The sequence below is a fragment of the Triticum urartu genome, chromosome 1, assembly GCF_003073215.2.
Source record: "Triticum urartu cultivar G1812 chromosome 1, Tu2.1, whole genome shotgun sequence".
Taxonomy (NCBI): Eukaryota; Viridiplantae; Streptophyta; class Magnoliopsida; order Poales; family Poaceae; genus Triticum; species Triticum urartu.
Window position 1 is genome coordinate 247829924 of NC_053022.1, and position 72089 is coordinate 247902012.

Consider the following 72089-nt stretch of genomic DNA (forward strand, 5'->3'; position numbering starts at 1 on the left):
AGCATTGCATAATTCACATATATAATGTCTTGCAACAAGATGGCATTGCATAATTCACATCTATCTATCTATACCTATACTAATTAGAGACTCCCTAATAATTCCCACGTTAATTAGAAAATAGGAGCCGTACATCTAATGATGGGACCCGAGTTATTACGGTCTAGATTGACCCATACAATTTGCGGCTGAAAAAATTAAGTTCACTTATTAAACAGACTGATTCACAAAGCCAACATCATTCGACAGCTGTGTCAGAAGAAAAGGCCCATAGCGCTATGAGTCAAGAAAAGGCACATAGCGCTCTCCACCATCTCTTCCATTACCAAAAAAAGACCCCCGTTCACAAAAAAAGAGACCTGAACCAATCGTAATCTCTTTCTCAATCTCATCTCATCTCTCTCACTCTCTCTCTCTCTCTCTCAAACTCCCAGGTCTCTTTGCATCTCCCCATGATGACCAGATCCATGTCTCTCAAATTGGAGCAAGAAATTTGGGCATGGATCCCTCTCTCAATCACGTCTCTCTCTTTCTATCAAACTCTTAGGTCTCTTCTCTCCTCACCTCAAATTGCAGCAAGGACTCTTTTATCCTCACCTCAAATTGCATCAAGGACTCTTCTATCCTCATCTCAAATTGCAGCAAGGACGTTAGGGCGTGGATCTCCTGCTCTCGATGAGGTCATCGCACTAAAATTATTTTCCTCATGTGGATTAGGTTCCCCTTCTCACATTGATTTTTTTTGCTAGATTGGATTCAAAAAAAAATCTAAGGATTCAATTTCAAATCTAATCTTCTCACATATGCTCTTTGGATATGTCACGAAGATCGGCTTGGGGCAGAACTAAGCCCATAAGGCTAGCTTATAAATTAAGCCTGCAACCTAACATAGACCATCTCAAATCAAGGAGGCTCTATTCGTTGTCAGCATCGTCATTAGTCAGATTCTTCTATTAGGTGCGACGGTTGCCTCTGTTCAGTTGCTTTTCACCCAATTTTTAGATGATTATTTTTTCTGTTGGTTCAATCACATTGTTAGGCTTTGCACTTACTATGTAATACAAACTAATCTTTCTTTCCGATTATAAAGTCTTTGATTTGGCTAAGACTATAACAAGTTCTAATCTTCAAAATTGTGTTCTCTTATAGGTCAAATTCTTTTGTTTTCAATTGAAACAATGGCATACGATATGCTCGATGCGATTAACAATGGGAAGGATTCCTGGAAAGCGAAGGTCAGAGTAATTAGGCTATGGGACGCCATTAACCTCAATAACAATGAACTAATTAGCCTTGACATGATACTGCTTGATGAACAGGTCAGTTTATTGGTAAAAGGATTTTTTTTCAACATAAATAGGTCACTATGATTTAAATATGGTGCGATCTATGATGTCTCTTGCCGATTTACCACTATCTTTTTGGGGCTATGCTTTAGAGACTGCCGCATTCACTTTAAATAGGGCACCGTCGAAATCCGTTGAGACGACACCGTTTGAATTATGGTTTGGGAAGAAACCTAAGCTGTCGTTTCTAAAAGTTTGGGGATGCGATGCTTATGTCAGGAAACTTCAACCTGAAAAGCTCGAACCCAAATCGGAAAAATGCGTCTTCATAGGATACCCTAAAGAAACCATTGGGTATATCTTCTACCTCAGATCCGAAGGCAAGATCTTTGTTGCCAAGAATGGATCCTTTCTAGAGAAAGAGTTTCTCTCGAAAGAAGTAAGTGGGAGGAAAGTAGAACTTGATGAAGTATTACCTCTTGAACCGGAAAATGGCGCAACTCAAGAAAATGTTCCTGAGGCGCCTGCACCGACTAGAGAGGAAGTTATTGATGATGATCAAGATACTTCTGATCAAACTCCTACTAAAATTCGAAGGTCCACAAGGACACGTTCCGCACCAGAGTGGTACGGCAACCCTGTCTTGTAAATCATGTTGTTAGACAACGGTGAACCTTCGAACTATGAAGAAGCGATGGTGGGCCCGGATTCCGACAAATGGCTAGAAGCCATGAAATCCGAGATAGGATCCATGTATGAAAACGAAGTATGGACTTTGACTGACTTGCCCGTTGAACGGCGAGCCATAGAAAATAAATGGATCTTCAAGAAGAAGACAGACGTGGATGGTAATGTGACCATCTATAAAGCTCGGCTTGTCGCTAAGGGTTATCGACAAGTTCAAGGAATTGACTACGATGAGACTTTCTCACCGGTAGCGAAGCTAAAGTCCGTCCGAATCATGTTAGCAATTGCCGCATTCTACGATTATGAGATATGGCAAATGGACGTCAAAACGGCATTCCTTAATGGTTTCCTTAAGGAAGAGTTGTATATGATGTAGCCGGAAGGTTTTGTCGATCCTAAGAATGCTGACAAGGTGTGCAAGCTCCAACGCTCGATTTATGGGCTGGTGCAAGCATCTCGGAGTTGGAACATTCGCTTTGATGAGATGATCAAAGCGTTTGGGTTTACGCAGACTTATGGAGAAGCCTGCGTTTACAAGAAAGTGAGTGGGAGCTCTGTAGCATTTTCTCATACTATATGTAGATGACATACTTTTGATGGGAAGTGATATAGAACTCTTGGACAGCATCAAGGCCTACTTGAATAAAAGTTTTTCAATGAAGGACCTTGGAGAAGCTGCTTATATATTAGGCATCAAGATCTATAGAGATAGATCAAGACGCCTCATAGGTCTTTCACAAAGCACATACCTTGATAAGATTTTGAAGAAGTTCAAAATGGATCAGTCCAAGAAAGGGTTCTTGCCTGTTTTGCAAGGTGTGAGATTGAGCTCGGCTCAATGCCCGACCACGGCAAAAGATAAAGAAGAGATGAGTGTCATCCCCTATGCTTCAGCCATAGGATCTATTATGTATGTCATGCTGTGTACCAAACCTGATGTAAACCTTGCCGTAAGGTTGGTAGGAAGGTACCAAAGTAATCCCGGCAAGGAACACTGGACAGCGGTCAAGAATATCCTTAAGTACCTGAAAAGGACAAAGGACATGTTTCTCGTTTATGGAGGTGACGAAGAGCTCGTCGTAAAGGGTTACGTCGACGCTAGCTTCGACACATATCTGGATGACTCTAAGTCACAAACCGGATACGTGTATATGTTGAATGGTGGAGCAGTGAGCTGGTGCAGCTGCAAGCAGAGTGTCGTGGCGAGATCTACATGTGAAGCGGAGTACATGGCAGCCTCGGAGGCAGCACATGAAGCAATATGGGTGAAGAAGTTCATCACCGACCTAGGAGTCATACCCAATGCGTCAGGGCCAATCAAACTCTTTTGTAACAACACTGGAGCTATTGCACTTGCCAAGGAGCCCAGGTTTCACAAGAAGACAAGGCACATCAAGCGTCGCTTCAACTCCATTCGTGAAAATGTTCAAGATGGAGACATAGAGATTTGTAAAGTACATACAGACCTGAATGTAGCAGATCAGTTGACTAAACCTCTCCCTAGGGCAAAACATGATCAACACCAGAATTCCATGGGTGTTCGATTCATCACAATGTAACTAGATTATTGACTCTAGTGCAAGTGGGAGACTGTTGGAAATATGCCCTAGAGGCAATAATAAAAGCATTATTATTATATTTCTTTGTTCATGATAATTGTCTTTATTCATGCTATAACTGTATTATTCGGAAATCGTAATACACGTGTGAATACATAGACCATAATATGTCCCTAGTAAGCCTCTAGTTGACTAGCTCGTTGATCAACAGATAGTCATGGTTTCCTGGCTATGGACATTGGATGTCGTTGATAACGGGATCACATCATTAGGAGAATGATGTGATGGACAAGACCCAATCCTAAGCATAGCACAAAGATCGTGTAGTTCGTTTGCTAGAGCTTTTCCAATGTCAAGTATCTTTTCCTTTGACCATGAGATCGTGTAACTCCCGGATACCGTAGGAGTGCTTTGGGTGTACCAAACGTCACAACGTAACTGGGTGACTATAAAGGTGCACTACAGGTATCTCCGAAAGTGTCTGTTGGGTTGACACGGATCAAGACTGGGATTTGTCACTCCGTATGACGGAGAGGTATCACTGGGCCCACTCGGTAATGCATCATCATAATGAGCTCAAAGTGACCAAGTGTCTGGTCACGGGATCATGCATTATGGTACGAGTAAAGTGACTTGCCGGTAACGAGATTGAACAAGGTATTGGGATAACGACGATCGAATCTCGGGCAAGTAACATACCGGTTGACAAAGGGAATTGCATACGGGGTTGCTTAAATCCTCGTTCATCCGATGAGATCATCGTGGAGTATGTGGGAGCCAACATGGGTATCCAGATCCCGCTGTTGGTTATTGACCGGAGAGTCGTCTCGGTCATGTCTACATATCTCCCGAACCCGTAGGGTCTACACACTTAAGGTTCGGTGACGCTAGGGTTGTAGGGATATGTATATGCAGTGACCCGAATGTTGTTCGGAGTCACGGATGAGATCCCGGACGTCACGAGGAGTTTCGGAATGGTCCGGAGGTAAAGATTTATATATAGGAAGTCCTGTTTCGGGCATCGGGACAAGTTTCGGGGTTATCGGTATTGTACCGGGACCACCGGAAGGGTCCCGGGGGTCCACCGGGTGGGGCCACCTGTCCCGGGGGGGCACATGGGCTGTAGGGGGTGCGCCTTGGCCTACATGGGCCAAGGGCACCAGATCCTACTAGGCCCATGCGCCTAGGGTTACAAGGGGAAAGAGTCCTAGGAGGGGAAGGCACCTCCTAGGTGCCTTGGGGGGAGGGAAACCCCCCTTGGCCGCCGCCCCACCCTAGGAGATTGGATCTCCTAGGGCCGGCGCCCCCCCCCTTGGCCCTCCTATATATAGTGAGGGAAGGAGGGCTTTTCATCCCACGCCTTTGGTTGCCTCCTTCTCCCTCTCCAACACCTCCTCCTCCTCCATAGCGCTTGGCGAAGCCCTGACGGAGTACTGCAGCTCCATCATCACCACGCCGTCGTGCTGCTGCTGGTGCCATCTCCCTCAACCTCTCCTCTCCCCTTGCTGGATCAAGAAGGAGGAGACGTGGCTGTTCCGTACGTGTGTTGAACGCGGAGGCATCCGTCCGTTCGGTGCTAAGATCTTCGGTGATTTGGATCACGTCGTGTTCGACTACCTCATCCCCGTTCTTTGAACGCTTCCGCTCGCGATCTACAAGGTACGTAGATGCATCTAATCACTCGTTGCTAGATGAACTCATAGATAGATCTTGGTGAAACCGTAGGAAAATTTTTTGTTTTCTGCAACGTTCCCCAACAGTGGCATCATGAGCTAGGTCTATGCGTAGTTCTCTTGTACGAGTAGAACACAATTTGTTGTGGGCGTTGATGTTGTCAACTTTCTTGCCGCTACTAGTCTTATCTTGATTCAACGGTATTGTGGGATGAAGCGGCCCGGACCAACCTTACACGTATGCTTACGTGAGACCGGTTCCACCGACTAACATGCACAAGTTGCATAAGGTGGCTGGCGAGTGTCTGTCTCTCCTACTTTAGTTGGAGCAGATTCGATGAACAGGGTCCTTATGAAGGGTAAATAGAAGTTGACAAATCACGTTGTGGCTTTCACGTAGGTAAGAAAACGTTCTTGTTAGAACCCTACTTCAGCCACGTAAAACCTGCAACAACAATTAGAGGACGTCTAACTTGTTTTTGCAGCAAGTGCTTTGTGATATGATATGGCCAAAGTTGTGATGAATGATGAATGATCTATATGTGATGTATGAGATGTTCATGCTATTGTACAAGGAATCACAACTTACATGTCGATGAGTATGACGGTGACAGGATGATCATGGAGCCCCAAGATGGAGATCAAAGGAGCTATGTGATATTGGCCATATCATGTCACTATTATTATTTGATTGCATTTGATGTTTATCATGTTTTGCATCTTGTTTGCTTAGAACGACGGTAGTAAATAAGATGATCCCTCATAATAATTTCAAGAAAGTGTTCCCCCTAACTGTGCACCATTGCTAAAGTTCGTCGTTTTGAAGCACCACGTGATGATCGGGTGTGATAGATCCTTACGTTCACATACAACGGGTGTAAGACAAATTTACACACGCAATACACTTAGGTTGACTTGACGAGCCTAGCATGTGCATAGACATGGCCTCGGAACACAGAAGACCGAAAGGTCGAGCATGAGTCGTATAGAAGATACGATCAACATGAAGATGTTCACCGACGTTGACTAGTCCGTCTCACATGATGATCGGACACGGCCTAGTCAACTCGGATCATGTTATACTTAGATGACTAGAAGAGGGATGTCTATCTAAGTGGGAGTTCATTATAATTTGATTAGATGAACTTAATTATCATGAACTTAGTCTAAAATATTTACAATATGTCTTGTAGATCAAATGGCCAACGTAGTCCTCAACTTCAACGCGTTCCTAGAGAAAACCAAGCTGAAAGACGACGGCAGCAACTACACGGACTGGGTCCGGAACCTGAGGATCATCCTCATAGCTGCCAAGAAAGATTATGTCCTACAAGCACCGCTAGGTGATCCACCCGTCCCACAGAACCAAGACGTTATGAACGCTTGGCAGACACGTGCGGATGACTACTCCCTCGTTCAGTGCGGCATGCTTTACAGCCTAGAGCCGGGGCTCCAAAAGCGTTTTGAGAGACATGGAGCATATGAGATGTTCGAAGAGCTGAAAATGGTTTTCCAAGCTCATGCCCGGGTCGAGAGATATGAAGTCTCCGACAAATTCTTCAGCTGTAAGATGGAGGAAAATAGTTCTGTCAGTGAGCACATACTCACTATGTCTGGGTTACATAACCGCTTGACTCAGCTGGGAGTTAATCTCCCGGATGATGCGGTCATTGACAGAATCCTCCAGTCGCTTCCACCAAGCTACAAGAGCTTTGTGATGAACTTCAATATGCAGGGGATGGAAAAGACCATTCCTGAAGTATTTGCAATGCTGAAATCAGCAGAGGTAGAAGTCAAGAAGGAACATCAAGTGTTGATGGTCAATAAAACCACTAAGTTCAAGAAGGGCAAGGGTAAAAAGAACTTCGAGAAGGACGGCAAGGAAGTTGCCGCGCCCGGCAAGCAAGCTGCTGGGAAGAAGAAGTCAAAGAATGGACCCAAGCCTGAGACGGAGTGCTTTTATTGCAAAGGGAAGGGTCACTGGAAGCGGAACTGCCCCAAATACTTAGCGGACAAGAAGGCCGGCAAAGCCAAAGGTATATTTGATATACATGTAATTGATGTGTACCTTACCAGTACTCGTAGTAACTCCTGGGTATTTGATACCGGTGCCGTTGCTCATATTTGTAACTCACAGCAGGAGCTGCAGAATAAACGGAGACTGGCGAAGGACGAGGTGACGATGCGCGTCGGGAATGGTTCCAAGGTCGATGTGATCGCCGTCGGCACGCTACCTCTACATTTACCTACGGGATTAGTTATAAACCTCAATAATTGTTATTTAGTGCCAAGTTTGAGCATGAACATTGTATCAGGATCTCGTTTAATGCGAGATGGCTACTCATTTAAATCCGAGAATAATGGTTGTTCTATTTATATGAGAGATATGTTTTATGGTCATGCTTCGATGGTCAATGGTTTATTCTTAATGAATCTCGAGCGTAATGTTACACATATTCATAGTGTGGATACCAAAAGATGTAAGGTTGATAATGATAGTCCCACATACTTGTGGCACTGCCGCCTTGGTCACATAGGTGTCAAACGCATGAAGAAGCTCCATGCAGATGGGCTTTTGGAGTCTCTTGATTATGAATCATTTGACACGTGCGAGCCATGCCTCATGGGTAAGATGACCAAGACTCCATTCTCAGGAACAATGGAGCGAGCAACCAACTTGTTGGAAATCATACATACTGATGTGTGCGGTCCAATGAGTGTTGAGGCTCGCGGTGGCTATCGTTATGTTCTCACCCTCACTGATGACTTGAGTAGATATGGGTATGTCTACTTAATGAAACACAAGTCTGAAACTTTTGAAAAGTTCAAAGAATTTCAGAGTGAGGTTGAGAATCAACGTGACAGAAAAATCAAGTTTCTACGATCAGATCGTGGAGGAGAATACTTGAGTCACGAATTTAGCACACACTTAAGAAAATGTGGAATAGTTTCACAACTCACGCCGCCTGGAACACCTCAGCGTAATGGTGTGTCCGAACGTCGTAATCGCACTCTGTTAGATATGGTGCGATCTATGATGTCTCTTGCCGATTTACCACTATCTTTTTGGGGCTATGCTTTAGAGACTGCTGCATTCACTTTAAATAGGGCACCGTCGAAATCCGTTGAGACGACACCATTTGAACTATGGTTTGGGAAGAAACCTAAGCTGTCGTTTCTAAAAGTTTGGGGATGCGATGCTTATGTCAGGAAACTTCAACCTGAAAAGCTCGAACCCAAATCGGAAAAATGCGTCTTCATAGGATACCCTAAAGAAACCATTGGGTATATCTTCTACCTCAGATCCGAAGGCAAGATCTTTGTTGCCAAGAATGGATCCTTTCTAGAGAAAGAGTTTCTCTCGAAAGAAGTAAGTGGGAGGAAAGTAGAACTTGATGAAGTATTACCTCTTGAACCGGAAAATGGCGCAACTCAAGAAAATGTTCCTGAGGCGCCTGCACCGACTAGAGAGGAAGTTATTGATGATGATCAAGATACTTCTGATCAAGCTCCTACTAAAATTCGAAGGTCCACAAGGACACGTTCCGCACCAGAGTGGTACGGCAACCCTGTCTTGTAAATCATGTTGTTAGACAACGGTGAACCTTCGAACTATGAAGAAGCGATGGCGGGCCCGGATTCCGACAAATGGCTAGAAGCCATGAAATCCGAGATAGGATCCATGTATGAAAACGAAGTATGGACTTTGACTGACTTGCCCGTTGAACGGCGAGCCATAGAAAATAAATGGATCTTCAAGAAGAAGACAGACGTGGATGGTAATGTGACCATCTATAAAGCTCGGCTTGTCGCTAAGGGTTATCGACAAGTTCAAGGAATTGACTACGATGAGACTTTCTCACCGGTAGCGAAGCTAAAGTCCGTCCGAATCATGTTAGCAATTGCCGCATTCTACGATTATGAGATATGGCAAATGGACGTCAAAACGGCATTCCTTAATGGTTTCCTTAAGGAAGAGTTGTATATGATGCAGCCAGAAGGTTTTGTCGATCCTAAGAATGCTGACAAGGTGTGCAAGCTCCAACGCTCAATTTATGGGCTGGTGCAAGCATCTCGGAGTTGGAACATTCGCTTTGATGAGATGATCAAAGCGTTTGGGTTTACGCAGACTTATGGAGAAGCCTGCGTTTACAAGAAAGTGAGTGGGAGCTCTGTAGCATTTCTCATACTATATGTAGATGACATACTTTTGATGGGAAGTGATATAGAACTCTTGGACAGCATCAAGGCCTACTTGAATAAAAGTTTTTCAATGAAGGACCTTGGAGAAGCTGCTTATATATTAGGCATCAAGATCTATAGAGATAGATCAAGACGCCTCATAGGTCTTTCACAAAGCACATACCTTGATAAGATTTTGAAGAAGTTCAAAATGGATCAGTCCAAGAAAGGGTTCTTGCCTGTTTTGCAAGGTGTGAGATTGAGCTCGGCTCAATGCCCGACCACGGCAAAAGATAAAGAAGAGATGAGTGTCATCCCCTATGCTTCAGCCATAGGATCTATTATGTATGTCATGCTGTGTACCAGACCTGATGTAAACCTTGCCGTAAGTTTGGTAGGAAGGTACCAAAGTAATCCCGGCAAGGAACACTGGACAGCGGTCAAGAATATCCTTAAGTACCTGAAAAGGACAAAGGACATGTTTCTCGTTTATGGAGGTGACGAAGAGCTCGTCGTAAAGGGTTACATCGACGCTAGCTTCGACACAGATCTGGATGACTCTAAGCCACAAACCGGATACGTGTATATTTGAATGGTGGGCCAGTAAGCCTGGTGCAGTTGCAAGCCAAGGTCGTGGCGGGATCTACATGTGGCGGAGTACAGCAGCCTCGAGGGCAGCACATGAAGCAATATGGGTGAAGAAGTTCATCACCGACCTAGGAGTCATACCCAATGCGTCAGGGCCAATCAAACTCTTTTGTAACAACACTGGAGCTATTGCACTTGCCAAGGAGCCCAGGTTTCACAAGAAGACAAGGCACATCAAGCGTCGCTTCAACTCCATTCGTGAAAATGTTCAAGATGGAGACATAGAGATTTGTAAAGTACATACAGACCTGAATGTAGCAGATCCGTTGACTAAACCTCTCCCTAGGGCAAAACATGATCAACACCAGAATTCCATGGGTGTTCGATTCATCACAATGTAACTAGATTATTGACTCTAGTGCAAGTGGGAGACTGTTGGAAATATGCCCTAGAGGCAATAATAAAAGCATTATTATTATATTTCTTTGTTCATGATAATTGTCTTTATTCATGCTATAACTGTATTATTCGGAAATCGTAATACACGTGTGAATACATAGACCATAATATGTCCCTAGTAAGCCTCTAGTTGACTAGCTCGTTGATCAACAGATAGTCATGGTTTCCTGGCTATGGACATTGGATGTCGTTGATAACGGGATCACATCATTAGGAGAATGATGTGATGGACAAGACCCAATCCTAAGCATAGCACAAAGATCGTGTAGTTCGTTTGCTAGAGCTTTTCCAATGTCAAGTATCTTTTCCTTTGACCATGAGATCGTGTAACTCCCGGATACCGTAGGAGTGCTTTGGGTGTACCAAACGTCACAACGTAACTGGGTGACTATAAAGGTGCACTACAGGTATCTCCGAAAGTGTCTGTTGGGTTGACACGGATCAAGACTGGGATTTGTCACTCCGTATGACGGAGAGGTATCACTGGGCCCACTCGGTAATGCATCATCATAATGAGCTCAAAGTGACCAAGTGTCTGGTCACGGGATCATGCATTACGGTACGAGTAAAGTGACTTGCCGGTAACGAGATTGAACAGGTATTGGGATATCGACGATCGAATCTCGGGCAAGTAACATACCGATTGACAAAGGGAATTGTATACGGGGTTGCTTAATCCTCGACATCGTGGTTCATCCGATGAGATCATCGTGGAGTATGTGGGAGCCAACATGGGTATCCAGATCCCGCTGTTGGTTATTGACCGGAGAGTCGTCTCGGTCATGTCTACATATCTCCCGAACCCGTAGGGTCTACACACTTAAGGTTAGGTGACGCTAGGGTTGTAGGGATATGTATATGCAGTAACCCAAATGTTGTTAGGAGTCCTGGATGAGATCCCGGACGTCAGGAGGAGTTCTGGAATGGTCCGGAGGTAAAGATTTATATATGGGAAGTCCTGTTTCGGGCATCGGGACAAGTTTCGGGGTCATCGGTATTGTACCGGGACCACCGGAAGGGTCCCGGGGGTCCACCGGGTGGGGCCACCTGTCCCGGGGGGCCCACATGGGCTGTAGGGGGTGCGCCTTGGCCTACATGGGCCAAGGGCACCAGCCCCAAAGAGGCCCATGCGCCTAGGGTTACAAGGGGAAAGAGTCCTAGGAGGGGAAGGCACCTCCTAGGTGCCTTGGGGGGGAGGGAAGCCCCCTTGGCCGCCGCCCCACCCTAGGAGATTGGATCTCCTAGGGCCGGCGCCCCCCCCCCCCTTGGCCCTCCTATATATAGTGGGGGAAGGAGGGCTTTCATCCCACGCCTTTGGTTGCCTCCTTCTCCCTCTCCAACACCTCCTCCTCCTCCATAGCGCTTGGCGAAGTCCTGACGGAGTACTGCAGCTCCATCATCACCACGCCGTCGTGCTACTGCTGGTGTCATCTCCCTCAACCTCTCCTCTCCCCTTGCTGGATCAAGAAGGAGGAGACGTGGCTGTTCCGTACGTGTGTTGAACGCGGAGGCATCGTCCGTTCGGTGCTAAGATCTTCGGTGATTTGGATCACGCCGTGTTTGACTACCTCATCCCCGTTCTTTGAACGCTTCCGCTCGCGATCTACAAGGTACGTAGATGCATCTAATCACTCGTTGCTAGATGAACTCATAGATAGATCTTGGTGAAACCGTAGGAAAATTTTTGTTTTCTGCAACGTTCCCCAACAATTCTATGGGACGTGTTGTCATAATAACATCAAAAATTGTCAGAAAACTGAAAGGTTTGTATTTATATCAATCAAGGGTAAGTAGTGTTATGCCTGTATTTTTTGTATTCGAAATTTAATATCAAGTTCTTGCAGAGTACTCGCTGTCATCTACAGGTGCAACCAAAGTATATATCGATTTGGATATCCCTGAAACAGCTGAGCTCCATACGAGGTGCAACCGTTTTTCCGCAATAATATGAAGAAATCCTATTTAGTCATGTACATGGATACTTACCTCATGCGAAAATAGGTATCGCTTGGAAGATGATATCATAGAGGAAACAGGGCCGGAAGCCCACTTGCAAGGAACAATTCAAGAACAAATGCTCTATAACAGAAAGACACTAAGAGAAATAACTGAAATTGCATATGAATCTGAAAAACAGGTATTTACGATTAACTTTTAAATTATTTTTTCATATGTTTTATGTGCTAATTTAACCTACAATGGACAGGAAAAGTTCTATACTACAGAAGCAACCATTAAGTCAATTGATACATCAGATGAGTGGTACTACATAGGATGCGGCAAATGTAATAAAAAAATACAAAAAGAAGGGAATCACTTCTACTGTCTAAAATGTGAGAAAGAACCTGAGAAGACATGTCCAAGGTAAATTTGATAATATCTCATGTTTTAGGTAGTAATTTATCCTCCACTTACCAGATGTGTCATTTTGTTACTAGGTACAAACTTAAGCTAGAGATATGTGATCATACTGCAACAACAACTTGCACCATGTTTGAGACAGAAGCAAAAAAAACTGATTAAGCAATCTGCAAGATTCTTGATAGATAGGGATGACTGTGATATCCATGAGCAGGCAGAAAAATTTCAGAAAATATGTGGGCAGAGATTGATTTTTCAGTTCAGACTGAATGACTATAATTTCAAGTACGGTTACCAAGATTACACTGTTCATAGAATATTTTTATGGACCCTGAAGAAGATTCATCGGTACAACACGTTAATGTTGAACAGGTATCGTCTATTTGTACTACGATGCTCCATAACATTTTGTATATGTGCATGCCATATTTTACAATGAATGTTTATGAAAACTAACTCAATTTGTCATGTTTTTGTAGAACACTATGAAGGGCACTAAAAAGTCTAGGACTAGGAACACATGTCGCGTTGTACATTCTGATGAAGAATCAGAAGAGGATAGCCAGGAGAAAGATGAATGCAAATTCAAGGAATCTAGCCCCAAAAGAAAGCGTACAATAAGCATTACTAAAGACAAAGATTCCGAAAAAGATGGAACTGAGAATTATTCAAAGACCAGCATAAGGCTTACTGGTGTTGTTGATAAGGGATCTAAGAAGAAAGGAATTCAGAATGATAACCATGTAAGTTTCTTGGTGCATTTTCATGTTCTTTCATAGTTGTTGTACACCTCTCTAACTGGTATAAATGTTCGCAGGAGCAAGTGAACAAATTATCACTTTCAAAAACTATAAAGCAAGAATCGGAGGATGATGAGCTCACTATTGACCAGACTAAAAGGGGTAGGAGACGGAGCACAGGTCGTGCTGCACATCTTGACGATGAATCAAAAGCTGAAGGTAATCAGGAAATAAACAAATCCAAATCTATGGAATCAAGCCCCAAGAGGAAGCGTGTTGTACGCAAATGCGCCGGTGTTTATCAGGAGCACAATGATTCAAGGCCTAGGACAAGGCTTAGTTGTGTCGATAAAAAATCACTTAGTTGTCCGCACTGCATTCCGTCTTGCCATCTAGCCCTATCATGCGTGGCCGACCATGACTCAAGTTTAGTTTGGAGTTAAATATTGGTTTTTCCATGAAGACATGTAGATAAGCATGGGTTCTGGATGGTTAAACACACGGATAGAAATTTGAATGAAATACATAGACTATACGTGTACGGAACGAAGACGTGCATATAAGACATACAGCGCTTAGACTAACTGCTCAGATCTAAACGTACGCGTGAAAAATTCTACACAACAAAATCTTCTTATCTCTCTTTTCTGCCACATCGCCGCCGATCACATCCTTCATCCCGGCAAGACATCACCTCTGATCTCATCCCACATCACGTACAGGCGATAATTAATCCTTACACGGCAAGCAGTAAGGAGCGGATAGGTTGTGTGCCAGTACTTGCAGGTATTCATTACCAACTTCCACTACTATATGCATCAACTCCGTAATCTCATCACATATGCTTTGTTAATTGCAACTACAGAGAAATTGATGAACAATCATCAAAATTAGTTTGCCAATTACAAACCATATAGTATGTCCTCTGCTTAAAAGGTAATAACACATGTACATGATCTACAATTCTTTGTTGGCATACTATTAGTAGGAGAACAGGAATATTTCCAGGAAACTGATTGATCCAGACAACATCCTTCAAAACAATGTGGTACCTGACATGTGTACATTAAACTTATGTCAGCAACTCAGAATTTCCGGACAAGTAAAATAAGGTGCTTACAAGATGTCCTCACTATCATGTACTGCTTACATACTTTGTGATAACCCCGATGAGGAATAAAATTCTAAGAAAGTTAAATATGAATGGATTTCGACTATCAATATGATACTAGCACATCCAAGTGCACGGGTCAACTATCAAAATACTTGATACTCTTTGCATGTTGTTGTTCTTGGACAAAATGCTTACATTTTTCCCTCATATTTTTCAGGATTAACTACCTGCAGTCAGCATGCGTCAAACTCGCAATGGACTCGACAAAAACAACAATAGGTATTGGTTACCACAATATAAAAACAATTTTATACCCATTAATTTACCTAGATTATTAAAATGGCACCAAAATCTAATGCAGCAATGAAAGACCTGACAAAGCAACCTCCAAACTTGCCACTCTACAATCTAATGATAATCAACCAGACATCATTAGAGCAGCAATGAAGGATGCTGCACGGAAAAGGAAAGAAATACTTCAGCAGAAAAGGAATCAGGTGCTTATAAGATGTCCTCACTAGCATGTACTTAATTTTTTTTGTGATGTTCCCAATGAGGAATATATTTTAATTTCTACAGTCAAGGTTAAATATTCAGTGAGAAATATCACATGGGGTACATGCCAGATCTTCGGCTCCAGAAAGGAAATACTGCTAAGTTCCATATACTTAATTCTATCTGCATGTTGTTGCTCTCAAACAAAGCGTTACAATTTTTTTCCCTCATTTCAGGATTCACTAGCTGCACTCAACTTGCGTCGAAGTAACGGTGGACCAAATCAAAACAACAGAAGGTATTCATTACCCCAATACCAAAAAATAATTATATAGACATTAATTTACCTGGTTTATTCAAATGATACCAAAATATAATGCAGCAATATATTGGGTGACCAAACAATACAAATACCTGAGCAAGGAACCTCGCAGCTCGCGACAGTAGAATCTAATGATAGTCAATCAGATATTATCAGAGCAGCAAGGAAGGAAGCTAGACGAAAAAGGAAAGAGATACTCCAGCTGAAAAGGGAAAGGAAACGAATAAGGACAGAAAAGGACAATAATGGCTGTGAAGTATCAAATATAGCAAAGGATGTCACTCAAGTTTCAAATTTGGGAAAACCAAATTGCGTTTGGGAATTTTGCAATGCCATTATGTGGCATGGAGAGAGAAGCACAAACACACGTAACATCACAGTTCCAAAGTTTGGTCTCTGCTGCAAGGAAGGGAAAATTAAATTACCACCACTGAAGCAAGCTCCGTTGTATCTCCGACAGCTACTACGTTACAATGAAAGAGGAGAGTCATCCAATTTTCGCCAGAACATCAGGTTGTACAACTCCATGTTCGTGTTCACTTCAATGGGAGGAAAGGTTGACTATGAAATTAATAAGGAGACACCTGAACCATATGTTTTCCGTTTGAATGGCCAAAACTACCATCAGATTGGCACTTTACTTCCTAAAGATGACGTGACAAAACCAAAATTTGCCCAATTGTACATACATGACACAGAAAATGAAGTGCATAACAGGATTACTGCATCAACTTCAATGGAGATTAAGACAAAGCCAGATGAAAACATTGTCAAAGGTCTACTAGAGATGCTAGATGAGCACAATGTTTTGGTCAAATCGTTTCGTATGGCAAGGGATAGGTTCGAAAACCGAGATATTAAAGATGTAAGACTAAGATTGATCAACAAAAGGTCGAAAGATGGACGGCAATACAGCCTCCCATCTGCCTCAGAAGTTGCAGCACTAATTATTGGGGAACAAGATGGAGAAAATAATGAATTTGATATAATAATTGAGACCAAAGACAGAATGTTACAGAGGATTTCAGAGTTGCACCCAAGCTATATGTCAATGCAATACCCCTTGCTTTTTCCATATGGAGAAGATGGGTTCAGACCAGAAATAGAGTATCAAAAAAAGATAGGCGACAAAGGTAAGATAAAGTATGTAACAATGCTGGAGTTTTATTCATATCGCATCCAACAACGTCTTAACCAAGCAACAACCTTGCAAATGAGTGGACGTTTGTTCCTACAGTTCTTAGTTGATGCAGCAACGTGCATTGAACAATGGAGACTAAATTGGTACACAACAAACCAAGGAAAGCTGAGGACAGAACTATACAGAGGACTGCATGATGCAATAGAAAATGGAGATACACGAACTGAACAAGTTGGCCAAAGAATCATACTACCCTCAACATATAATGGTAGCCCTAGAAATAAGCAGCAAAACTACCAAGATGCCATGGCGATTTGTCGTTCGGCTGGCTATCCTGATCTCTTCATCACTTTTACATGCAATCCGAAATGGCCGGAAATACAGGATATGCTGGATCTGATTCCAGGCCAGAAACCTGAAGATCGTCCAGACATTGTTGCCAGAGTATTCATGTTAAAAATGAAGGAACTTATGAATGACATAAAGAACGAGAAGTGTTTCAGACAAACAATTGCGAGTAAGTTTACCAACCAACTACAGATTTACTATGCCTAGATGATTGTCCTAAATCATTTCTTCTCAAATTTCTTTACTTGCATGCAGTTGTCTACACGATAGAGTTCCAAAAAAGAGGCCTCCCTCATGCACATATACTGGTGTTTCTACATCCAGATGATAAAGATCCCAGTCCTTCCTAGACCGACAAAATCATATCAGCCGAAATTCCTGACAAGAATAGTGATCCAGATGGGCATGAAGCAGTGCAAAATTACATGATACATGGTCCCTGTGGTCAAGCACACCCAAAATCACCATGCATGGTCGATAAAAGTTGTGCCAAACATTTCCCCAAGAGTTTTTGCACTGAAACTACAACAGATGAAGATAACTATCCAGTATATAGAAGATGAGATGATGGCAATACTGTGGACAAAAACGGAGTGAAGCTAGACAATAGATTTGTTGTGCCATACAATAGAAACATACTGGTCAAGTATCAAGCCCACATAAATGTTGAATGGTGCAACAGATCAAGGTCTATAAAGTATTTATTCAATACATCCACAAAGGAGAAGATCGAACAACTGTATTAATAGAAACAGAAGAGCAACAAAGAGAAACAAGAGGTGGCAAATTAACAAACAGGGATAACGAAATCAAGAGATACCTTGATGCTCGGTACATATCTGGATGTGAAGCCGCATGGCGCATATTTCAGTTTCCTCTTCAGTATAGAGAGCCTGCGGTTGAAAGGTTACAATTTCACCTAGAAAATGAACATGCTGTGGTATTCCCAGACTCGATGGATTTAGATAAAATCATATCTCGGCCTAACATAGAAAATACAATGTTCACAGAATGGATGACAGCCAACCAATTGCATGAGGAAGCTCGCAGTTTGACGTATGCACAGTTTCCAACCAAATGGACTTGGCATGCAAAAGAGAAAGAATGGAGGAAGAGACGTGGTGGTAAAAAAACCATAGGCGGGATTTACTATGCACAACCAACAAGCGGTGAAAAATACTACTTGAGAATGCTTCTAAATACCGTGAAAGGATGCAGATCCTATGAAGAAATCCGAACAGTTGATGGGGTTGTACATCCAACATACAAATCTGCATGTTATTCTCTTGGGCTACTTAATGACGACAAGGAGTGGGATGACTGCATCAAGGAAGCATCCCATTGGGCCTCTGCTCCTCAAATGCGCCAACTTTTCTGCACAATACTTTTATTTTGCGAGGTGACTGATCCTGCAAAGTTGTGGCAAACAAACTGGGAGTTACTATCTGAGGACATCCAACGTCGGCAAAGAAGAATACTCAATTTTCAGGCCCTAGAACTCAACTCATTGCAAATAAAGAGCCTCCTCTTGGCAGAGATCGAACACCTATTGGCTAAAGGTGGTAAGTCCCTCAAAGAATTTCCAGGAATGCCACTACCAGATAGTTCGATTCTTCAAGATATAAATAATAGATTAGTAAATGAGTAACTAAACTACAAGATTCTTTAAGAATAGAGCACACAGAGTTACTACAAAAGCTAAATCAAGATCAGAGGATGGCTTTTGATGTTATAATAGAATCAGTTAGCAGCAGTCGTGGAAAACTGTTTTTCGTTGACGGATATGGTGTAACTGGAAAGACATTTCTGTGGAAAGCAGTCACGACAAAATTAAGATCCGAAGGAAAAAATAGTTCTAGCAGTAGCTTCAAGTGGTATAGCAGCACTTCTTTTACAGGGCGGAAGAACAGCTCATTCAAGATTTCACATTCCGCTCAAAATCACAAGCGAGTCGACATGCAACATCAAGCAAGGAACATTTCTCGCGGAACTAATAAAGAAAACTTCACTGATAATATGGGATGAAGCACCTATGACACACAAGAACTGTTTTGAGGCACTAGACAAGAGTTTGAGAGACATACTTCAATTCACAAATGAGGATGCCGAGCATAGACCGTTTGGAGGAATGACAGTAGTCTTGGGAGGTGACTTCAGACAAATCCTACCAGTTATACCAAAGGGGAAAAGGGAACATATCATTTCGGCATCTATAAAGAGATCCTACCTGTGGAAGAACTTTGAGGAGTACCGACTCACAGAAAATATGCGTCTGAATTCATCCGAAGGTAGTCCAGAAGAGAAAGCAAAGACAACTGAATTTGCAAACTGGATACTAAACATCGGCGATGGCACAACGGCAACAATAGATGATGAAGACTGCGTTAGCATCCCAGAAGACCTTATTTTAAATAAAGGAGATGATCCAAAAGCATCTATAGTTAATAACACATACCCTGAATTACACAACAAGTACACTGATAGAACATACCTAGAGGAAAGAGCGATCCTGTGCCCAAGGAACGAGACTGTTGACTAGATTAACACCTACATCATGAGTCAAATTCCTGGAGAAGAGGTAACCTATCTCAGTTTAAGATACAACATGCAAGGCAATGTCTATGGTGGAAGACGAACATATGTTGTACCCAACTGAATTTCTAAATAGTCTAACATTTTCTGGAATACCAGATCATGAACTGAGGCTGAAAATAGGATTACCAGTAATGCTTATGAGGAACATCAATCAAAGTGCAGGACTTTGCAATGGGACAAGACTAACAATAACACAGCTAGGAAAGCGTTTCATCGAAGGCCAGGTCATAACAGGTACTAACATTGGTGACAAAGTTTACATCCCACGAATTATTATGTCACCAAGTGATTCAAAATGGCCATTCATTCTGAAAAGGAGACAATACCCAATATCAGTGTGCTTTGCTATGACAATAAACAAAAGTCAGGGGCAATCTCTCAAAAAGGTTGGACTCTACTTAGAAAGGCAAGTGTCCACACATGGCCAACTCTATGTTGCAATGTCAAGGGTTACCAGCAGAAATGGATTGCGGATACTTATATCAGATGAAGAGCGTCCATCCGACAAGGTTGCAAAAAACATTGTTTACAAGGATATATTATAGATTTTTTTTTAATAACTAGAAGTATAAGTTAAGAACAAATACAAACATTCTTAAATGACCAAATATAATGTGTTGCAGACATAGCAGCCTTTTTTTCTGGAAAGACATAGCAGCCTTATCTGTTTTAAATTGGTTTTTAAAATTGTTTTAAATGGTTATCTCTGAAATATTATATTTGTCAGCAAGGTACTTCTCTCTGCATTTACAGGTAAACAAAAATATGCGAGCAAGGGCTAACAACTGATTTGACAAGATCAATACCAGTTATATATGTATGCATTAGGGACGTGGCTCTAAAGTTACAGAGCCATTGAAGAACCAAGATCATTTTCTCAATTACTATAAAATTTCTTTCTTACATAGCCTACCAGTCATATCCAATTTCACAAATAATAGAAAATACTGGAACAAGTAATTTCGTAGCTGCATCTGCCAGCATTTTCCTTGATGGCTCCTCTACCATCGTCTCTCAAGTACACTTTACAGCAAGATGCAAACATACGCTGCTCAAATTTATTTAATACAAGGAGGAGATGGTAAGGCAAAGGGAGATATGCACCTGTTCGTGCAAACGCACAGTAAAGAGGAAAAGATGCATACTGAATGGATAAGATAATGCCACTTTCTTTGGTAGATGGATAGGAGTTGCCGGCGCTGCTGCTGCATGAGGAAACTCCGCTCAGCAACGCGGGCGCCGGAGGAGATTGCAGCTTCGGCCGAGATGGCGTACCACACCGCAAAGGGGAACGGCTAGATGGTCGGCGCTCCGGCCGGCGACGTGATGCGATTCGCCGCGGAGGACTATAGAAGGTTAATGATGCACGCACTATCCATGAGATCCACCGGCGAGGCCGCTCTCATGGCGCCGGTCAGAGGGGCGCGCACTAGAGACGACGGCAGCGCCGACCGCGGGCGCCGAAACCCGCCGCTCATGCTACCAAAAATCTGTAACTAATAAAAATGCGCATATCTAAATGGACACTAGTTTAATGCCCGTGCGTTGCCACGGGATAAAAAAACATAGTGATCAATAATCCCAGATCAAAAATTAGTTGAACATGATGATTAGTTGAACAAGATGGAATGTGGTTGCCATCAATAAACTGATTTTATCCCACTTCTTCCCCCCTCGACAATCATCATTTCTTCTGCCCCTCCCTCCTTACCTTCATTTTTTTATCTTGCACAAGCTGAAATCTACACGCATCTGCAATCATGCATCAAACCTGCACGTACAAAATACATCTATATTTACTGAAGGTTGAAAATTTTCCTATTTGGTAGCCATCTACAATCATGCAGCAAAGAAAGGAGTCTGCATTTTTTTTGGACTCCCATGTATAACCAAGAACACACTGACTGGAAGTAGTAAATTCCGATGTAGCAGAAATGTTGCTCGGGCTTGAGTAATAAAAAGTAAAATAAGACAATCATTTTAGACAAGTGAAATATTTAGATATTACTGTAGTTACTGATTATTAGCGCTGTGACCTGGCTGAACCATCTCATCATGTTTCTGTTCTGGAATTTGTTCTTTACAAAACATTCAACTACTTGCTCATCTTCACAATAATGGATTCAGCTTTGTCTCCCAGGTCCTAGAATGCATTCGATGCACCTTGTTGGAGGATGTCGTTGCTCAAAAGACTAAAGATATTGCATCTTCCACAATCGTAGTACAATGAGAGATGACAATCTATTAGCAAGGCCTCTCATTGGGAAAAAAAACAATCAAAAGCGAGTGATAAATTTCATACCAAATGCACAGAAAGTTACAAACCAATGCGCAGCACATAAATCGTTGGCACAACGAGAACATGTGTTAATTTCTATTTGCCTCACTGAAAAGAAGGTCAATACCTTTGCAAAATGCATATCCCTATGCAGAACTCTGTAGTGAAGCTTTGCCTGCTGTACGGTACCAATTGTGTTTTTGCACCAGCAGCTTGCGGTCTGCTCCTGAATATGCAAAGATTTTCCCTGACCGTACAATATTTACTTGAACCACATGCTTCAGAGTTCCCTGGCAAAAAAGGCTTCAGAACACATATGCTTGCATCACAGAACTATAAAGCTATGAGAAGCATTGTAGTGGAGTAATCATTTCGAGCAAATTAATAGCCACCATAATTCTTTCAATTTTTCTAATGATATGTCATCCATGTAGTCTCTCTTACGTATACATAGTACGTGAGAACCCACAATTACTATTCAAGCCTTATATACCATCTAAGAAAATGATATGCGTGTAGCATGTTTGACTCTGTTAGAAGTATATATGTGTTGAAGTTTGACAAAAATTTAGAAAATAATGTGTATAAAACAAACAACCGTTGACAATTAAAATTGACCATAGGTGTTATTTAGACAGTCTTTTTCTGGATGTAAAAAGGCCAACATGAGGAAATCAGATATGTGTGTGCTGGGCATAGTGATTTGTAAGCTCGGCAACAATCTCCTCGCTACTGTTCTACACATTCAAGGGTTGCCAACTTGTTAATTTAAGTTGTTCGATAGTTCTGCAAAGAAAAATATTCACAATTATATTGTAATTAGAACTCAAATGCATAGACAATTAGGATATCTATGCTCAACGTGGACATCAAGAGCAACCTGAAGAATGCCGGCAACTTGCAGGTTGCCACTACATGCTCGGTATATGCATATCTTCATTGTTCATCTGCTTCTCTTTGGGTTTTTATGGAGTCCTGGCGTTGATTGCTAATGCATGCTGCAACAGCTGGCATACCACCACGGCATGAGCACCAATCTGTAAAACTTCATGAAACACCAAACCACCTTAGTTACTACCAACGATCACATCTGCAGGAGGAAGACGCACATGAAGAAAGGATCCTTCAACCTTGAGGAAAAGAGTAGATCACTAAAGAAATTGAATAACGTCTACCTCATTGATCTTGTATGTCTCCAGGTTTGTGCTCACAAGACCCAATCCGGGAATAAGGCCTGTAATTCCAAACAAACCAAGAAGAATTAAACACTGAGAGCCAAAAATTAGGCATCAGAAAGAAAAACCAAAAAGTAGTGCGGAAGCTTCGCCGGCGTGGTGGGCGTGTGCACCGGATGGCAACGAAGACACACGCGGGGAGGCGGTCTCGAGCGGATTACAGGGCGGCGGAACCGGAACTCGCCTGGGGGTGGGGGTCGGGTTCGGGGACGGCGCCCTCCTTGGAGGCCTCGCCGACTCCCGCGGCCCTGCTCTTCCCGTCCCTGCGGCGGCGGCAGCGGGGGTGGCCGCGCCCGGTGTCCCGCGACTTGGGGCTCGGCGGTGGGCATGATCGTCAGCAGCAAAAGCGAGCGAGGCGACCACCTCCTTCTCGGTGCCTCCGCTGCGCTCGTACGACGATATTTGGCAGGAGAGAGACGAGATCGGGAGCGAGGGGGCAGGCAGAGGTGGGGACGAGACGTGTTTGTCTGGCGGCAGTTTTTTTTTCTTGAGCGACGATGGTGGGAGCGTGGGCTGGTTTTTCGGGTTTCTCGTGCCTGCGGGACCGAGAGATTTTTTTACCGCGTGCTATCGAGAGGGTGGGAGAGAAGGAGGTGGAACCATCACGACAACTGCAGATCCTCCTTTAATAGTAGAGATTAGCCACAGTGTAACTCACTACAGAAAATACAATTTCTATTTCAGTTGACTATATGGGACCAATTTTAATAGTAACTAACAAAAAAGAGTAACGAAAATCGGGATAATTACTTTTATCTTCCTGGCTATTTTATTCTAAATGGACATCACAACTTCCTATAAATAAACTAGGGTCTAAATACATTCAGTTATGCGTCAAGTAATTCCAAAAAGGAAGCATATTACACAAAATGAAACTCAGATGATAGCGAAATCTAATTGTTGAGTATACGATTTACCCAAGGAGTTTTCGAAGGAGTTATAGAATTGATCGTGCAAAGTAGAAGGTTTAGGGGTATATGATAATATTTTTAATTTTAATCTCAAGAAAAAAATTTAAAAAATTATGGTTTCTCAAAATAACATACTTAGCACCCATATTTATATCCAACAGTACATCCATTAAGGCCACAAAAAATCATAGCAAAAAAAACAAAAATCATAGCAAAATCTAATTGTGTAGCATACAATTCACCAAACAAGTTTTTAAAGAAGACCTAGAATTGATCGCTATCGAGCAAAGTACTAAGGTTAACAAATATCCTAATTTCAAATTCAATCTCAAGGAACAAATTTATAAAATAAATTGTAGCTTCTCAAAAGAAAAAGTTTAGCAATCTTTATATCCAAGAGTACGTCATTGAGACCATAAATAACCATGCATTGCCTTCCATGAAAATTTATGTTTTACCCCACAATAAATATGCTAGCTCGTGCAAACGCACGGGTAGGCGACTAGTGTTATTAAGTGGGTAGAAATTATTCCAACTAGTAGTGCTGATCATAACACTTCCATTAAAATACTTAAAGAAGTTATTTTTCCGAAATTTGGAGTTCCTAAATATTTAATGACTGATGGCGGTTCACACTTTATTCTTGGTGCTTTCCGCAAAATGCTTGCTAAATATGATCTCAACCATAGAATTGCATCACCTTATCATCGTCAATCTAGTGGCCAAGTTGAACTTAGCAATAGAGAAATAAAACTAATATTACAGAAAACTTTTAATAGGCCCCAAAAGAATAAGTCTAAAAAATTGGATGATGCACTTTGGGCCTACTGAACAGCTTATAAAAATCCTATGGGCATGTCTCCTTACAAAATGGTTTATGGGAAAGCTTGTCATTTGCCTCCTGAGTTAGAACATAAAGCATACTCGGCAATTAAAGAACTCAACTATGATTTCAAACTTGCGGGTGAAAAGAGGTTATTTGATATTAACTCACTAGATGAATGGAGAACCCAAGCCTATGAAAATGCCAAGTTATTTAAAGAAAAAGTTAAAAGATGGCATGAGAAAATAATCCAAAAGCGGGAATTTAAAGTTGGAGAATATGTTCTTTTGTACAACTCTTATTTTAGGTTCTTTGCAGGAAAACTTCTCACCAAATGAGAAGGACCATATATTATCAAAGAGGTTTATTGTTCTGGAGCTATCAAAATAAATAATGCCGAAGGTACTAACTCGAAGGTGGTCAATGGGCAAAGAATAAAACACTATATCTCAGGTACGCCCATTAATGTTGAAAGAAATATTATCCAAACTATGACACTGGAGGAACATATAAAAGAAACCATCTGGAACACTCCAGAATCGTGAAAAAGAGGAGGTACGTGATACACTAAGTAAACAGACTCCAAAAAATCCACAAAAATATTTGTTGTCGGTTTTGGAATATTACAAAAATTAGGAAAATAAGAAACAACCAGGAAGAAAGCTGTCGGTGTCAAAACCGGCGGATCTCGGGTAGGGGGTCCCGAACTGTGCGTCTAGACCGGATGGTAACAGGAGGCAAGGGACACGAAGTTTTACGCAAGTTCGAGCCCTCTCGATGGAGGTAAAACCCTACGTCCTGCTTGATTAATATTGATGATATGGGTAGTACAAGAGTAGATCTACCGCGAGATCAGAGAGGCTAAACCCTAGAAGATAGCCTATGGTATGATTGTTGATGTGTATGTTGTCCTACGGACTAAAACCCCCCGGTATATATAGACACCGGAGAGGGTTAGGGTTACATAGAGTCGGTTACAATGGTAGGAAATCTGAACATCCGTATCGCCAAGCTTGCCTTCCACGCCAAGGAAAGTCCCTTCCGGACACGGGACAGAGTCTTCAATCTTGCATCTTCATAGTCCAGGAGTCCGGCTGAAGGTATAGTTCGGCTATCCGAACACCCCCTAATCCAGGACTCCCTCAGTAGCCCCTGAACCAGGCTTCAATGACGACGAGTCTGGCACGCAGTTTGTCTTCGGCATTGCAAGGCGGGTTCCTCCTCCAAGTACTTCATAGAAGATTTTGAACACAAAGATAGTGTCCGACTCTGCAAAATAAGTTTCCACATATTGCCATAGAGAGAATAATATTTGCACAAATCTAATCTGCTGACGTATTCCGTAGCGTGACACACCATGGCCAAGCCTTTATCCGAGTCGTTTCAGTATCCCACCTCAGCGCGTTATGCGAGGCGGTTTCCTTGGCACGTCTTGTCAAAGCAGAGATCGTGTCCCCTTATTCCGGGATTCTCATCAATACGGGCGTGGGTAACCCAACCGCGCCTTTGATTACGGCGCTTGGAGATAAGCGAGTTTTACCAGGTTGGTGGGGACATGTAGTTGCGTCCACCCATATAAGGGGATAAGAATCCACCTTTTCACCCACGCCTTCTTCCTCCTTTGCCTATCCATTCTTGCGCACTCGAGCTCCAGCGCCCAAGTCCGCACTACCACCTCAACCTTCTCCAGTCATGTCCGGAGCGGGAGGCAAGTGGATGGTCTCCTCCGTCACGGAGGGACACATCAAAAAGCTGAGGAAGGCCGGATATCTGGCTAGCGACATCGCGCACCGGCTTCCCGAAAAGGGGCAGCTCATCCCCACTCCTAGGCCCCATGAGAGGGTGGTATTCCTCCCCCATTTCCTCCGCGGACTGGGCTTCCCTCTGCATCCATTTGTCCGGGGGCTCATGTTCTACTACGGCCTGGATTTCCACGATCTGGCCCCGAACTTCGTCCTCAACATCTCGGCGTTTATCATCGTGTGCGAGGCGTTCCTCCGCATCCGCCCCCATTTCGGCCTATGGCTTAAGACTTTCAACGTCAAGCCAAAGGTGGTGCGCGGAAGCCAGGCGGAGTGCGGCGGTGCCATGGTTGGCAAGATGGCCAACGTCCTGTGGCTCGAGGGTGTAACACCCTCGATGCGACTATATCTCCCACGTGTTGAGGCATGACTTAGAGGCATAATCGCATTGAAGGCATATGTCGCAAGTCAGGTAATCATCACAAACATCCCATGTAATATAGATAATAAAAGGGATAACATAGTTGGCTTACACTCGCCACGTCAATCAAGTACATAAATAACATTACATCATCCAAACACTCATGGCCCGACTACGGCGCCAAAATAAAAGATAACCCAACATGCGACACGGTCTCGATCACCCCCAACAGGGCACCACTACTGATCATCAGGAAAGGAAACATAGTAACGTTGAGAGTCCTCGTCAAACTCCCACTTGAGCTCGAGCGCGTCACCTGGAGCGGAATCATCAGGCCCTGCATCTGGTGTAATAGTAATCTGTGAGCCACAGGGACTCAACAATCTCGCAGCCTCGCGATCAAGACTATTTAAGCTTAATAGGTAAGGTAAGGTAAATATAAGTGGAGCTGCAGTAAGCGACTAGCATATATGGTGGCTAACTTATTCGCAAAAGAGAGCGAGAAGAGGAGGCAAAGCGCGAGCGAGAAACTAGAGACAACCTGCGCAGACATAACTCCAACACCGTGTCCACTTCCCGGACTCCGCCGAGAAGAGGCCATCACGGTAACTCACACAATTGATTCATTTTAATTAAATTAAAGTTCAAGTTATCTACAACGGACATTAACAAATTCCCATCTGCCCATAACCGCGGGCACGGCTTTTGAAAGTTCAAATCCCTGCAGGGGAGTCCCAACTTAGCCCATGACAAGCTCTCATGGTCAACGAAGGAATAGACCTCCTCCCAAGACGTTCCGATCAGACTCGGTACCTCGGTTCTTCAAGACACTTCGATAGGTTAAAACAAGACCAGCAACACCGCCCGAATGTGCCGACAAATCCCGATAGGAGTTGCACATATCTCGTTCTCAGGGCATACTTAGATGAGACTAGCTACGAGTAAAACCAACCCTCAAGTTGCCCCGAGGTGGCCCCGCAGGCAGCTCAGTTCGGACCAACACTCAGAGGAGCACTGGCCCGGGGGGGTTTAAAATAAGACGACCCTTGAGTCCGCGAAACCCAAGGGAAAAGGCTAGGTGGAAAATGGTAAAACCAAGGTTGGGCATTGCTGGAAAAGCTTTAATCAAGGCGAACTATCAAGGGGTTCCCATTATAACCCAACCGCGTAAGGAACGCAAAATCAGGGAATATAACACCGATATGACGGAAACTAGGGCGGCAAGAGTGGAACAAAACACTAGGAGAGAGGCCGAGCCTTCCACCCTTTACCAAGTATATAGATGCATTAAGATAACATGGCAATATAATGGTATCCCAACAAGTAAATAAATGTTCCAACAAGGAACGGTCTCCAATCTTCACCTGCAACTAGCAACGCTATAAGAGGGGCTGAGCAAAGCGGTAACATAGCCAATCAACGGTTTGCTAGGACATGGTGGGTTAGAGGTTTGACATGGCAATTTGGGAGGCTTGAAAGCAAATGGAAGGCATCGTAGCATTGGCATAGCAAAAAAGCGAGCAAACTAGCATAGCAAAGATAGTAGTGATTTCGAGGGTATGATCATCTTGTCTGCAAAGTTGTCAGAGTTGACTGGATCCTCGAAAGCAAACTCAATGGGGTCCTCGTTAGCGAACTCGTCTCCCGGCTCTACCCAAACAAGAAAAACAAGCAAACGGAACACAATCAACCACGTGCAATGCTCAAACAATATGATGCAAAGATGGTATGCTATGCGGGATGCGATGCGGGCTGCATATGCAAGATGTGACAGGAAATGCATGGAACTGGCCTCAACCTGGAAATCCAAGTGTGCCACTGGAAAGATGAGATGTGATCGCTTGAAAACTATATAAAGAACGCCGGAATCGGAGTTACGGTTTGGAAATGGCAAGCGATTCAAATATGACACCGGTCTGCGATTTACAGCAAGTAGCCATCTAAATGCAATGAGATGAACATGCTATAGCACTCAAACATGACAACAAAATACATAGCAGGGATGCATTCAAGATGCTTAACAAAAGTCTAGCACTGAGCTACGGCCAATTCATCCATTAACAGGTTCAAACAAGCATGGCAAAAATGCATATGGTAAACAGATCTCAGACTTAGTGAAATTAACACTTGTCTGAAATTTCAGATCAGGTAGCACTCTTCGGAGCAACAAAACTACATGCTACAGGACCTGAACATGGCAAAGTAAAACATGGCATGGAGCTACTCAAATAGCTTAACAAAAGTCCCTTAGTGACCTTGAGCCAAAAGGGATCAGAAAATATACTAACAAGCATGCGAACATAGCAAAAGCATAATCAGTTTTCAGACTTGGTGAAAACTGGCACATGCTGGAACATAACTCAAGTAGGCATGTTTATGAGCTCGATGCACTCACTACGGAGCAAGTCATGAAAAGCTAAGCATACATCTATCAATAACACACAAAATGCAAGCTAGACATGGCAAGAACAATAGCATAGCATGCACGAATCAACTACAACATCATCGGCAAAATTGCAAACAAGTTGACAATCTGCCCAGATTCATAAAGTAGAAAAAGTAGAGCTCGATTGACTCAAGCTAGGATGCTCCATAATTGCAAACAAAGGAATGGATGGATAGATCACTAAAAGATTAACAAAACATCCTTACTGATCATCCTCAAAAGAGGCACGGATCACTAGGAAACAACATGGACATAAGGCATCATGAGATAAACAGCTCAAGGACTTAGTGGAATTGCTAAGTCCCTGAAAACAGAATTACCAAGTGCCTCACTTTGCAAGCTTGCACTAGTCACCACACACATCACAAAAATACATGGGTTGCACCTCTGGAGAGATGGCAAATCCCTTAACAAAACATATGTAGAGCATCAGGGCATATCATGCACACATTAATCATGGCAAAAATGACAAAAACCTAAATGGAGCAGCAGATCTGACAATTAACTCAAGTAGCCTCCTTCTAACAGCATTTCGGGCATTAAGATGAACTCAAATGAAAATGATGCAATGGAATGAAATGATGTACTCTCTGAGATGAACAATTTGATATGCTATATGCCCAAATCGGAGCTACGGATGCAGAGATACGATGCTATGAACATGGGCACATGGATTAGGAAATCCGGGGACTTGGTGAAAAAAACAACCTCTCTCAGATCTAGGGTTTTCACGGAATCCGAGGCGGCGGTGGATCTCACCGGATCCGCGCCGGGAAGAGGCAGACGCGGTGGCCGGAACCGCGGGGATGGCCGGAGCGGCGCGCAGGCTCGCCGGCTGGAGAGGGAGGAGGCGACGAGGTCCGGCGAGGTGGCGGTGGTCGGCGCCGGAGAGGAGGGCCGGAGCGGCGGGCGATGCGGGGCGGCTCGCGGCGGCCGGCGTCGAGCTTGCCTTCGCCGGCGACGAGGAACGGGGCGGCTCGCGGCGGACTTGGGCGGCGGGGTGGCGGCCGGTCGCGGAGGAGACGAAGGCGGCGCGGGCGGCTCCTCTGGCCCGTGCGCGGGCGCGGGCAGGCCGGCCACGGGCTCCCGGGCCGCGCGGTGGGAGGCGGCGGCGGCGTGGACACGTGGCAGCCCCTCAGTGGCTGCGGGCGGTGGCGGCGTTTGTCCGGCGCGGACCGGACGTGTCCGGCGCGCGGAGGGGAAGGGGGCTAGGTTTAGGGTGGAAATGATCTGAGAATTTCGGTGAGGGGCCTATTTATAGAGGTAGGAGGAGCTAGGGAGCTCCAAATGAGGTGCGGTTTTCGGCCACGCGATCGTGATCGAACGCTCTAGATGATGGAGAAGGTTTTGGTGGGTTTTGGGCCAAATTGGAGGGGTGTTGGGCTGCAACACACACGAGGCCTTTTCGGTCCCTCGGTTAACCGTTGGAGCATCAAACGAAGTCCAAATGGTACGAAACTTGACAGGCGGTCTACCGGTAGTAAACCAAGGCCGCTTGGCAAGTCTCGGTCCAATCCGGAAATGTTTAATCCCCACACACGAAAGAAAGCTAGAAATGACCACCGGAGGAGAACGAAGCGCCAGAATGCAAAACGGACAACGGGGAAAATGCTCGAATGCATGAGATGAACACGTATGCAAATGCAATACACATGATGACATGATATGAGATGCATGACAACGATAACAACACATGGAGACAAAGACCCGAACCCGAGAAAATAAAATAACTTAACGCCGGAAACGGCAAGAGTTGGAATACAAATTGGGAAAGTTACATCCGGGGTGTTACAGAGGGCTCCTTTGTGGAGAGCCTGAAGGGGTGGCAATCATGGTGGTTTTACGTCACCGAGCCGCGCGACGCCGAATGGGTCGCACCCCCTGAGTTTTGATCTGGCCCCCCTACGCGGCTCACCTCCTGGAAGGAGACATGCCTGTCTTGGGGTAAAAAAGGAGAGCTGACCGGACTCCAAACATGCATCCAAACCCTGGTGGACAAGAGGCTCAAGCTTGTCAACGTAGTCCAGGTCATGCTCATCCGCCTGATCCTCCCGTGTCAACGACGGGCCTTCAACCTGTGGGAGTTCGACCCGGCGCTGCACCAAACTCTAAACAGGCTCTTCGACATGACGTACGAAGATGCCTGGAGGATGCTTTTCAAGGGCGCCGAGGCTCCCGCATCCGCTGCCGAGGATCGCGGATTCAGTACTCAGCATCACGCTCATGCGGTAAGCTGTTTTTGTCCTTTTACAGGCTATCAGTTTTTCATAGTTTGACTCTATGCGGGATCTAAGTTCCCTTATCTGTGATAGGATTGGGAGGTGATGTCCGGACAGATCAACTGTCCGGCTCCTTTGCCCGAAGGCCCAGCGGACGCTCGCTTGGCGAGGCGGCTGGTTCCGGCGCCCTATGTGGTGCCGGAGAAGAAGGCCATGAAAAGGGCCACAGGGACTCGAAAGAGTGCCCGACGCCAGGAGGTGTCGGATTCGTCATCCGACGGTCCCGAAGCTCCTTCCTCTCGTGAAGACGAGGAGGAAGAAGAAGAGACCTCTCCCCCTCCAGTGGGAGGAGAGAAGAAAAGGAAGTCCGCCCTCTCTGAGGAGGCCGGAGGGTCCAAGAAGGGGAAAACCCTTCCTCCGGACTACTCCAACGACGCCGACGACGGCGAAGAGGAGTGGCAGCCCAGGGCCAAGCCCCTGGCAAAATCGTAAGTATCCGGATACCGGAGTAATTCATAGTATTCGTTTATTGCACAGCTTTCCCTTATGTCGAATATGCTTATGCAGCCTACCCAAAGACCGGCTCGACGCGTCGTCGAGCGGCTCACTGGACTCGTCGGATGTGAACTCACTTCCGACGGCTTCCTCCCCCCGCCCTATGGACGACACCGAGGTGTTGTCCCAACAGGTTCCAAGCAGGGAGGAGGTGGTCCCGGAGGCGCCGCAAGGCGACCTCCCGGACTCCAGGAGTAAAGGGGATGAACCCCCCCCAGGGCTCCAAGTCCGGCTCTAGGCCGGACACCGCTCCGGAACCTTCAAGGGTTCCGAAGTCCGGCGGGGGACCTCCTTCCAAGAGGAGCAAGTCCACCGTGCCGGCGACCCCCCTCCACCCGGAGGTGCCGGACAATATGTTGGAGGCGCTCCAAGGCGCCTCCATCGACGAGGAGCACCGCGCTATTATGAGTGCGGTGGTCCAGAAGGTTCAGTCCGCCAAGAGCGAACTGACTAAAGCTTGTACTAGCCTTTTGATAGGCTTTGAGGTAAGTAAATAATGTGTAAATGATATTACCACATAGACAGTAGCCCCTGATGCTCTGTTGGGCGTTCGGGAAGAAAAGCCGAATAGAGGATCAAAAAATTCGCAGGAGTCTAACAAAAGGAGTCAATATGCGTGTGCAGGCTTCTCTGCTGGCGTCTGCCGTACTTACTGCGGAAGTGGACACGCTGAAGCAGAGCCTCGAGAAGTCCGAGCAAGAGCTCGGGCGTGCCAAGAAGCAGCTCGAGGAGAAGGAAGGTAAGAAATACCTTGGTTGAATATGTATATAAAAAAGGTGCAATTGCAAGAAATGACAGGATTAATATGGCTATTGTAGGGGCCACATCTGAGGTGGCGACCCTTAAGCAAGCGCTGCTCGAGGCCGAGAAGAGTGCGGCCGCGGAGCGCACCGAGCGGGAGAGGTATGAGGCCGAGGTTGGCAAGGTGCGGCAAGAGCTCCAGGTTCTCATGAAGAAACATGAGAGTTTGGAGCTTGACTCGAAGACGCGAGCGTCCGAGCTCGCGGCGGCTATTGAAAATGCCAAGTATGCCAAGGCTGAATCCCAGAAAACCCTCCAGGAGTTGGATGAGGTGAAGAAGATAGCGGCGGGTAAGGCATTCTCTATGCAAAGTAAACACATAAACATGAGTTACTTGATACTTACCCGAATCCGGAGCTCTCCAGGGGCATTTGCAGATCTTCCCCGGAGTGTATCCGATGCCGCCGCATTCTATCGAGCCGAGGAGGGCAGCTCGACGGAGAAGGTGTTCTGGTCTCAGTATGCTGAGGCCGGACACCCCGTGCCCCTGAGCGACCAACTGAAGCAACTGGTCGAGCTCCACAAGGCGGCCGAACAGGCTATGAAGGGCCTCCTAGTTCGGTTGTGGCCTGGAGAGGCCCTGCCTGGGAGCTATTTCGGGATGGTGCGGCGGCTGGTGGAGGCCTGTCCAAGGCTCGAAGTCATCAAGCGCTCCGTCTGTATTGAAGGTGCCCGTAGGGCCTTTGCCCGTGCTAAGGTGCACCGGGGCAGGCTGGATGCGGAGAAGCTTGTGAAGGACGGGCCACCAGCGGGGAAAGAGCATCGCAAGCCCGAAAATTAATATAAGGATGTTCTGAAGGGTGCCCGCCTTGTGGCGGATGAATGTACTAGGGATGTAATTTTTGAGTAAAACTCGCTCGTTTTTGTCCTGTGCGCTGAAAACTTGTTCATATGCGCTGAGCAATGCTGCTTGAATTTAAAATATTACCTTCTGTGCAGTTGTTTATCAATACTGAGAGATGGCGAGTCGTCGGCTTCTGCCCCCTTGCCACTAGTGCTAGGGTGTTCGGGGATAAATCTGGGCGCTCTTTTTCCCATGTTTGGGTCCTTCGAGGGAGGCGCTCAGCCCGACGAACGAGGCAATCGGACTATAATGCGTGAACACTCTCACTTAGCCATAGAATTCTATAATTTTAAATTTCGGCGAAGCCCCTAGTATTCGGAAGACCAAGTTCGGGGCGCTATCCATGCCTTGGCCGGACAGAGCCGACTCGTCGCCCTAAGCGGCATAAATCTTTAGGGACTCGAAAAAACCTCTCGAACAGCGACCAGCTCTTGCTTCATCATGACAGTCAGTTTTAGCTTTCTCCACTGAGGTGCTCGGCCCAGCTCAACTGGGGCACAATCGCAGTGGTTCTCCTAGTGCTACCTTAGCCGATATAGCGGAACGTAAGGCACCAAAACATAGGGGCCGGGCAAACCCAACTATTGACCCAAGACATGATTCAAAGCCGATGCATATAATGCTATAAGTTCGGGGTGCCGCACTTGTGAAAGTGTTCGGACTTCTCACACCATATTGAGGGGTGCTAAAAGCCCCTGGCGTATTTTGGCCGTACCAAGTTGTACGGGTGCAACATGTCGTTAAGGAACATTTATTTATAAAAATATAGTGCAAAAATCGACAAAAGCGATGCATTGTTTATTAGAAATAGTTGCGATCAAAGCAGAACGATACAAGTAATGCGATAAACGAAAAGTTGGACTATTTAACATGTCTGCTCCAGGGGCAAGCTGCGGAATAGTATGCGAAACAGGTATACTGCTCGTGATAGAGATCACCTGGGATTTCCGTGATGCGACATGGCTTGTCTGCTTCCCTGGTTCTTGCATCGTTTGTGCGGCAATTGAACTGCCGAACATGCCTTCCGAAGAGTAGAGTCCTGGAGGTAAGAGAAAAGAAAAAAATCGGCAGCCCCTGGTGCGGTTTAAGCCGTGTTTTGGGCATGCCGTGATGGTGCCCCTCCCCCTATGCCCATGGTATTTCTAGAGCGTAATTATGTATGCGAAGTACTGGCGTCGCCTTTTTGCTAGGGTTGGGGTTGGGGCCGCATTGCTACGCTTGCTCGGAACGTGCCAGGAGGTCTTGTTGTAGGTTACTCTGGGCGCGCTTGACGGTGTTCGGACATTTAATGGCCGGACTGGAGAACTGCCTGGAGAGGCTGCTTTGTACTTCCGCTGCAAGGGCCGCCGTGTGCTCCTCCGTTCGGAGGGAGCGTTCGGTGTTTCCATTGACCGTAATTACTCCATGAGGGCCTGGCATCTTGACCTTAAGGTATGCGTAGTGTGGTACCGCATTGAATTTGGCGAATGCGGTTCGTCCGAGCAGTGCATGATAGCCACTGCGGAATGGGACTATGTCGAAGACCAATTCCTCGCTTCAGAAATTATCCGGGGATCCGAAGACCACTTCAAGTGTGACTGAGCCTGTACAGTTGGCCTCTACACCTGGTATTACGCCTTTAAAGGTCGTTTTGGTGGGCTTAATCCTCGAGGGATCGATGCCCATTTTTCGCACTGTATCCTGGTAAAGCAGGTTCAGGCTGCTGCCGTCGTCCATGAGGACTCTAGTGAGATGAAATCCATCAATAATTGGTTCTAGAACCAATGCGGCAAATCCGCCATGACGGATGCTAGTGGGATGGTCTCTTCGATCAAAGGTGATCGGGCAGGAGGACCATGGGTTGAGCTTTGGGGCGACTGGCTCTACCGCGTATACGTCCCTTAACGCGCGCTTCCGCTCCCTTTTTGGGACGTGGGTGGCGTATATCATGTTCACCGTCCGCACTTGTGGGGGGAAACCCTTCTGTCCATTGTTGTTCGGCGGCCGGGGCTCCTCGTCGCCGTCGCTATGCAACCCCTTGTCTTCATTGTCGGCGCTTAACTTGCCTGCCTGCTTGAACACCCAACAATCCCTGTTAGTGTGATTGGCCGGCTTTTCGGGGGTGCCATGTATTTGGCACAAGCGGTCGAGTATTCGGTCCAAGATGGACGGGCCCCTAGGATTCCTTTTGAATGGCTTTTTCCACTGACTGGATTTAGAGCCTCTGAATCAGGCATTAACTGCCGTATTCTCAGCATTGTCGCCGTTAATGCGGCGCTTCTGCTTGTTGCGACGCGACCTGCCACTAATGTCCCTGGTGTCCGAACTACCAGGGTTCTTGGTCATATTGTTGCTATGAGCAAGCCAGCTGTCTTCTCCCGCGCAAAAGCGGGTCATGAGTGTCGTGAGTGCTGCCATAGATTTTGGCTTTTCCTGTCCAAGGTGCCGGGCCAGCCACTCGTCACGGATATTGTGCTTGAAGGCTGCTAGGGCCTCAGCGTCCGGACAGTCGACTATTTGATTTTTCTTTGTTAGGAACCGTGTCCAGAATTGCCTGGCCGATTCCTCTGGCTGCTGAATTACGTGACTCGGGTCATCAGCATCTGGGGGTCGCACATAAGTGCCCTGGAAATTGTCGAGGAATGCGGCTTCCAGGTCCTCCCAACAACTGATTGATCCTGTTGGCAAGCTGTTGAGCCAATGCCGAGCTGGTCCTTTAAGCTTGAGTGGGAGGTATTTGATGGCATGAAAATCGTCGCCGCGGGCCATGTGGATATGAAGGAGATAATCCTCGATCCATACCACAGGGTCTGTTGTGCCATCATATGATTCGATGTTTACGGGTTTGAAACCCTCGGGGATTTGATGATCCATTATTTCGTCTGTAAAGCACAGTGGGTGTGCGGCGCCTCTGTACTGGGCGATATCATGACGTAGCTCCAATGAGTTTTGTCTGTTGTGTTCGGCCCTGCCAAATTTGTGGCCGGCGTGACGGTTACCGTCTCGAGCCGTGGGGTGCCCACGCGATCCGTAGATCGATCGTGTTTGCCTTGCCTTGTCCTCCAACATGTCTCGTAAGTCCGGCGCATATTCCCGTGCCTTGGTATGGGGTGCGGCTTGAGTGGAGGGCCGGGAGGCCTCTCTGTCGCGGCCACGAGGTGGCCGTTCGGCCGCATCAAGTGCTTCCTCCTCTAATTGGGGTAGCAACCTGCGCTTTGGGTAACTCTTGGAGGGGCGTTCGAGTTTATGCTCTTCGGCCGCAAGGACTTCGGTCCATCTGTCAACCAGCAAATCTTGATCAGCTCGGAGCTGTTGCTATTTTTTCTTGAGGCTTCTTGTCGTGGCCATAAGCCTGCGTTGGAAACGCTTTTGCTCAACGGGATCCTCTGGCACGATGAATTCGTCGTCGTTGAGGCTTGCCTCGTCTTCGGAGGGAGGCATATAATTATTGTCCTCGACCCCTCTGTCTATCGCTCTCTCATGAGGGCTGGTTTCTCGATCCTCCTGTGCTAAACCTTGCTGGAGGGGGTTTTCTTCGGCACTCTCCGGAGTATTATTATCTCCTGTGCTGGAATCGCCGTTTTTGTGTTGGCGGGATTTTGAGCGGCGCCGCTGACGCTGGCGCTTGGGCTGTTTCTTGGAGGGGTCATCCTCCGCTGTTCCATCGCCCTCTCCCTCTTTTGGGGTGTCCACCATGTATATGTCATATGACGAGGTGGCTTTCCAGGGCCTGGTAGGCGCTGGTTCTTCATCATCTCCTTCATCGGCGTCCATACCGTCGATGTCTTCGGAGTCGAAGTCGAGCATGTCGGTTAGGTCATCAACAGTGGCTACAAAGTGGGTGGTGGGTGGGTTTTGAATTTCTTCATCGTCCGTACCCCAACCTTGCTGACTGTAGTCCGACCAGGGCTCTCCTGATAAAGAGAGAGACTTCAGTGACTTCAGGATATCGCCGAAAGGCGAGTGCTAAAAGACGTCCGCGGCCGTGAACTCCATGATCGGCGCCCAATCGGATTCGATCAGCAGGGGCGCGAAGGGTTCGGAGTCCGGAGAATAATCCGGCTCTGTGGAGTCACGAGTTTCGCAGAGTACGGGGCTGGTGTTCGGCTCGATCGCCGTTGGGATCACAGACCCCGAGGTGGCGTCCAACCGCCCATCCTCGATCGGTGCAGTTGGCTCCGAACTAAGGGTCGGAGCCAATGCGGGTGCAGCCTCCAGGGCACTGTTCGGCAGCATAGCTAGATCATGCTCGTCGTGACAGTGCGGCACGCTCGGCGGTGGTTCGAGTCCTTCGAAGATCAAGTCCCCGCGGATGTCAGCCGTGTAGTTTAAATTTCCGAATCTGACCTGACGGCCAGGGGCATAGCTTTCGATCTACTCTAGATGGCCAAGTGAAATGGCCCGCAGTGCGAAGCCGCCAAAGACGAAGATCTGTCCGGGGAGGAAGGTCTCACCCTGGACTGCATCGCCATTTATGATCGTAGGAGCCATCGGGCCTGACGGTGACGGCACAGAGGAACTCTCAATGAAAGCACCAATGTCGGTGTCAAAACCGGCGGATCTCGGATAGGGGGTCCCGAACTGTGCATCTAGGCCGGATGGTAACAGGAGGCAAGGGACACGAAGTTTTACCCAGGTTCGGGCCCTCTTGATGGAGGTAAAACCCTATGTCCTGCTTGATTAATATTGATGATATGGGTAGTACAAGAGTAGATCTACCGCGAGATTAGAGAGGCTAAACCCTAGAAGCTAGCCTATGGTATGATTGTTGACGTGTATGTTGTCCTACGGACTAAAACCCCCCGGTTTATATAGACACCGGAGAGGGTTAGGGTTACATAGAGTCGGTTACAATGGTAGGAGATCTGAACATTCGTATCGCCAAGCTTGCCTTCCACGCCAAGGAAAGTCCCTTTCGGACACGGGACGGAGTCTTCAATCTTGCATCTTTGTAGTCCAGGAGTCCGGCTGAAGGTATAGTTCGGCTATCCGAACACCCCCTAATCCAGGACTCCCTCAACAGCCCTGGTAGGCACAAGACACCAGGGCGCGCTTGGCTTGTCAGGCACGCCCAGGTGGGTTGTGCCCACCTCGGTTACCTTCCAGACTCCGTTTTCTCCCGTTTGCTTGTTTCCCAAGATAAAAAAAATATTTATATACCCCCCAAATGTGTTGAACATCATATCGTAGAGAAATCTCCTGCTCTTCTTTCTTGTTGTTTTCTGATAGATCTAGATCGCCATGGCCACCTCGAGCTCCTCCAAGGACAAGTTGGGTAATCAACCCCTACTTGTCGGAGGTATTGAAGCACCCTCAAACTATCGAGATGCGTGAGGGGGTGATCAACATCCGGGTTGTTCAGGGACCCAAGGGGAAGGGGACCATGGAGGCCAGGCTCAAAGCCATGGAGCAAGAGATCTTCAAGTGCAAGGGGATGGTGGAGTGCGGACTCAATGCCAATCACCTCATGATCATGGATCTTACCCGTGATCTTAAGGTGGATGGCCGGTCCATGAAGGACGTCGTCTTCTCCCTCATCGAGCAAATTAACTTTTTGCAAAGCCAGATCTATGATCTCCAAAACCAAGTCTTTGAATATGAGGCAAGGTTTAAAGGTATAAGTTTGGCTGCCAGTTGCAGGACTCGTGAGACTTGTTCTTCCTCTAATGATGGTGAGCCACTACCATGGAAACCGGAGGACAAACTCGATACTACATCATCACCACCATCTTCTTCTTCTTCACCACCAAAGGAGACTTGAGTTCATGATATGAGCACTCCCCTTGGCTTGTGCCAAGCTTGGGGGAGGTGCCCCGGTAACGTATCACCACCATTATCTCTACCTCTATTTATCCTAGTTCGATCTTTAGTTACCTTTTGAATTAGTTGAATAAAAGTTTAGTCTGATCTTTCTTCGAGTGTTTGCTTAGTAATCTATCTATGTTTGTAATCGTGTGCGAGATATATAATAAATTTAGTTTGAGTTTTGCTTTCTTTACTTTTTTGTTTCAATAAAAAGAAAGGAAATAATGAAAAAGATCATATGTTAATCTTATGGTGAGTAATGACATCACATAAAGAAAAGTATAAGTGCTAAAATTTATTGGAGATTGACAAACATAGCATTGGTCAATGATGCAATTCATGAAATAATTAATAAGGGAAGAGAAGATTCACATGCAAATACACTATCTTGGACATCTTTTATGATTGTGAGACCCCATCAAAATATTATAAGGAAAAATTGTTGACATTGGACAAGGAAGACAACATAATGATTTATGTTTGTTCATATTCACATAGAAGTTACATTTTCATAGATCCTTTAACATGTGGTGCTTGCTCAATATCTTTTCTAGCCAAAAATTCTGTACCAAGTAGAGATGCTACTTGTGCATCCAAAAACCCTTAAACCCAAATCTTATTTTGAGAGTCCACCATACCTACCTATGGATTGAGTAAGATCCTTCAAGTAAGTTTTCATCGGTGCAATAAGGTAATAAAAATTGCTTCTAAATGCGTTAGATCATTTGGTGTAAGAGAAAATTGAGTGTTGTACGAACTTGTGATGGCAAAATAATAAAAGTGACATATTGCATAATAAAGGTTGCTACCACAAGGGGCAATATAATGTGATGTTCTTTTGCACTAAGATATCAAGCATACAAACAAAGAGCGCATGGCAACCTTTGCTTCCCTCTGCGAAGGGCCTATCTTTCACTTTTATGTATTTACTTTTATGCAAGAGTCAAAGTATTCTTCCCTATTCCTTTTTATTTTCTATTTTGCAAGCATCATGTGGTGAGGAAAGATCTAGGCACATATATCCAGTTGGATATGGGTGAGCATGAGTTATTATTGTTGACATCACCCTTGAGGTGAATACGTTGGGAGGTGAAACTATAAGCCCCTATCTTTCTATGTGTCCGGTTGAAACTTTTTGCTCATGTGTATGCGGTGAGTGTTAGCAAATCATAGAACACTATATGATGGTTGAGTATGTAGACTTACCAAAAGGCCCCGATACGTGACCCTTCTTGAAAAGATGATGAATTGTAGTTGCAAAGTTGACTGAGAACACAGTTTGTTGGTTTTCAATAGGGTTTATGCTATACTTCGATATTGTGATGAACTGTTACTTGTTCATGAGAAGTTACATGATGAAAGTTCTATGATAAAGTTTTATGCTAAAGTTTGTTGTTATTATAATAATAATGGATGATGCTTCTATGTCTGTATTTTTTTCTAAGCATGTGGACATATTTTTCAATTTCGGTTTTCGCTTGAGGACAAGCGAGGTCTAAGCTTGGGGGAGTTGATACATCCATTTTGCATCATGTTTTCCTACTATTATTTATAATGTTTTTATGTGTAATAATGCTTCATGGAGTAATTCTAATGCCTTTTCTCTCATAAATGCAAGGTTTGCACAAGGAGGGAGAATGCCGGCAGCTGGAATTTTGGACCTGAAAAAGCTACGTCAGAGTTACCTATTCTACACATCTCCAAATGAGCTGAAAATTCATGGAGAATTGTTTTGGAATATATGAAGAATATTGGAGCAAATAACTACCAGAGGGGGTCCACCAGGTGGGCACAACCCACCTGGGCACGCCGGGGAGCCCAAGCGCGCCTGGTGGCTTGTGTCCTCCTCGACCCACCTCCGGTGCCCCTCTTCTGGTATATAAGTCATTTTGACCTAGAAAAAAATAAGGATAGGTCTTTCAGGATGAAGCGCCGCCGTCTCGAGGCGGAACTTGGGCAGGAGCACTTTTGCCCTCTGGCGGGGCCATTCCCCCGATAGAACTTCGCTCCCAGAGGGGGAAATCATCGCCATCATCATCACCAACAACTCTCCCATTTTTGGGAGAGAAATCTCCATCAACATCTTCAAGAGCACCATCTACTCTCAAACCCTAGTTCATCTCTCGTGTTCAATCTTTGTACCGGAACCTTAGATTGGTGCTTGTGGGTGACTAGTACTATTGATTACATCTTGTAGTTGATTACTATATGGTTTATTTAATGGAATATTATATATTCAGATCCATTATGCTATTTAATAGCCCCTTGATCTTGAGCATGATTATCATTTGTGAGTAGTTACTTTTGTTCTTGAGGTCACGAGAGAAATATTGTTGCAAGTAATCATGTGAACTTGATATGTGTTCGATATTTTGATGATATGTATGTTGTGATTCCCTTAGTCGTGTCATGTGAACATCGACTACATGGCACTTCACCATACTTGGGCCTAAGGGAATGCACTATGGAGTATTTATTAGATGATGGATTGCTAGAGTGACAGAAGCTTAAACCCTAGTTTATGCGCTACTTCGTAAGGGACCGACTTGGATCCAAAAGTTTAATGCTATGGTTAGATTTTATCTTAATACTTTTCTCGTAGTTGCGGATGCTTGCGAGGGGGTTAATCATAAGTAGGAAGTTTGCTCAAGCAAGAACAACACCTAAGCACCGGTCCACCCACGTATCAAATTATCAAATTAGTGAACACGGATCAAACCAACATGATGAAAGTGACTAGATGAAATTCCCGTGTACCCTCAAGAACGCTTTGTTTATTATAAGATACTGTTTTGGCATGTCCTTTGCCACAAAAGGATTGGGCTGCCTTGCTGCATTTTTGTTGGTGCAACAAACGCTAGTGTATGTTGCCCGGACTGTCCATAGGCTCAAGACCAAGGTTATAGTATCCAAGACAAGGCCCAACAGAAGAGATAGCTCATTGAGAAATCAAAGGGCGGATCAAGAAGACCAAGACAAGCCAAAGGGGCAAGATATCACTAAGGAAAAACATCCCTTACCGGGCAGGCGAGCCTGGTCGGGTCGAGTCCACTCCAAGAACAAGTCACAAGACCTCCCCGACAAGGGTTGCCAAGACGTTGGCAGCCTGCTTCCCCGCCAAGGCTCCGCCGCTCCACCTCTCAGCGACGCAAGTCACTTATCAGTGTGGTGTCGAGCCCCAAAGTGATTAAGTGGTTGTCATTTGGCATGTGGCAGCCATTTCTGAGGAAGATCACCCCTAAATGACACCCGTCCACGGGCGTGTAGCGCAGGCAGTCAAGAAGGTGGCAGAATGACACAGTAAGGCTTGTCGGGCCACATCCACAACGTGACACTAAGCGGTGCATTTAATGCACCTTGTCCTGTGAACAGAGTTAGGTATGATAGCACTGTGGCTATCTAATCACTGGATAATGACTGTTTTGCCATTGTGGTAACCCCTTGACCTATAATAGGAGGGCCGTGGCAACCTTAGAAAGGATTCGAACCCTTGTACACTCATACGCGTGTAGCTGCTCTTCCCGAGGCAACCTTGTCGGGCTTGGGCATTGTGCATTCATCACGGTCTTCCATCCAGTCCAACAAAGCAGGAGTAGGATTTTACGCCTCATGGCGGCCAGAACCTGGGTAAAAACTGCCTGAGCCACCACTGTTGTGCTGCTCTCTGGTCTCCGCTCTTTGTGCAATGCGGCCTTCCCCTTGCCGAACCACAAAGGGGCCAATGTCCCCATAGGTGATCGTGTCCAACCACGACATCTTCAGCACGACAGGTAGGGGGAAGCGCTTGTGCGAACCCGAGGTCATAAGCAGCGCGTCGATCTTCATCACTGTATTCTTCATCAACGGCTTCATCATCCATGGCGCCTAAGAAAAAGTCCGGTGGGGCAGCTGATACGTCTCTAGCGTATCTATAATTTTTGATTGTTCCATGCTACTATATTATCTGTTTTGGATGTTTTATATGCATTAATATGCTATTTTATATTATTCTTGGGACTAACCTATTAACCTAGAGCCCATTGCTAGTTTTTTTCCTTGTTTTTGAGATTCGTAGAAAAGGAACATCAAACGGAGTCCAAATGGAATAAAACTCTCACGGTGATTTTTCTTGGACCAAAAGACACCTAGGAGACTTGGAGTGCATGTCAGAAGAGCCACGAGGCGGCGACAAGGGTGGTGGGCGCGCCCTAGGGGGGCCCCTACCTTCGCACCCCCTCGGGACTCCTTGAACCTAGCCCTTGGCCATATATATTCACATATATTCCAGAAACACCAGAAGCATCCACGAAAACAATTTTCCATCGCAGCAACCATCTGTTCCCGTGAGATCCCATCTTGGGGCCTTTTCCGGCATCCTACCGGAAGGGGATTCGATCACGGAGGGAATCTACATCAACTCTATTGCCCTTCAGATGAAGCGTGAGTAGTTTACCTCATACCTACGGGTCCATAGCTAGTAGCTAGATGGCTTCTTCTCTCTATTTGATTCTGAATACCATGTTCTCCTTGATGTTCTTGGAGATCTATCCGATGTAATCTTATTTTGCGGTGTGTTTGTCGAGATCCGATGAATTGTGGGTTTATGATCAGATTATCTATGAATATTATCTTAATCTTCTCTAAATTCTTATATGCATGATTTGATATCTTTGAAATTCTTTTCAAACTATCGGTTTAGTTTGGCCCACTACATTGGTTTTTCTTGCAATGGGAGAAGTTCTTAGCTTTGGGTTCAATCTTGTGGTGTCCTCACCCAGTGACAAAGTAGGGGTAGCGAGTCATGTATTGTATTATTTCCATCGAGGATAAAAAGATGGGGTTTACATCATATTTCTTGAGTTTATTCCTCTACATCATGTCATCTTACTTGAAGTGTTACTCTCTTCTTCATGGACTTAATACTCTAGATGCAGGCAGGAGTCGGTCGATGTGTGGAGTAATAGTAGTAGATGCAGGCAGGAGTCGGTCTACTTGACACGGACGTGATGCCTATATTACATAATCATTGCCTTGGATATCATCATAACTTTTCGCTTTTCTATCAATTGCTCGACAGTAATTTGTTCACCCACCGTATTATTTGCCTTCAAGAGAGAAGCCTCTAGTGAAACCTATGGCCACCGGGTCTATTTTCCATCATATTAGTTTCCGATCTACTATTTTGCAATCTTTTATTTTCAGATCTATAAGCCAAAAAACCCAAAAATATTTAGTTATCTTTTGTTTAGTTTTATTTATCTCTACCAGATCTCACCTTTGCAAGTGACCCTGATGGGATTGACAACCCCTTTATCGCGTTGGGTGCAAGTGTTTGATTGTTTGTGCATGTATTGCTGATTTGCGTGTTCTTCTCCTACTGGATTGATACCTTGGTTCTTAACTGAGGGAAATACTTATCTCTACTGTGTTACATCACCCTTTCCTCTTCAAGGGAAAAACTAACGCAAGCTCAAGAAGTAGTAGGAAGAATTTCTGGCGCCGTTGCCAGGGAGATATACGCCAAGTCAAGCCCACCAAGTACCCATCATAAATTATCATCTCTTGCATTACATTATTTTCCATTTTCCTCTCGTTTTCCTCTCCCCCACTTCTCAAGAAATTTTTTGAAAATATTTGCCCTTTTCTTCGCCCTTCTTCCGTTCATCTTTTTGTTTGCGTTTTGTTTGCTTGTGTGTTGGGTTGCTTGCTTTGTCACAATGGCTCGAGAGAATACCAAATTGCATGACTTTTCCAACACTAATAATAATGATTTTATTAGTACTCTGATTGCTCCCGCCACTAGTGCAGAAGCATATGAAATTAATGCCGCTTTGCTGAATCTTGTTATTAAAGATCAATTTTCCGTCTTTCCTAGTGAAGATGTCGCATCCCATCTGAATAATTTCGTTGAGTTGTATGATATGCAAAATAAGAAAGATGTGTATAATGATATTGTTAAATTGAAATTATTTCCATTTTCACTTCGGGATCGTGCTAAAACTTGGTTTTCATCTTTGCCTAAAAATGGTATTGATTCATGCAATACGTGTAAAGATGCTTCTATTTCCAAGTATTTTTCTCCCGCTAAGATCATCTCCCTTAGGAACGATATTATGAATTTTAAGCAACTTGATCATGAACATGTTGCACAATCTTAGGAGAGGATGAAATTGATGATACATAATTGCCCTGCTCATGGTTTGAATTTGTGGATGATTATACAAAAAAATTATGCCGGATTGAATTTTGCTTCTAGAAATCTTTTAGATTCAGCCGCGGGAGGTACTTTTATGGAAATTACTTTAGGAGAAGCAACTAAACTTCTAGATAATATTATGGTTAGTTATTCTCAATGGCATACTGAAAGATCTTCCACTGGTAAAAAGATGCATGCAATTGAAGAGATTAATGTTTTCAGTGGAAACATGGATGAACTTATGAAATTATTTGCTATAAAGAGTGCTTCTATTGATCCTAATGATATGCCTTTGTCCACTTTGATTGAGAATAATAATGAATCTATGGATGTGAAGTTTGTTGGTAGGAACAATTTTGGTAACAACACATATAGAGGTAATTTTAATCCTAGGCCGTTTCCTAGTAATTCCTATAATAATTATGGTAATTGCTACAACAATTCTCATGGAAATTATAATAATATGCCCTCTGATCTCGATAGTAGTATTAAAGAATTTATAAGTTCGCAAAAGAATTTCAATGTTGTGCTTGAAGAAAAATTGCTTAAGTTTGATGATTTGACTAGGAACGTGGATAGAATTTCTCTTGAGGTTGATTCTTTGAAACTTAGATCTATTCCACCCAAGCATGATATTAATGAGTCTCTTAAAGCTATGAGAATTTCCATTGATGAGTGTAAAGAAAGAACCGCTAAGATGCATGCTAAGCGAGATTGGTTTGTAAAAGTCTGTTCTTCTAGTTTTTGTGAAAATAATGATGAAGATCTTGAAGTGATTGATGTGACTCCTATTGAATCTGTGTTTTCCAATATAAATCTTGATAAAGATGGAACTGGAGATGAGTCAACTTTAGTTAGAAGGAGTCCCAATGATTCGGAGTTTATAGATCTTGATGCAAAAATTGATAAAAGTGGGATTGGAGAGGTCAAAACTTTAAGTAGCAATGAACCCACTCTTTTGGATTTCAAGGAATTTAATTATCATAATTTTTCTTTAATAGATTGTGTTTCCTTGTTGCAATCCATGTTGAATTATCCTCATGCTTATAATAAAAATAAAGCTTTTACTAAACATATTGGAAATTGAATTGGAAGTTTCTATTCCAAGAAAACTTTATGATGAGTGGGAACCTACTATTAAGATTAAGATTAAAGATTATGAGTGCCATGCCTTGTGTGATTTGGGTACTAGTGTTTCCACGATTCCAAAAACTTTATGTGATGTGTTAGGTTTCCGTGAATTTGATGATTGTTCTTTAAATTTGCATCTTGTGGATTCCACTATTAAGAAACCTATGGGAAGGATTAATGATGTTCTTATTGTTGCAAATAGGAATTATGTGCCCGTAGATTTCATTGTTCTTGATATAGATTGCAATCCAACATGTCCTATTATTCTTGGTAGACCTTTCCTTGGAACAATTGGTGCAATTATTGATATGAAAGAAGGAAACATTAGATTTCAATTTCCGTTAAGGAAGGGCATGGAACAGTTTCCTAGAAAGAAAATTAAGTTTCCATATGAATCTATTATGAGAGCTACTTATGGATTGCATAGCAAAGATGACAATACCTAGATCTATGTTTTTATGCCTAGCTAAGGGCGTTAAACAATAGCGCTTGTTGCGAGGCAACCCAATTTTATTTTTGTTCTTGCTTTTTTGGTACTGTTTTACCATAAATAATTCATCTAGCCTCTCGTTAGGTGTATTTTTGTGTTTCAATTAGTGTTTGTGCCAAGTAAGACCTTTGGGATAGCTTACGGTGATAGTTGATTTGATCTTGCTAAAAAACAGAAACTTTTGCGCTCAGGGAAACAATTCTCATTTTTAGCAGAAGCGTGATAAAATACTCATTTGTTTTGAAGAAGATTAATATACAAATTTCCTTGGTTGTCCTAATTTTTTAGAAATTTTGGAGTTACAGAAGTATTCGAGAGTCACAGATTTGTACAGACTGTTCTGTTTTTGACAGATTCTGTTTTCTTTGTGTTGTTTGCTTATTTTGATTAATCTATGGGTAGTATAGGAGGGTTTGAACCACGGAGAAGTTGGAATACAGTATATATTACACCAATCCTATATACTTAAGAAGTTCACCCCCACTACTTGATTTATCTCAACATGCAACATAGCCACGTCAGCATCCAATCACAAGCATCCACGTCACCCCTAAACAGTCCCACGGAGCCCACCTCCTGAGGTTATTTCTTATTTTTCCTGTAAAGAAAAAAACAAAATCCCCCCAGCGGCCAAGCCCCACACCTCTGATCCGCTCCGGATCATCCTGACGGCGGCGGCGGCGCTCTTGATGCGGCCCGGCCATCACGGCGGCAGCGCTCCGGCGCGACCCGACCATCCCATCGCGCGCCCCAGTTCTTGCAGAGCACCTCCTCATCCCCTTCCCCCGCTCCAGATCCTCCTCACGGCGGCGGCGCTCCGGACGCGGACACGGCCACCCCATCGCCCGCCGCAGTTGATTCGACCATCGCTGTCGCCACCTCCTCCCCTCGCCTCCTCTCCGCCGTCGCCATGGCCGTTGCCCCCGAGCAGCACCTGTCCGACGGAGCATCCCCGAGCAGCGCATGTCTAATGGCTCGAGAAGGAGTACTCCCATCTACCACCAGTCCCTCCCCCGCCCTCCTGCCGCCGCCATGGCCATGGCCTGACGGGAGCTCGCCTTCCCCGCCATGGCCAAGTGGCCAACCTCCGGTGAAGAAGCTCGTCGTGCCTACCAACGCCCCAGTTCCGGTGAGCATGTCTTCCCCTTATTGTAGATTGGGATTGGGCTAGTTTGTTGTTCATCTGATGTCTATGATTTTTAGTGCTTCCATTCACTTCCCAGGTGGGTTGCTCCGAGTTGCTTAGTAGCTTACCTTCAATCGTTGGGTCAACGCATCTGCAGATGAAGGTACCATCCTACTGTTGTTTTTTTCGTTTGCTGACTCCAACCTACATAGCCCACTACTTCAAACCATTTGCAGCCCAATGCTCCAAATGGCCCACACTAAAAATAAGAAAAAACCATTCTACACTAAAAATAAGAAGAAAAAACATTCTGTTGTAGGTAATTGATGGTTGACGCTCCACTTCCTCTCCCCACGATCTGCACAAGAAACTGAAGAAATTGATGATTGATGCTTCACTTACTCTCCCCACGATCTGCAGAAGAAATTGAAGAAATCCCCTTTAAAGTCTGCCCCACCTCAGCTCATCCTTTTCACATCATCTTCCAGCATGGGTGGACGTCTCCCATAGCGTGTTCATAGTGCTTCCGTTGGTGAGAAACTCTCTCCTCTCTCCATGCCATTCCCTCTTGACATATTGCTGACTGAGTCACAAATTTGGACTTTCCAGGTGCTGCTCACTTCAATCATCTTGGTTATTCTTCCCCTGCTGCATGCCCACGTGCCTCACGTTTACAGCTCCTACTGGTATACAATGTTCCCACCCAGTGCTACTCCTAAAATTTGGTATCTTTCCCTATTCTGGATTTTCATTTATATGCAATTTTTTAACTTGATTCAATGCATAGCCTTGCATTTTAATTCCTTGTCTATTATGGATTTTAGTTTGCTTCATCCAAGTAGTTTGCTTCACTCAAATCTGAATTAAGTTTTGCTTGATTCAACATGTACCCTTACATTTAAATTCTCATGTGGAACAATTAAACAAAAGTGTCTTCCATTTTGCCCTGCATTCAACTATTCCCGTTCCCGTGGGTTTCTTAGGGTTGTCGACATGGATAGCGCAGAAAGTTCTTCGTGTTATTCAGGTGGGCATGGGGTTGGTCATACACGAGGAGTTCCACGTGGATGTGGTCGTGGACGTGACGTGGACGGGCACGCCGTCCATCAGTACCTGATTCCACTCCTCGATCAAACTCACATGTTGCCACCGAGAACCGTCGTAGGCGTTTGGATGTAATCACTAGAAACAGGAGCCGAGGAAATGAAGCATCGACCACATCGATGTCAGACACACATAATCAGATATTTGCCCATAAACATAAGCTTTTGCCTAAATTAATCCATGTTCATGTGTCCAAGTTCAGTGATCATTTACGTTTACAAAAAAACCCTCTCTTTGTGCCTCATCTTTCAGGAACTATATTTGAACCCTTAACGCTTGGAGGTCCCCAGTGTTCTTGCCAACATTGTGGTGCTCTCTTTTGGTATGACGAGCGTGTACGCAGAGAAAGGCATACTCAAAATCCAGCATATAATTTGTGCTGCAAAGGAGGAAAAGTTTCCCTCCAGCCATATGATCCTCCTCCTCATCCTCTATTGGATTTACTCACTTCATAGAATAGTTCACTCTCAAGCCACTTCTTTCATCATATTCGTCAGTACAATATCATGTTTGCCATGACTTCAATGGGAGCTAAAATTGATGAGTCCATAAATGATGGCCGAGGCCCATACATTTTCAAGATCAGTGGCCAAGTCTGCCACCATGTTTGTTCAATGAGACCATCTAGAGGACAGAGACCAGAATATGCACAATTATACATATTTGATACAGAGTGTGAGGTTTCAAATAGAATAAATGTTGCCTCATCTTCGCGCACCGGTTCATCTTCGCGCACCACTTCATCTTCGCGCATTACTTCATCTACACGCACTTTGCTCCAAGCTAATGAAGGCATTATTCAGTCCCTCATAACAATGTTGAACACACATAATCCCATTGTGAAACTATTTAGAACAACAAGTCAAAGATTACATGGCAATGATTCTGACCATTTATACATCAGAATATATGACAAACCTGATGCCCATGGAGATATCTATAGTGCTCCAGTTGCATCCGAAGTTGTTGGATTAGTGGTTGGAGATTTAGGGTCTTCTAATGTTGGACGAGACATTATGATGGAAGATCATTCATCAGGCTTACAACAGATCAATGAAAAACACTGCAAGTTTATGTCCATGCAATATCCTCTTTTATTTCCATATGGTGAGGATGGTTATCATAATGAGCTTATGTGCCTTCCAGTGTCAAATGCATCAAATCAATGCCAAAAAGTCACAATGCTAGAATACTATGCATATAGGTTACATGATAGGCCAAATGACTTCAACACTCCATTACAATGCAAAAGGTTAACATAGGCTTACTTTGTGGATGGCTATTGTTCTGTTGAAACCTTTCGTATTGCATTCTACCGCAAGCCTAGCTTTCAACAGAAATACATATCATCATCATTCAGTTGTTTAGCAGATTCTGTGTCAAAGGGTATTACACCAGGTTCTTCTATTGGCCAAAGGATTATATTACCTTCCTCATTTACTGGAGGCCCTCGCTACTTATACCAAAACTACCAAGACTCCATTGCTATTTGTAGAAAATATGGTTGCCCAGATCTGTTTGTCACGTTCACATCAAATGCTGCTTGGCCTAAAATTACAGAGGCTCTATCATCCATTCCTGGTCAAGAACCATCTGACCGTCCAGATATTGTCAACCGGGTATTCAAAATGAATCTTAATATTCTAATGGATGATCTTAAAAAGAAACAATTCTTTGGACCCATAAACGCAGGTAATAAGTGTTCTCTTAAACTTATATTCCCTTCTCTGACATAGTTTTCTTCCGGTTATTAAACATGTTTTACATTCCTGTAGTTATCTACACAGTTGAATTCCAGAAACGCGGACTCCTACATGTTCATATAATTATATGGTTAGCCAAAGAAGCACCTTTAGATGCACAGAAGATAGATTCCTATATTTCTGCTCAGTTGCCAGATCCTGTAAAAGATCCAATAGGATATGAGGTTGTTTCTTCTTTTATGGTGCATGGCCCTTGCGGCCCTCTCGGCCAGTCGTCACCATGTATGTCAGAAGGAAAATGCACCAAATTTTACCCAAAGGAGTTCTGTGAGCAAACAACTGTACGGGGGAATGGTTTCACAGAATATGCCCGACCAAATAATGGAATAACAGCTAGGAAAAATAATGTTGACATTGACAATAGATTCATTGTTCCTCACAATGTGGACCTGGTGGTTAAGTACCAAGCTCACATAAATGTAGAGAAGGTTAACCATGATGGTATGCACAAATATCTTTTCAAGTATGTCACAAAAGGATTCGATTGTGCTAGAATTGGCCTCCACGGCAAGTCTTCAACATCAGCCTCATCAACTAAAACCATTAATGAAATTGATAATTATTTAGAGTGTCGTTGTGTGACACCAAATGATGTTGCTTGGCGGTTGCAGCAATATGATGTTCACCATACAGACCCTTCCATAGAAAGGCTCCCTGTTCATCTTCCTCTTGAGAACAATGTAATTTATTCGGAAGATGATAATCTGGAACAAGTTATTGAAGACCCCAAAAATGTGACCACTAAACTCACTGCATGGTTAGATGCTAATATGCAACACCCTGAAGCTCGACAATACACGTACATAGAATTTCCAGAATATTGGACATGGCACCATCAAGGGAAATACTGGGATCATTGTCGAGGTCCTCAAAAAACAATTGGCCGAGTGGCACATGTCAACCCTTCACAAGGAGAGCCTTTCTATTTGCGAATGTTGCTGAACATTCGTAAAGGTCCAACCTCCTTCGCTGATATCAGGACTATATCAGGCCAAGAATATCCTACATTTCATTCAGCATGTGAAGCTTTAGGACTCCTAGGTTATGACCAAGAGTGGTCCAATGCATTAAAAGATGCATCTCAGTGGGCATCACCATTCCAATTATGTCAGCTTTTTGTTACCCTTTTGCTTTTTTGCAATGTAACAAATCCTATCAAGCTTTTTGAGGAGCATGCATCAATGATGTCTGAAGATATAGCACATCGGTTGAATCTTCATCCTTCTCAGTTGAGCAGTTCATCACTAGATTCGTACGTGGCATCCTGTGTTCTCATTGAGCTGGATAAATTGCTGAAGGATTCCGGATATTGCTTATCACATTTTAGTTTGCCACTGCCAGATGATATAGGAAATGCTTCTGCACAAAATAGGCTTTTGCTGGATGAGCTTACCTATGACATTCCAAACATGACATCCACTTTGAATGATAATATTCCGAAGCTAAACAACAACCAGAAGGATGTATTTCATGCTATCTATAATTCTGCCATAAATAATGAAGGTAGAACATTCTTTGTTTATGCATGTGGAGGGACTGGTAAAACTTTCTTATGGACTACTTTACTTTATTCTTTGCGGAGTCAAGGGAAAATTGCATTGGCAGTAGCATCCTCGGGAATTGCTTCTCTATTGCTCCTGGGAGGTCGAACACCACACTCCCGTTTTAAAATTCCTTTGGAAATTTCAGAGAATTCAATGTGTACCATAAAGAAAAATACACACCTGGCAGAACTTATTCAAAATACATCTCTTATAGTTTGGGATGAAGCACCAATGAATCATAGATATTGTTTTGAAGCACTAGACTGCACTCTCAGAGATATAATGTCAGATACTAGACCCTAATGCCGAAGACATGTAGTTTGGAGGTATCACTGTAGTTCTTGGTGGGGATTTTCGGCAAACACTACCAGTGATAAAAAATGCAACCAAGCAACAGATTTTGAAATCTTGCATTGTTAACTCTTATTTGTGGAACAAGTGCACACTTCTACAGTTGAATGAAAATATGAGGCTCACCTCAGGGTGTGTGTCCATCTCCAGGAAAGAAGAACTACAGAATTTTGCTGACTGGCTCTTATGAATTGGAAATGGCACTGGGCCTTTTGTTCCTGTTCCAAATGAACCCAATAGCATATTTATACAGATCCCCCAGTATCTCCTTTTGTCCCCAGATTCTAGAAATATAGATGGATTGATACCATTTGTCTACAACTCAGGCTGTGAGTCAACTAACATTACATCATATTTGTGTGATCGTGCAATTCTTGCACCTACGAATGATGTCGTTTCTAAAATAAATACAAGAATGATTTCTCGGCTAGCAACAAGTGAAATGTCATATTATAGTTCAGATTCAATTGATGATAGCTGTCCTAATCATTCTACTCTAGAAGCATTATATCCAACAGAGTTGCTAAACACCATTGACATACCTGGACTTCTAGATCATATACTGCATTTGAAAATTGGTGTTCCCATAATGCTACTACGTAATCTTGATCCATCAAGGGGGCTTTGTAATGGCACTAGACTCATTGTTACACAACTGACTGGTCGTGTCATTGAAGGAGAAATCATAACAGGGAATGCTATAGGTTCAAGAGTGTATATTCCTCGAATTGTCACTACTTCATCTCAGTCTAAGTGGCCTTTCAAATTGAGGCGTCGCCAGTTTCCTGTTCGCCTTTCATATGCTATGACAATAAACAAAAGTCAGGGGCAAACACTAAACCGAGTTGGTGTCTACTTGCCATCTAATGTCTTCTCACACGGTCAATTATATGTGGCATTTTCAAGAGTTACATCACCAGACGGCTTGCGAGTTTTCATTGAAAATAGCCTAGTTTCTTATGAGCATTGCACACATAATGTAGTATATGCCGAGGTAGTCAATCAAATTAATACATATAGAATCTAAAACAGCTAGGTATTTTATCCACTCAAATTTATGTTATGCCTGAAATTTCACAAGTATGTAATACATTTTTTCTGCATGCCATCATTTTTTCCTAACATTCTTATTCATTCAGATCCATCTCCCCTATGGAGTCAACTACGTAACTTAAAGATATTACAGTGGGACAACAAAACTGTAAGGTCTTTGCACAGGTAATAAGGCTTTGGGATGCTATAAATACGAATCCCAGATATGGAAATGCTTTGATCAGCATTGATGGCATTCTCTTGGATGAAGATGTACGTCCATTTTTATAGTTACCTATTTAACTTTATACAATAACATTGTTGTTCCAAATCATTTGATTACTTGAACTTTTGTAGAGATCCATGGCACACATTAGTGTGCCTAAAAAAATTGAAAAACAATTTCGTGGGTTGCTATCTCAAGGATCTTTCTATATTATTTCAAATGTTGCAGCTATCGATATCAGAAGCAAATCATATGTCTATCGCCATCAGAATTACATGCTGCAATTCAAAGAAGACACAAAGGTTCATCTGCTACATTCAAGAGGTGCAGATATACCTACACTTTTGTTCGACTTTTGCCCATTTGATCAGCTGCCACAAAAAGCAATTGATTCCAAGCCACTCCTAGGTAACATAATGTGCTTGACTTATCTATCTCTTAACCACTATACTTCAATGCATAACGACTTGCATACTTGAACCTTTTAGATGTGATAGGAGTAATATGTGATGTTGGTCCATATGACTATGCTAGCCAAACATCTCAGCACAAATTTCAGAAGATCGAAATTCGCAACCTAGAGTATGTCTTCATAGCTGCTCCTGTCATTCAATTTTTTTACCTTAATAACCTGTTCCCCTCAGAATGACTATACCTTAATTTTCTAGAGAACAAACACAAGAATTAGTTCTATGGGGCCAGCATGGAGAATCATTTGATGAAGAAACAGTACTTAAAAAATCTCAAGAAGGAATTATCATAGCCATTTTTGCTGGTGTAACTGCAACTCTACAAAGGTTTACAGGTAACTTACAAAAAAAACTTGCCCAAAAAAATAATAAACATATTTATTTAAACATCCTATTAACAACATAAGTTTATAGGTATGATACAAGGATCCTCAAGTTCTGCGACACAATTATATCTTGATCTTGATATACCTGAAGTTCAAAAGTACCGCACCAGGTTCTCTCTTTCTCACTCTTACACATACAGAATTTATGTTTAGCACTACAACAAACTAATATTTTATATGAAAAACATTTGAAGCTATCAATGGAAATGCCCAACTCTACAAAAGCATCTCCCTCAGGTCAAACAAGTATCTCCACTTGAAGTAGCAGGCAAACTATACACCATTGAAGAAATATCTAACCTTCCAACGTCATCTTTTCAGGTGAACACTTCCTCATGCAGTTCACTTTTTCCTGCCTCGCCATTTAAAATAAAATAGATTATTGATACTTCATCCTTTTTTGTGCCAGGGAGGAGCAACCTTCAGCATTATCGCAAAAGTAGCATCAATTATACCGTCAGTCAAATGGTACTACAAAGCATGCAAGCGTTGTGGAAAAGGATATAACAACATGACAGATACCCCAACATGTGGCTGCCAATTTCCAGTTCCATGCCCAATGTATTATATATCTTCTTAAAATCTAATAATTAAATAATTCCTTTTTTATCATGTCACTAACAACTATACCATGCTTCAGGTACAAACTTCCCCTTACACTAACAGATAACTCGGGAAGTTTGGATGCAACTGCTTTTGCTAGAGCAGCTGAAGACTTAGTTGAGCGTCATGCTGATCATGTTTCAATGAGTATGAAGATAGAAGCTATAGATCATGTGCTTACCCCGGATAAGGCCATTGGTAAAGAAAAGTTATTCTACATAGGAATGAACACTGATTCGTCTGCCAAGTACCCTATAAATTATGTCCTGAAAAAAAGTTTCTTTGTCAACAATACTGAATCAACACCTGTTCCACGTGCTCCAAAGGTAAGCACCTTCTTACAGATTCATTACCTTCATATATCATGGTTATTAACATAATGTGTGAAGCTTTTTTAGTCAGGCGAGGATACAACCACCAATGACAATACTCTTGCAACTCATAAGCCAATGTCTATCAGCATAAAGGAAAACGAAAATAGGTAATGCTTCATAAACTTGGATTTTAAACATCTCTCTTATTGCTTCTCCATTATATGACTTGTCACAATGATACTTTTATGTGAAAGTCCAAATGGAATTGAATGTTAGTCTTTTTCCCTTCTCAAATGCTTTCTCTTTTTTATATGCTGCTACATGTAATCTTTCATAAACCTCCATCTTATTGTATTCCTCTGATCAACACTACTTTACATCTATGATGTACATTACAATCAGGATCAATGCAAAAAGAAGAATTGATTTTACTGAGAGTGATGCCGACAAATCTAACAGGTATGAGAACACTCACAAAACCTTAGTGCACCATGGTTCTCCAATAACTACATAAGGCACATACAAACTTCCTGGTAGCAGTTAGAAGTAACCATTAACAACAAGTAAAGTACACAGTAATAGAAATCACATAAATCCATTGGCAGCACCTGAAGCATCACATTTCCTAATGTGGTGTTAGGCTTCATTTAACTCGCGTTTACATGTCACACTAATGGAGTTGTCAAGCTAAATCCTAGCTCTGTCTTCTAGAATTCTTTGCCTGCTCCATTTTAAAGTCTATAAGATTACCAAGCTTTTACCAACTAAATGTTAATTTCACAAAATCAATTCCGACTCACAATTATTTGTAGTCTCCTTACACAAAAATTACTGGTCATGCAAGTGAACACTAACTTATACATGCTATATTGTGCTCAATATTGGGAATATGATATATTCAGGATTACATCTCATCCATGGTATGTTTCCCAAATGGTAACTTATTTCAAGTACATGGGGGTTCTTGGGTTACATTTATATTCTCTTACCCAGTTCATTTTCTATTTTGATTCATGCTTTATTACTTTCAATATCTGATATAATAAATGGAACCAATTTTCTAAATGCAGCTCAAAGGAACCGGAAGAAAGTACTACGAAAAAGAACAAGCATGAGTATGTTGTGTTTCTCACACCCTTTATACAAATTTAGCCAACAATATGAGTTTCTTCCTACATATATTTGCAGTTGCCAAAAATCTCCATCAACAGGAATGTAGATACACTTCCAGAAAAACTACATCAACAGGAACAGCCAGAGTAGAGGAACATTTGGACGATTTAAGTACTTTACATTGACTATATAAACTTTCATTTTCTGATTTAAAAAACCAGTAATATATTGTGGTATTTACTTTTTTTTGACAATGCTTCATTTTCCAATATAGGCAGGACAACTTATACTCTGCTACAAATGAGAAATGAGGAATAACGTACATCGCCTACAACCAGAAATAACATAGTCCTTGTGTTCATACCACTTTGCTCAACTTCTATTGTAACCAAGGAACATTACAAATTTTGTTCAACTACCAACTTATCAGTGGTTCCAGTTTATGTTCTTTGTTGGACTTATGATCTCAATACAAACCTACAGTGTCTGTTCAAATATATTCATGAATGGATACAATTTATGTTCTTTGGTGCACTTATTATCTCGATAGAAACCTACAGTGTGTATTAAAGTAAATTCATGAGTGGATCAGTTTATGTTCTTTTTTGCAATTAGGATCTCAATACAAACCTACACTCTGCATTAAAATACATGAATGCTAATTTGATTTTTGCATTAACCATTACTTAAACATCTTTCGGTTAGACATTATTTCCTATGTGAGACACCTATATAAGACCCCCCCCCCCATAATATATTGTACTCGCCACAACTTCATCTTTCAAATCAGAAATTTTTGACTACCGGCACAAAAATGGACAGCCAACACGAAGGCAACAGGTACGACTACTGCATACAATGTTGTTTTCTACATCCCTATGCTTGCTGCAAATAACATTAAACACATAAATCTTTCTCCAGGATACAATATGATGGACCAAGGAATGTTCTGCCCCACTCAACAACTAATTCATCAAGGGAGGCTCAGAAGAAGTACATGGAGGCAACTGAAAAGAAAAAGACTACTCCAAAACCACCAGTGTCTGTTGCTTTCAGAGAAACTGTTGCACGTGAAGACAACACCACCAAATACATCTTCAAGTACATTACGAAAGGAACCCACATGAACAGATAGTTCTCAACGAAGAAGACCCCAACTACAAATAAATTATACCACATATTATGTTATTTTTATGAACAGCGTATAATTATGACTATACATATGTATTTTCTAATTTTCAATAAGTATTTATGATTATACATATGTGTTTTCCAAATTTCAATTATTATATTGTTCGTCCAAATATTCATCTTCTATGGAAAATAAATATCATCGAAATGTATTGCATCCAATTTCCGCCGCAATGCGCGGGGTATTATCTAGTATAAATAAAGAATGAGTTCACAACAGTACCATAAGTGGTGATTTATTTTCTTACACTAACGGATCTCATGAGATTTTCTGTTGAGTTTTGTGTTGTGAAGTTTTCAAGTTTTGGGTAAATATTTGATGGACTATGGTATAAGGAGTGGCAAGAGCCTAATCTTGAGGATTCCCAAGGCACGCCAAGGTAATATTCAAGGAAAACCAAGAGCCTAAGCTTGGGGATGCTCCGGAAGGCATCCCCTCTTTCGTCTTCGTCTATCGGTAACTTTATTTGAGGCTATATTTTTATTCACCACGTGATATGTGTTTTGCTTGGAGCGTCTTGTATGATATGAGTCTTTGCTTTTTAGTTTGCCACAATCATCCTTGCTGTACACACCTCTTGAGAGGGACACACATGAATCGTGATTTATTAGAATACTCTATGTGCTTCACTTATATCTTTTGAGCTAGGCAATTTTGCTCTAATGCTTCACTTATATCTTTTTAGAGCACGGTGGTGGTTTTATTTTATAGAGATTGTTGAACTCTCATGCTTCACTTATATTATTTTGAGAGTCTCTCTAAACAGCATGGTAATTTTCTTTGGTTATGAACTTAGTCCTAATATGATAGGCATCCAAGAGGGATATAATTAAAAAACTTTCATATAAAGTGCATTGAATACTAGGAGAAGTTTGATTACTTATGATTTTTTTGAGATATGAAGACGGTGATATTAGAGTCATGCTAGTGAGTAATTGCGGATTGGAGAAATACCTATGTTAAAGTTTGTGATTCCCGTATCATGCACGTATGGTGAACCGTTATGTGATGAAGTCGGAGCATGATTTATTTATTTATTGTCTTCCTTATGAGTGGTGGTCGGGGACGAGCGATGATATTTTCCTACCAATCTATCCCCCTAAGAGCATGCACGTAGTACATTGTTTTGATGACTAATAGATTTTTGCAATAAGTATGTGAGTTCTTTATGACTAATGCTGAGTCCATGGATTATACGCACTCTCACCCTTCCACCATTGCTAGCCTCTCTAGTACCACACAACTTTCACCGGTACCTTACACCCACCATATAACTTCCTCAAAACAGCTGCCATACCCTATTATGGCATTTCCATAGCCATTCCGAGATATATTGTCATGCAACTTCCATCGTTTCGTTTATTATGACACACTTCATCATTGTCATATTGCTTTGCATGATCATGTACTTGACATCGTATTTGTGGCAAAGCCACCATTCATATTTTTTATACATGTCACTCTTGAGTCATTGCACATCCCGGTACACCGCCGGAGGAATGCATATATAGTCATATTTTGTTCTAAGTATCGAGTTGTAATTCTTGAGTTGTAAGTAAATAAAAGTGTGATGATCATCATTATTAGAGCATTGTCCCATGTGAGGATAGGATGATGGAAGCTATGATTCCCTCACAACTTGGGATGAGTCTCCAAACTTTACAAAAAAATAAAAGAGGCCAAAGAAGCCCACACAAAAAAAGAAAAAAAAATGGGAGAAAAGAGAGAAGGGGCAATGTTACTATCCTTTTTCCACACTTGTGCTTCAAAGTAGCACCATTATCTTCATGATAGAGAGTATCCTATGTTGTCACTTTCATATACTAGTGGGATTTTTTCATTATATAACTTGGCTTGTATATTCCAATGATGGGCTTCCTCAAATTTCCCTAGGTCTTCGTGAGCAAGCAAGTTGGATGCACGCCCACTTAGTTTCTTTTTGAGCTTTCATACACTTATAGCTCTAGTGCATCCGTTGCATGGCAATCCCTACTCACTCACATTGATATCTAGTGATGGGAATCTCCATAGCCCGTTGATATTCCTAGTTGATGTGAGATTAGCTCCTTCTTTTGGTATTCTCCACAACCACCATACTCTATTCCACCTATAGTGCCATGTCCATGGCTCACACTCATGAATTGCGTGAAGGTTGAAAAAGTTTGAGAACATCAAAAGTATGAAACAATTGCTTGGCTTGTCATCAGGGTTGTGCATGATTTAATACTTTCTGTGATGAAGATGGAGCATATCCATACTATATCATTTTGTAGGGATAACTTTCTTTGGCCATGTTATTTTGAGAAGACATAATTTCCTTGTTAGTACGCTTGAACTATTATTGTTTTTATCTCAATATAAACTTTTGTTTTGAATCTTATGGATCTGAACATTCATGCCAAAGTAAAGAAAATTACATGGATAAATATGTTAGGTAGCATTCCACATCAAAAAATCTGTTTTTATCATTTACCTACTCGAGGACGAGCAGGAATTAAGCTTGGGGATGCTTGATACGTCTCCAACATATCTACAATTTTTTATTGTTCCATGCTCTTATATTATCTGTTTTGGATGTTTTATATGCATTAATATGCTATTTTATATTATTTTTGGGACTAACCTATTAACCTAGAGCCCAGTGTCAGTTTCTGTTTTTCCTTGTTTTTGAGATTCACAGAAAAGGAATATCAAACGGAGTCCAAACGGAATAAAACTTTCGCGATGATTTTTCTTGGACCAAACGACACGCATGAGACTTGGAGTGCAAGTCAGAAGAGCCGCGAGGCAGCGGCAAGGGTGGGGGTGCGCCCTAGGGGGGGCACCCCTACCTTTCCACCCCCTTGGGACTCCTCTGACCTAGCCCTTGGCCCTATATATTCACATATATTCTAGAAACACCATAAGCATCCACGAAAACACTTTTCCACCGCCACAACCTTCTGTTCCCATGAGATCCCATCTTGGGGCCTTTTCCGGCATCCAGCCAGAGGGGGATTCGATCACGGAGGGCATCTACATCAACTCTATTGCCCTTCTGATGAAGCGCGAGTAGTTTACCTCAGACCTACGGGTCCATAGCTAGTAGCTAGATGGCTTCTTCTCTCTCTTTGGTTCTCAATACCATGTTCTCCTTGATGTTCTTGGAGATCTATCCGATGTAATCTTCTTTTGCGGTGTGTTTGTCGAGATCCGATGAATTGTGGATTTATGATCAAATTATCTATGAATATTATTTGAATCTTCTCTGAATTCTTATATGCATGATTTGATATCTTTGTAATTCTCTTTGGACTATCATTTAGTTTGGCCAACTAGATTGGTTTTTCTTGCATGGGAGAAGTGCTTAGCTTTTGGTTCGATCTTGCGCTGTCCTCACCCAGTGACTGTTGGGGAACATAGTAATAATTCAAAAAAAAACCTACGTGTCACCAAGATCAGTCTAGGATATACTAGCAATGAGAGAGAGGGAGTGCATCTTCATACCCTTGAAGATCGCTAAGCGGAAGCGTTACAAGAACATGGTTGATGGAGTCGTACTCGCAGCGATTCAAATCGCGGAAGATCCGATCCTAGCGCCGAATGGACGGTGCCTCTGCATTCAACACAAGTATAGCCTAGGGACGTCTCCTCCTTCTTGATCTAGCAAGGGGAGAGGAGAAGTTGAGGGAGAGCTCCGGCAGCACGACGGCGTGGTGGTGGAGCTTGCGGTTCTCCTGCAAGGCTTTGCCAAGCACTATAGAGGAGAAGGAGGAAGCATTTGAACATCGGAATGGTTCCGAGTGGTTCGGGCATTTTTCCGGAGTACCGGGAGGTTACTGGAACCCCCCGGGAGAAGTATTGGGCCTATTGGGCCTTATTGGAGGGGAGGAGAAAGGCCACATGAGAGGGGCGCCCCCTCCCCCTAGCCCAAACCGAGTTGGACTAGGGGAGGGGGTCGGGCCCCCTCTTTCCTTCTCCCTCTCTCTCCCTTCCCCTTTTCCCTCTCCGGTGGAAGGAAGGAAGGGGGGCCGAATCCTACTTGGACTAGGAGTCCAAGTAGGACTCCCCCTTATGGCGCGCCCCCTAGGCCGGCCACCTCCTCCTCCCCCCTTTATATACGGAGGAGGGGGCACCCCAATGGCACAACAGACATCTCTTAGCCGTGTGCGGTGCCCCCTCCATAGTTTACCACCTCGGTCATATCGTCGTAGTGCTTAGGCGAAGCCCTGCACCGGTAACTTCATCATCATCGTCGCCACGCCGTCGTGCTGGCGGAACTCTCCCTCGTCCTCAACTGGATCAAGAGCTCAAGGGACGTCATCGTGCTGAACGTGTGCTGAACACGGAGGTGCCGTACGTTCGGTGCTAGGATCGGTTGGATCGTGAAGAAGTTCGACTACATCAACCATGTTACTAAACGCTTCCGCTTTCGGTCTACGAGGGTACATGGACACACTCTCCCCTCTTGTTGCTATGCATCTCCTAGATAGATCTTGCATGATCGTAGGAATTTTTTTGAAATACTGCATTCCCCAACAAAATATACCTTTGTTCACTTTTTCCATCCTTCTTATCCGCCAAGTATCTAGGGTAGTTCCACTTCTAGTGACCATTTCCTTTGAAGTAGAAGCACTCAGTTTTAGGCTTGGGTCTAGCTTTGGGCTTCTTCATGGGACTGGCAACTTTCTTGCCATTCTTTTTGAAGTTTCCCTTTCTTTCCCTTGCCCTTTTTCTTGAAACTAGTGGTCTTGTTAACCATAAACACTTGATGCTATTTCTTGATTTCTACCTTCGTTGATTTCAGCATCGCGAAGAGCTTGGGAATCATTTTCGTCATCCCTTGCATATTATTGTTCATCACGAAGTTCTATTAACTTGGTGATAGTGACTAGAGAACTCTGTCAATCACTATCTTATCTGGAAGATTAACTCCCACTTGATTCAAGCGATTGTAGCACCCAGACATTCTGAGCACATGCTCACTAGCTGAGCTATTCTCCCCCATCTTGTAGGCAAAGTACTTGTCAGAGGTCTCATACCTCTTAACACGGGCATAAGTCTGAAATAACATTTTTAGCTCTTGGAACATCTCATATGCTCCATGGCCATCAAAACATTTTTGAAGTCCCAGTTCGAAGCCGTAAAGTATGGTGCAATAAACTATCAAGTCGTCATCATACCGAGCTTGTCAAACGTTCATAACGTCGGCATCTTCTCCTGTAATAGGTCTATCACCTAGCGGTGCATCAAGGACATAATTCTTCTGTGCAGCAAGGAGGATAATCCTCAAATCACGGACCCAATCCGCATCATTGCTACTATCATATTTCAACTTAGATTTCTCTAGGAACATATCAAAAATAAAACAGGGGAGCTATGCGCAAGCTATTGATCTACAACATAGATATGCAAAAACTATCAGTAATAAGTTCATGATAAATTAAGTTCAATTAATCATATTACTTAAGAACTCCCACTTAGATAGACATCCCTCGAGTCATCTAAATGATCATGTGATCTATTTCAACTAAACCATGTCTGATCATCACGTGAGATGGGGTAGTTTTCAATGGTGAACATCTCTATGTTGATCATATCTACTATATGATTCACGTTCGACCTTTAGGTCTCTAGTGTTACGAGGCCATGTCTGTACATGCTAGGCTCATCAAGTTTAACCCAAGTATTCTTCATGTGCAAAACTGTCTTGCACCCATTGTATGTGAACATAGAGGTTATCACACCCGATCATCACATGGTGTCTTGGCACGACGAACTGTCGCAACGGTGCATACTCAGGGAGAACACTTATGCCTTGAAATTTTAGTGAGGGGTCATCTTATAATGCTACCGCCGTACTAAGCAAAATAAGATGCATAAAAGATAAACATCACATGCAATCAAAATATGTGACACGATATGGCCATCGTCATCTTGTGCCCTTGATGTCCATCTCCAAAGCACCGTCATGATCTCCATTGTCACCGGCTTGACACCATGATCTCCATCGTAGCGTCATGGTCGTCTCGCCAACTATTGCTTCTACAACTATCGCTAATGCATAGTGATAAATTAAAGCAATTACATGGCGTTTTCATTTCATACAATAAAGCGACAACCATAAGGCTCCTGCCAGTTGCTGATAACTTTTACAAAACATGATCTTCTCATACAATAACGTATATCGCATCATGTCTTGACCATATCACCTCGCAACATGCCCTGCAAAAACAAGTTAGACATCCTCTACTTTGTTGTTGCAAGTTTTACGTGGCTCCTACGGGCTTCTAGCAAGAACCGTTCTTACCTACGCATCAAACCACAATGGTGATTTATCAAGTTTGTTGTTTTAACCTTCAACAAGGACCGACCACAGTAAAATTCGATTCAACTAAATTTGGAGAAACAGACACCCGCCAGCCACCTTTATGCAAAACTAGTTGCATGTCTGCCGGTGGAACCGGTCTCATGAACGTGGTCATGTAAGGTTGGTTCGGGCCGGTTCATCCAACAATACCGCCGAATCAAAATAAGACATTGGTGGTAAGTAGTACAACGATCACCACCCACAACTCTTTGTGTTCTACTCGTGCATATCATCTACGCATAGACCTGGCTCGGATACCATTGTTGGGGTACGTAGCATGCAATTTCAAAGAAATTCCTACGCTCACGCAAGATCTATCTAGGAGATGCATAGCAACGAGAGGGGGAGAGTGTGTCCACGTGCCCTCGTAGACCGAAAGCAGAAGCGTTAGTTTAGCGCGGTTGATGTAGTCGAATGTCTTCTCGATTCAACCGATCAAGTACTGAATGTACGACACCTCCTTGTTCAACACACGTTCAGCTCGATGACGTCCCTCGAACTCTTGATCCAGCAAACTGTCAAGGGAGCGTTTTGTCAGTGCGACGGCATGGTGACGGTGATGGTGAAGTGATCCGCGTAGGGCTTCGCCTAAGCACTACAGCAATATGACCGGAGGAGTAAACGGTGGAGGGGGGCACCGCATACGGCTAAGAACAATTGATGTGCCTTAGAGGTGCCCCCTGCCCCCGTATATAAAGGAGGAGAGGGGAGGAGGCCAGCCTAGGCGCACCCCCGAGTGGGGAGGAGTCCTACTAGGACTCCAAGTCCAATTCGGACCCCCCACTTCCTTTTACCGGAGAGGGAAATGGGGAAGGAGAGGGAGAAGGAGAAGGAAAGAGGGTGCCGCCCCCTTCCCCACTCCAATTTGGACCCCTTCCAAGTGGGGCGCGCGCTAGCCCCTTGTGGGCTAGGGTGCCTCCCTCCCAAAGCCCATGTGGCCCATTACTTCCCCCCAGGGGGTTCCGGTAACCCCTCGGTACTGCGATAAATATCCTTAACACTCCGGAACCATTCTGGTGTCCGAATACTATCGCCCAATATATCAATATTTACCTCTCGACCATTTTGAGACTCCTCGTCATGTCCGTGATCTCATCCGGGACTTCGAACAATCTTCGGTCACCAAAACACATAACTCATAATACAAATCGTCATAGAACGGTAAGTGTGCGGACCCTATGGGTTCAAGAACTATGTAGACATGACCGAGACACATCTCTGGTCAATAACCAACAACGAAACCTAGATGCTCATATTGGCTCCTACATATTCTACAAAGATCTTTATCGGTCAAACCACAATGACAACATACGTCATTCCCTTTGTCATCGGCATGTTACTTGCGCGAGATTCGATCGTCGGTATCTTCATACCTAGTTCAATCTCGTTACCGGCAAGTCTCTTTACTCGTTCTGTAATGCATCATCCCATAACTAACTCATTAGTCACATTGCTTGTAAGGCTTATCATGATGTGCATTACCGAGAGGGCCCAGAGATACCTCTTCGATACTTGGAGTGACAAATCCTAATCTTGATCTATGCCAACCCAACAAATACCTTCGGAGATACCTGTAGAGCATCTTTATAATCACCCAGTTACATTGTGACGTTTGATAGCACACAAGGCATTCCTATGGTATTCGGGAGTTGCATAATCTCATAGTCAAAGGAATATGTATAAGTCATGAAGAAAGCAATAGAAATAAAACTTAACGATCATTATGCTAAGCCAACGAACGGGTCTTATCCATCACATCATTCTCCTAATGATGTGATCCCGTTCATCAAATGACAACACATGTCTATGGTTAGGAAACTTAACCATCTTTGATTAACGAGCTAGTCTAGTAGAGGCTTACTAGGGACACTGTGTTTTGTCTATGTATCCACACATGTATCAAGTTTCTGGTTCATACAATTCTAGCATGAATAATAAACATTTATCATGATATAAGGAAATATAAAATAACAACTGTATTATTGCCTCTAGGGCATATTTTCTTCAATATCTTGGAGCACCGTCGGAGTATAGTACGCATACGGCTTACACAAGAAGGTGCGACGGCTACAGTCCACAGCCGGCGTGTCAAGCACACTAGCTTGCTCCCCAAATATCATTTCACTGTTCAATCGTCGCCAGTGAAAGATGGGGACGTGGACCCATGTCGTGAGGGTAAGTTTGGCGGCCCACTCAGGTGAGAGCGCGGCCGCAGCCGCCAGGCGCGTGCTAACAAGCTTCATGAGGGTGACCGCAATCTGCGTCCGAGCGTCCAAGGAAGCCCAAATGGCCACTATTGCTTCTCAGGCGATGGGAGAAACATCTGCCTCGGGGATAGCAACTGGCGAGAACGGCACACCAGCTGCATGTTCTGCAGTGGCGGCCTTAGCTCTAATGGAGGCTGCCCACGACCATGTCGAGGCCGCCCACGCCCAGCTCATGGCGGTCACCGCACAAATCAAACGAAGCTTCTGCGACAACGGTCGGCAACCCATGGCCGAAGAGTTGGCATTCGCCGAGAGAGTTCGAGCAGCCGTTCGTTCCTGTGCGGCATACCTTGCCACGACGGAGCCTATCAAAGCCCAGATCACGGCCGCCCATGCCCAGCTCATGGCGGCCTATTCCAAAGAGATGGCTGATGCGGATGGCGAGATGCTTCTCAGGTATTGTGCTATGGATGACATGGAGCCCCTTCCCCAGGAGACCATCGGGCGCGAGCAAGAGATGGAGGCGGCGACTGAGATCGACGAGCACCGGCCGTAGTAGTACTCTTTGTTTTGTTTAATTAAGAGCGCTGGTCTTTAATTTGTTAGAGTAATGTTTAGGTCAGCTAGCTCTATTTAATTGCTGAACTTGCTCGATTAGGAAGTGTGGGTGTGCTGTAGTCTCCTTTGTGTACCCAAATTATGCAATGACGTGGATGACCAGTGTAACTAGGGAAATAAGAACCAAAAAATTTGACGTTCAAAATCATCACACACGGGTTAAGCTATCTGAATCGTTTGTGATGTTCACATATCGTACATAGTTCTGAATAGGGGACCATGTGTGATGACACTATGCGAGCCAGTTTTTTCGCTGAAGCGATTCCAAATTTTTGGCTTCCACGGAAATATCTACCTCCCTGCCTCTCCCCCTTACCAAAAGCCACATTTCCCCTGTTTCCGCCTTCCTTTCCAAATTGAAACCTTCACTCCTTGATTGCAGCGCTGCCTCCTCGCCGGCGACCCTCCTCCACACTGTTCGGCCTTGTCTATCCAGGCAGGTAATCCTCACCCGACCCCCATCCTCCTCCTCCTTCCACATCGCACATGCCCCGACCGCCGGTGCGACACCTTCCACCCAAATCACCGACCCTTCCACCAAATAAGCGCCAGCCTAAGCCATGGTGCACGCGGTATAGCCAGGATCACAAGGAGCATTTGGCAGCGGAGAAGCAAATCGCAGCCGCACCCGCGGATGAGGTCGTGATGGCTGCCATTCGTGCTGACCCCCAGATCTTGGAGGCGCGCCTCGCCGTCGGGGCCACCGTCAACACCTCACGCACCGACGACGTGACGCGGTTGGCTGCTTTACATGACAGTTCGTGGCTTTTTATCGAGCCCACCCTTTTAACCGTTTGGTTAATTAGTTGTCGTGTTTAGTTAACTATTTGGTTCAATTCTGCAAATGTGATGTTCAATTCTTCAGGGTGCAATTTTTTATTGTCTTCCATGTGAGAAATAAATTGAATTTTTCTTTACAAAATACATGAGAAACAAATACAATTAATATATTTCGAAGCTGTCAAGCATGCTTGGTTTGGTTAACTGTCTGATCTTCTAGTATGTTATACATTGTGTAATGTCGTGCTCAGTTAATGTTTGGTTCATTTGTTGTGGTGTTTCGTTAACTATTTGGTTCAATTCTGCAATGCGATATTCAATTGTTGTGGGTGCATTATGTTATTGTTTACCATGTGAGAAATAAATCGAATTCGGTTGTACTAAATGCATGAGATACAAATACATTTGCTATATTTCCAAGTTGTTAAGCATGCTCGGTTTGGTTAACTGTCTGATCTTTTATTAGGAATATGTTATATTGTGCAATGTGGTGCTCAGTTAACCTTTGGTTCATTTGTTGTGGTGTTTAGTTAACTATTTGGTTCAATTCTGCAATGCGATATTCAATTGTTGTGGGTGCATTCTGTTATTGTATACCATGTGGGGAATAAATTGAAATTGGATGTACTAAATACATGAGAAACAAATACAATTGATATATTTCCAAGTTATTAAGCATGCTTGGTTTGGTTAACTGTCTGATCTTCTATTAGGAGTATGTTATATTGTGCAATGTGGTGCTCAGTTAATGTTTGGTTCATTTGTTGTGGTGTTTAGTTAACTGCTTGGTTCAATTCTGCAATGCGATGTACAATTGTCATGGGTAGAATTTTGTATTGTTGTGCATGTGAGGAATAAATCGAATTTGGTTGCACATAATACATGAGAAATATATACAAGTGCTATATTTCCTAGTTCTTGATCATGCTTGGTTTGGATAAATGGGTTTTCCATGTGGCTTGTATTAATCTGATGAATCTGCAATGTGCTTATTTTTCATCAACATATTTTACTGGTAGCATGCGAACCCTCACTTAACCTGATGACTAACTACCTTATATGTGTTGCAGGGAAACAATGGGAAGCACCGAGGTTTAGAATCGAGGTTTGCACATGCATGGTCCTTTGTCCAATAGCACATTATTGTGCAATTGTAGGAACCTAAATAATATTTAGGGTTTTAACATTTTGTTCTTGCACATGTAGGTCCTGATGTCAGAGGTTTTGACCCACTATTCGACCCTTTTGCATATGGGGAAATGAGTTGTCCATGAATATCATTCAAGTCAAGAACCTCAGAAAGATTGTTAGGATAAAGAAATTAGCGACAAAAAACAAAAAGATCTTTGTTTGCACAATGAAGAAGACATCAGCTCACTACAGGCTGGTACTAACTATTATACCTTTCCTTTTTTATTTCTTTGCCCATTTCCAATATAGAGAAGATATTTATGCACATCCTTGTTTTCAGGCCTTTCCAAAGTAGTTCACTGATGATTACCTCCCAAACCACCTGTATGGTCAGGAGGCGAGGAAGGTATTCATACAACACCCACGGTTCAGTATTGAAGTATTCCTGAAGAGGACGAAGGATGGACGGTCAATCATCCACATGCACTGGCCTAAAGTTTTAAAGACCTTCAACATCAATGAAGGCTCAATATTCACCTTCTGCTTCAACAGTTTTCCAGATGAGATACATCTGTCTATGTATCGTCTATGATGCTAATTTCGAAAGGTTATAGATGTTGCATGTGAAACTTGGTGTTGGTGCAGTTGTGTAATGGGGTAGTTGAGTGCTGAAGCTATATGATGTTGTACTCTGATGTAGCGACCAGACCTCAAACAGTCTGATCTCTGTGCTTCAGTGTCATCCCTGGATCAGTAATGCTGACACACACAGTACTTGAAGGATTTATAACAGAGTAGCAATCACACACTTATTACAACGAGTGTCTCAAAAGAGAACTTATTACAAAATAAATATGGCTTAAGGACATCTATTAACGATAACAACGGAAGGCTTGGAAGATAAGTGAGTTCATCAACTCCAACGGCATCACTTAGTATAGAACCACGACCTAAAGGCACCTTACTCGTCGTCTGAAAAGTCTACAACATGAACGTTGCAGCCCGAAAACGGGTCAGCACATGGAATATGTTGGCAATGTAACACAGTAGAGCAAGAACAGAATAATGCTATCACTACATGCATATTTGGCTGGTGGATAGCTCTATGGTTACAGTTTGGCGTAAAGCCATTTTTTCTCTATTGCAAAGGAATAAATTTTATTTAACTATCATGGTAGTTGTTAAACATTGAGAGCGTTGACACCCTCTCAATCCCAATTAAACATCATCATTAAAACCCAACAAAATTAACTGAAGTCACATGATAATCCAAGTACTAGATACTCAAGACGTCCATAACCAGGGACACGGCTAATCATGATTAGTTTATACACTCTGCAGAGGTTTGTGCACTTTTCCCCACAAGACTCGATTTCCTCCATTGGGATTCTCGCACTACATGGTGTTTGAGAAACGGATGACCGAGACATAGTCTTTCAGAAGCGCTAGCACCTTACGATCGGGTAGACCGTTACACCTACTTTCCCCTACATCTGCTAGTCTACCACTATAAGAGTTCGCACGACTTAATCAACTATGCTAGAGCCCATAGTAGCTAGTGGCTGCACACAGAAGTTTCTAGTATGAATAATCTCATGATCCCTTTGAGCCTGGGTGGCGGTCCATAAAGAAAAACATGCAATCGCTGGAATACCCAGGTGCCTCAATCCACCCAGATGTGTATTAAAGTTGCCACCTTAAATAAACCATTAATTAACAATCTCACATCTGTCATGGATACACTCACCCAATCCACGTCTACTAGCATAGCATGGCAATATAAGCAAACGTAGAAGTAACTCTCAAGGGTTTGATAGTAACAGGGCAATAGGTTCCTACCTCATCAACTACTTCCCAATACCCACATGTTATCAAGTCCTAACCATGCAATGTTTGAGGGTTGAAACTAATGCATAAAAACTGGGTATGAAAGGGATATGATCAAAGTGTTACTTGCCTTGCTGATGATCCGTGAAACCTAGAGATTCGAAGTAGCAAGCGGCGCACTCCGGGTACTTTATCGCAAACAAACAAGCACACAATAAGCACTCATCTAAAGCACAGGTAAAACTCGAATAAGAGCTCTAACCAGAAAGTTCAACTTAAAAACTCCGGTTTCCAAAAAGAATCAAATCAAACGAAGCAACGAAAGTCAAACGGCGAAAGAAACAAGCTTCGTTTACTAATCTGGATCTAAGTCAAATTTTACAGAAGCAAAAACTTGTTTGAGTTGGCTAAACGGAAAGAGGGTTTCGAGACGAAACTCTAGGCGCTTGAATCGCATGATTCCGATAAACGAGCGAAAAGTTAAACTAAAACAAAAATCGAATCAGAAATCGCGATCAGAAATAATCGTGGAAAATCCGAGAAAAAGA

The 72089-nt window shown here is 43.5% G+C and overlaps 2 protein-coding genes and 4 long non-coding RNA genes across 32 annotated transcripts; 4 read left to right on the forward strand and 2 right to left on the reverse strand.

The window, feature by feature from the left end:
* Positions 1–12148: 12148 nt before the first annotated feature.
* LOC125532821 (replication protein A 70 kDa DNA-binding subunit B-like) lies at positions 12149–13511 on the forward strand. The gene is made up of 6 exons (XM_048696719.1): positions 12149–12197; positions 12279–12357; positions 12436–12571; positions 12641–12798; positions 12873–13167; positions 13275–13511. Exons 1-5 carry the CDS (start codon positions 12149–12151, stop codon positions 12955–12957), a joined length of 507 nt encoding a protein of 168 aa, XP_048552676.1. The 3' UTR covers positions 12958–13167; positions 13275–13511.
* A 795-nt stretch (positions 13512–14306) lies between these two features.
* On the reverse strand, positions 14307–23068 carry LOC125555820. Of its 27 annotated transcripts, none has more exons than XR_007304942.1 (13): positions 23004–23068; positions 22709–22918; positions 21956–22118; positions 21262–21321; positions 19793–19858; positions 19447–19522; positions 19215–19356; positions 19040–19119; positions 18460–18567; positions 18159–18364; positions 17776–17848; positions 15559–15668; positions 14307–14587 (listed from the first exon to the last, which is right to left on the reverse strand). It is a non-coding gene; the product is annotated as an uncharacterized LOC125555820 (long non-coding RNA). The 27 variants fall into 27 exon arrangements; XR_007304934.1 differs by having other exon boundaries at positions 17776–17874; XR_007304907.1 differs by having other exon boundaries at positions 17776–17938.
* Positions 23069–48482: 25414 nt separating this feature from the next.
* LOC125528021 lies at positions 48483–49008 on the forward strand. Its single transcript, XR_007292316.1, has 3 exons — positions 48483–48534; positions 48629–48694; positions 48851–49008. It is a non-coding gene; the product is annotated as an uncharacterized LOC125528021 (long non-coding RNA).
* A 6100-nt stretch (positions 49009–55108) lies between these two features.
* LOC125528080 lies at positions 55109–55470 on the forward strand. Its single transcript, XR_007292322.1, has 3 exons — positions 55109–55133; positions 55220–55356; positions 55436–55470. It is a non-coding gene; the product is annotated as an uncharacterized LOC125528080 (long non-coding RNA).
* Positions 55471–56189: 719 nt separating this feature from the next.
* On the reverse strand, positions 56190–57274 carry LOC125528252. Its single transcript, XR_007292361.1, has 3 exons — positions 56933–57274; positions 56364–56854; positions 56190–56276 (listed from the first exon to the last, which is right to left on the reverse strand). It is a non-coding gene; the product is annotated as an uncharacterized LOC125528252 (long non-coding RNA).
* On the forward strand, positions 56201–57717 carry LOC125528149. Its single transcript, XM_048692689.1, has 4 exons — positions 56201–56336; positions 56409–56491; positions 56727–56783; positions 57395–57717. Exons 1-4 carry the CDS (start codon positions 56235–56237, stop codon positions 57474–57476), a joined length of 324 nt encoding a protein of 107 aa, XP_048548646.1. The 5' UTR covers positions 56201–56234; the 3' UTR covers positions 57477–57717.
* Positions 57718–72089: the final 14372 nt, after the last annotated feature.

Coding starts and splice junctions, on each gene's coding strand:
- LOC125532821 (XM_048696719.1), top strand. CDS start 12,149: ATGGGACGTGTTGTCATAATAACATCAAAAATTGTCAGAAAACTGAAA. Junction 12,358..12,435: donor ACAGCTGAGCTCCATACGAG/GTGCAACCGTTT, acceptor ATGCGAAAATAG/GTATCGCTTGGAAGATGATA. Junction 12,572..12,640: donor CATATGAATCTGAAAAACAG/GTATTTACGATT, acceptor TACAATGGACAG/GAAAAGTTCTATACTACAGA.
- LOC125528149 (XM_048692689.1), top strand. CDS start 56,235: ATGAACACTGATTCGTCTGCCAAGTACCCTATAAATTATGTCCTGAAA. Junction 56,337..56,408: donor CTGTTCCACGTGCTCCAAAG/GTAAGCACCTTC, acceptor AAGCTTTTTTAG/TCAGGCGAGGATACAACCAC. Junction 56,784..57,394: donor GATGCCGACAAATCTAACAG/GTATGAGAACAC, acceptor TTCTAAATGCAG/CTCAAAGGAACCGGAAGAAA.